General features: G+C 43.6%; 2 protein-coding genes across 2 annotated transcripts; both read left to right on the top strand.

Annotated features, from left to right (window-relative positions):
- The first annotated feature begins 22,078 nt into the window (after nt 1-22,078).
- LOC149297923 (large ribosomal subunit protein uL24-like) lies at nt 22,079-26,193 on the top strand. The gene is made up of 4 exons (XM_089488047.1): nt 22,079-22,094; nt 22,720-22,892; nt 23,807-23,947; nt 26,048-26,193. Exons 2-4 carry the CDS (start codon nt 22,725-22,727, stop codon nt 26,174-26,176), a joined length of 438 nt encoding a protein of 145 aa, XP_089344173.1. The 5' UTR covers nt 22,079-22,094; nt 22,720-22,724; the 3' UTR covers nt 26,177-26,193.
- A 12,358-nt stretch (nt 26,194-38,551) lies between these two features.
- LOC149297922 (V-type proton ATPase subunit e 1-like) lies at nt 38,552-44,277 on the top strand. The gene is made up of 3 exons (XM_089488104.1): nt 38,552-38,655; nt 41,473-41,520; nt 44,184-44,277. The coding sequence occupies exons 1-3, from the start codon at nt 38,552-38,554 to the stop codon at nt 44,275-44,277; spliced, it is 246 nt and encodes an 81-aa protein (XP_089344230.1).
- Nucleotides 44,278-50,849: the final 6,572 nt, after the last annotated feature.

The following is a 50,849-nucleotide window of genomic DNA, read 5'->3' as shown; positions in this document are numbered from 1 at the left end:
TAAGATTTTGCTGTAATGTTTGTAGTGTTTACGATCAATTTTTCCATATCGTAAGTTTACAAAACTGAGTTACAGATCCAATTAGTTTTGTTGATCGGATGCGCGGACAGATGGTTGGACAGATCACTTTCCACTTGCACCTAAATCTTTAAAGTCTTTGTTTTGGTGCTTGGTATGGAAACCAGGCTTCTTATGTTCAGCCTGCGAGATTCTTTTGGGGTTAATTCTACTCTCCATTTCCATGTTAGGTGTTTAGTTGTTTTTATTATTGACTGCTATGCCGAGTATAAATGAAGGATGTCTGGGGACATTGCTTGATAATGCACTACTAAATCATTGTCCCTTAACTGGACAGAACTTAAATCTTCACCGCTGTCTTACTGGGTCTTCCCTGTACGTAGTCTTACTTAATCTACCTCTTATATGTCATAGCTGCACTTGTTATAGGCCCCAGTGGATTCTCTGTGCGAGAGTAGATTCTGGTTCCATTGTGCAGATTAGAGGTAAATGCATATCCAGAACAGGGACGCACCATGTTTGAAAGGGCCTGCAGAAGGACGGTGTGTGAAGAACTGGGGAGCTGCCTGTTGGCTACTCCAGTATTAGGCTATTTTATCCCAGATTTACTAGGCTAGGGGTAACTGACCGGTAGCTCTGAAGCTACAGTTCAAATGGTGCTTAGCAAGCCACATGAATAGTGGGGACTAGCAGAGCATCATGAGAATTCCAGTTCCACCACAGATGTGTAACTACTTTGTAGGTAATTCTGTCCTATATGCAATATTGTTTCCATAGCCGGGATAAAAATGTTTAGTACCTGCATTTTATTATATGCAAATGAAGGGAATTGCATCAATCCAAATATTTGTGCAATCGAGTCTGTTTAAAAAAAAAAAAAAACTTAAAAAATTAAAGTCTTTTAAAAAAAAAAAAAAAAAATACACTGGCTTTCTCTCCTCTGTCTGTCATTCCAGTCCTGTGTGGTGTTCTATGGTATCTCATCTGATGGAATGTTTCTGTGCCCGAATGAATGAATCCTCATTTTCATCACCGCTGTTAGTCAGTGCTCCTCCTCAAAACATCTGTGCATGATTTGGATCTCCATGTACTGTAAAGTTTACAATAAGACTGAGTCACTGCTTTATTCCTTTAAAAAAAAAGGCTAAATTATTTGGTTTCATTTGCTAAAATGATGCATCCCAAATTGAATCCATTACCATATTTGACATAATCGTGATTACACATAAACACACCCTTGCCTCTCACAATTCTATTGTCATGACTGTTTGATCTAGGAATATATTCCGTGTCGCTGAGATTCTACTTCTAATCTTTGCAACTATGATCAATACATCTTTGGGCTGTATTCACTTTCCTGGGTGTTTGCAGAAGTGAACATTTCAATTATGTGACTTCACCATACATTAGAGAAGCCAACCTTAGTGAGCTTCTCTTTGAGAAATACTGCATGATGAATAGTGGAATAAGCGAGGTGGCTGTCATGAACTCTCACTGATTAAACTATTCATTATACAGGGCCAACCGAGCTTTTCTTCCAGGATATGCTTGCTTCCTGGCTTTCTTATAGTTTGTAGTAATACAATGGAGTTGAAATATTCAACCTCTTGACAAATTCTCTTTGACAAATTCTTCTAGTCTCCTATTATTGACTTAATGTTAGTGGCTTTTAGCCAATATAATACATTTGAATATACCAATACTTGTATATGTAGCCAGGGGCATAACTAGAAACCACAGGGCCCTGGAGCAAAAATTGCCATGGCCCCCCAACAGCTGGTATGTGCCATCATTGCCCCCAAACAACTTGTGTGCCTTCTTTGCCCCTTGCCTACTCCCTTCCAAAATAGGCACACACTTACTCATACCCACTAGCACACACGTACACATACATCCATCTCACCCCACTTACTCATACATTCACACAGACATCCATGCTCTCACACACACACAATTAAACATACATGCCAATCAAACATACATACATACATTGCCCCGCTTTCCTCTCACCGCTCCTTACAGCTTGCTATGCTCGTGCAGCAACCCCTGTTTCAGTGCAGGGTCATGTGACCCCGATACGTTCCTGTCTTCCCGTGTCGGTTCAAAATAGTTTAGATAGGTGCGGTCCAGGTCGGATGTCCCTTTCTAAACTATTTTGAGTCGGCATGAGGAGAAGGGAACAAGGGGTCGCAGGCGTCTCACAGGAACCCTTGCAGTGTATGTTGCTTTTAAAAGAAATATTAATGTAGAAATTGTAATGTGTGTGAAAAATTGGTATGGTCCTTTCTGGTTCCCATATTCTGGTACACCCGCTTGGTTGCATCTTGGTTGTAATGCCATAAGTGTCCATCATTTTTACCACTCCGCGCTCTCTCTCTCTCTCTCTCTCTCTCTCTCTCTCTCTCATATATATATATATATATATATATTAGTGAGATGCCACTGGCTCCTGGCTGATGATGTCACACAAACACCATCATTTTCTAGTTCCTTATGTAGGACTGTTTAATAATGGAGCATCTGGCATATAAATGAGTGTGTGGGCCCCGTGGAATGTTTGGGCTGTGGGCAACTTCCCCTTCTGTCCTGGATTAGAGATGGCCATGTGCCACTCAGGAGACTATACCGAAATACTGACATGTGCAATTATGCTGCTTGTCGTTGCTACATTCTCTTCAATTTGTTGCGCAAGTCAACACAGTACTTATGCTCCCAAAACATATTATTTTTATATTAGGACTTAATTAAACTGCTTAATCTTGCGCGATTGCTGCGTGCTACCAAGTACATGGAAATCCACATACACCTGTTAGTCACGTTATGGTACAAGTGATGTCTAAACAGGACAGAGATGATTGATACCTATGTCGACTGTGTTGTGAAATCAGATTTCATGTGGCAACATGCCCTACGTCTATACCTTAACCTATATAAAGACTTATTTTTGTCATGCTTACTTTGACATTCAAAATTATCGTATTTAAAGAGTATAATTTCTGGGGGGGGGGGGGTTTACACACGTTGCGTTGTGTAGCAAACTATGTTCAAGCTCCACAAGGCACAATGCAACTAGGGTGACTACATCGGCCATGTTTTCCAGGCCACATATATATATGTGGAATGTATAGACTCATGAAAGGGAACCAATTAGTGAGTTATACATCCCCCATACTGCAGGACAGCATATGATCTGGGCTGGTCAGCAATATGTAAAAATTATATGTCACCAGGAGATGCACAAGGCTTTACACTAATGGAGTAGGAAGCTCAGGATAGGAATTTACAAAAATGATCTAAAAGTCCAGGGATATGAGTCTGTAATACAAGTCTCCTTTGAGTGACCTGCAGTCATGACCGGTGCCATGAAACAAGCTGTAATAGTCAAGGGCAGTCTCGAATTGGCAAGAACAGTGCAGACCCACACTCGACAAAAAAGTGGCCAAACCACTCCCCAGGCATGACATCATATTGTTAGAGGACTCCATTATCAAAAGCCAATGTCGGGCAGCTAAGTTCCTATCGAATAAAGAAGGCTGTGTCTGAAAAGTTTGTTGCTGATTCAGAACTTTGACTTAAATATATTTACAGACTTGACTAAAATAGGGAAGCTTCATGTCTTTCCTACCTACTGTATTGCACATCTTCGTGCGGAAGCAGAAGGAATTTGTTTTTTTCCAGGCTGTCAAACCAATTCCCTTTCACCCCACGGTAAGTAAGAAAGAATGTGCAAGACTAAACAATATGGATTCCTTTCCCGTTTTAATGCTGCAAAAGTATGTATTCGAGAAATAAGCCATCTGGGATATCTAGGGAATGAGCGATTGAAGTATTTTTTATCTGCAATGAGCTAAGGTCATTCTGATTGGACAAGATCACATTCAAAACAAATGATGTCAGAGAATTTTTTTGCGTATTCATTAAAATACAGCCATTTCTTTATACCACTCTACATTTGGTTACATTTCTCCAGGCTTAAAGCTGTGACATCAGTATTACCTAAGGCTGTTTGGTGACAGATTAAAACATAGGAGAAGAATGCAATGAGGGCTTTTCTCCAATATTTCCATAGCCAAAAACTTTAAGGCCGGAGGGCTGTCAAACAAGGCAAGTGTCGCCAACGGCTAAATATGAGATGTACCTTGTTACAATATTTATGCTCATGCAGTGTACTGCGGCACCTGATCTGCCGGTCCAGCGGATATTTGCCAAAATTCAATACTTTTAGGGGTATATTTGTTGCAGTTGAATTGAGCATTTCATCTTACAGACTTCATTCTGCATTATGATGGACCAGCCTCAAAAAGTGTCTTTTAAGAAGGGCTGAGCTGGCCCTGTATAATTAATATATAGTTAATTATTATCAGTGGTGTCTTTAGTTAAAATTGATTCCTTTTGTTGGGCCAACGTAAAAAAAGATGTAATGTTACATAAGCTTTCTCAGACCTCAGTAGTCTCTTCTTCAGAACAGCTATATCTGCTTTCTTATGTAGTTATTTCAGTGAGATTATTTGAAAGAACAACTCCCTCTGTCGGGGCAGGTTTAATGGCAGAGCTCATAGCAATTGCTCCAAGGCTCCAGCCATGGGGCCCCCCAACTTCAACACCTAATCTGTGCCATCATTGCCCCAACACATCTGGTCAGTGCCTTCTTTACCTCTTGACCCTCCTTCCACCATACAACATATGTGAACAACCTTACATTAATTACACATACCTACTCATACTCACTGAGTACACTCTCCACACACTCCATTACACTTACGCACTCATGCTCACACACACACACACACATGTACACACACACATGTACACACACATACACCCCTCACTGCTCCTGCAGCTTTCTCTCGGGCTGCTCGTGCCTCGTATTTACTGCGTGGTCATGTGACCCCGATACGCGCCTGTCCGACCTTTCTAAACTATTTTGGACTGGCATGGGGAGACAGGAAGAATGGCTCACAGAGGTTGCAGCTGCGATGGGACCTGTGGCTCTAGCGGGCCCTGTAGTTAGGCCAGTGGCCCCGGCACTCTGAGGGCAGAGTCAGTGAGAGTGGTACAAGCTACAAGGAGCTTGTTTGTATGTGTGTATAGTGCGTATTTGCTTGAGTGCTTGGTTGTCCATAAAGAAGTGGGTCTTGAGGGATTTTTTGAAGGACCGAAGGCAGGAGAAAGGCGGATAGGCCAGGGAAGGGCATTCCAGAGGATGGGGGGGGCAGCACTTGAGAAATCTTGCAAGATTGCTTAAGTGCTAGAAATCAGAGGAGAAGATGGAGATCATCGGATGAGCGGAGAGACCGGGCAGGGGTATATTTACAGAGCGAGGAGATTGATGGCCTACAAACGTCACAAGCAGTCAACGCGGTCTGTATGGAGGAGCGGGTTGAAATTTCCTCATGTTGCTATGACTGATCAATAATTACATTAAGTAGTTAGCAGTTATTGCTGCTAAAGGTGGCATAACAAGGTTTTGAGACTAAGGGGCGATTACTTTGTAGCAGGGACAATTTCTTAAATAAATTAGTTAAACATCAAGATGATGTGTTTTTTTTTTTCAATCTAATACTAGGTTTTGGTGGAAGATATATTAAACCTTCATTGACAAAAATATGCAGCAATGCAGAAAATCAGATTGGGGAAAATACTTTTTCACGCAACTGCAGCCGCGTTCTAAAACGTAGATAGATCAGATGTTCTTTTGTAAAACAAGGTCGCCCTCTACTGTGACAAAAGTGCATAGTTCCTATTCATTATTATCCTGAAAAGAAAATCCATTACTTAATCATGCTTCATGTTCAACACATAACAATATGCATCCATACATTTCACTCTTTCATGATAAAATTTAAAGTTTAAAAGGGGCGGGGCCTAATGGGGCAGGCCACATACTCTACATGACCCTGCAGCATTGAGCTCTAGGCTACCCTGTACAGATACTGTGTTGTTTGGAGTTCATTTACAAGAAGTGTTATGCACTGGGCAAAGGCAGTATTTTTACGCCGGGACAGACCCAAATTTGTCCTGGCAAATTCGGGACTGTTAGCAGCTATGTCATAGTAGGATCCTACCAGCACAAGGTCACTGGTCCAAGTCCATGACCTGGGGGTTGTGTTTGGTTCTGCAGAGGCCTACAACCTACACTTCTTTACCGAGAGGGTGGTAGATATATGGGACAGCCTCCCATAGGAAGTGGTAGAAGCTAATACAGTGAGGAAATTTAAACATCCATGGGATAGACATAATGCTAACTTCTGCCTTAGATTACTTAGTTAATCTAAACTAAGAAATATAATTTAATAACAGTTTATTATTATTATGGACTTTGAAATAATTTCAGGCGACCAGAATTTCAGGCGACCTTTTTGGAGGTGTGGCAAGAGATGGGGTGGGGCCAGAAGTGGGCAGGGTTGGGGGTGACCCCTGCTTTCCTTACACCATGTGGGAGCTATAATGGAGGTCTGAGTTACAACTGAATCCACCACCATTGATTATACAGTTCCCAGGGCCACAGGATTCCTAACCGGCCCATAATCCCAACCCCCTCCTACACTACCCACCACCACTCTCTCCACTCATCTCATACTAACTGCCTTTTCCCCTACAACTAAAGAAGAGATAGCCACTCTTCTTTCTTCCTCTCACCTGTCCCCATGACCCCATCACATCACACCTCACAAAGTCTCTATGTCCATCCCTTGGTCCATCACTTACCCACCTATTTAATCTGTACCAACAGCCTTCAAGCATGTGTTAATCACACCCATTCTAAAAAATCCTTCCTCAGATCCCGTCTGTCTGACTAACTACCGCCCTATCTCTCTGCTTCATTTTACCGCTAAGCTGCTTGAACGGATTGTGTACAATCGCCTTACTAACTTCCTCTCCTCTAATTCCCTCCTTGACCCTCTACAGTCTGCTTTCAAACCCCTTCACTCTACTAAAACAGCTCTAACAAAAGTCTCCAATGACTTGCTCTCTGCCAAAGCAAAAGGTCCCTTCTCTATTCTAATACTATTGGATCTCTCTGCTGCTTTTGATACTGTTGATCACCACCTTCTTCTAGACTCACTTCTATAGGCATTCGAGATACAGCTCTCTTCTGGATCTCCTCATATCCGTCTAACCGTTCTTTCTCTGTCAGCTTCTCTGGCAAGACATCTGTCACGTTTCACCATGCGCTAGCTGGACTTGTTCAAACTTTGTTGTTCATTTTCATTTACCGACCACTAGTGGCCGCCCTTGCCACTCAGACCACTCTGACTAATTATCAGGTCCAGCTGCAGTGGCTTACCTGATCAAGTCAGCCTTGATAAACCTGCCCAGCCCTGCAGTCTGGGCCTTGACATTGAAGTTGGAGGACTACCTGTTTGGTTCCTGATTTGTTCCAGTACCTGCCTTGTTCCAGTACCTGCCTTGTTCCAGTACCTGCCTTGTTCCAGTACCTGCCTTGTTCCAGTACCTGCCTTGTTCCAGTACCTGCCTTGTTCCAGAACCTGCCTTGTTCCAGAACCTGCCTTGTTCCAGAACCTGCCTTGTTCCAGAACCTGCCTTGTTCCAGAACCTGCCTTGTTCCAGAACCTGCCGTGTTCCAGAACCTGCCGTGTTCCTGAGTTGCGGCCTGCGCCCCACTAAGTGGACTCCCAAGAGGAGTGCCCTGCATCGCGACTCCCAGGATGACTGCCCACTAGCGGACTACCCTGGTTGAGTGCCCTGCAAGTGGGCAACCTGCCGTGTGCCCTGCAAGTGGGCAACCTGCCGTGTGCCCTGGAAGAGGGCTACAAGCCGTGTGCGCCGCAAGTGGGCTTATCTGCCGTGTGCCCCGCAAGTGGGCTTATCTGCCGTGTGCCCCGCAAGTGGGCTTATCTGCCGTGTGCCCCGCAAGTGGGCTTATCTGCCGTGTGCCCCGCAAGTGGGCTTATCTGCCGTGTGCCCCGCAAGTGGGCTTATCTGCCGTGTGCCCCGCAAGTGGGCTTATCTGCCGTGTGCCCCGCAAGTGGGCTTATCTGCCGTGTGCCCCGCAAGTGGGCTTATCTGCCGTGTGCCCCGCAAGTGGGCTTATCTGCCGTGTGCCCCGCAAGAGGGCTTATCTGCCGTGTGCCCCGCAAGTGGGCTTCCTGCCAAGTTGGGTGACTTTCTTTGTATTTATTGATGTACCATTGCAGTCAATACAACTCTTAATCCAGATCTGTTGTCTGTGGTTTCTTCCTGCACCTGTCTGTAACAACCCCAGACCATAATGCATCGTGGGGTACAGACAGAGCCCCTCGTATCCCCTGCACCTGGGCTCCTTATCAACCTGTGTTCTCAGCTCGTGACAGAATGTCAAGGCCCACACAAGGAGTTCGCGGGGATACCTGCAGTGCTGGAATTGTTGGCAGAATGTGTACTCCACCTATGCAAGTCGGTAAGGACTGTGGTGGAAGCCGATTGCGTGGACACAAAAACCAAGACACAGACACAAAGAAAGAAGGCTGCTAAGAGCTTTAAGCGAGAGCCACTCACCAAAAAGGAAATACAGAGAAGGCAAGAGGACGACCTGTGCTTTTATTGTGGAGGGACTGGCCACAGGATAACATATTGTCCGCACAGACCAGTCAAGCCGTCCGCAACCCCCATTGAGAAACCCCATGTCCAGGAACCTGCATATGACGTCAGCAACGTTACAAAGCAGAAGCATTCCCTGTCGCGACCACAGACAGGTAATGTAGGGGTTAACCAGTCCTCGGCACCTGAGGATCCTACGCCCTCTATAGTAACGTCAGATGACCTCCAGACCTCGTCTGACGCCCCCGAGTGGTCTGATATGGACAGTGCGTCATCTGAGGCGGATGTCATGGATCTCAACCCCCCAGCTGTTTGTGCGGTAAGGAACACCACTCCTACCACTCACAGGAGTAGAAAAAGGACACTCCAAACCGCACAACACTCCCTAGGAGCTCCTGGCAACGTCCTTGCATCAGATGGAAAGATCGTACACAGAACAGAACTGAAACAGTACGAACAACGTCTCCGTGACCAAAGGTCCAGTAAGCGTTCCTCTTTTCCACCTGCAACCCAGCCCTGTCTTGGTGCTATTCAACACCGCTCAGAGGAGAACCGTGCACAGGGCGAATACCTAACCCCTGGTGAATTCAGGAGTAGATGTGGGACAAGACAAGCACTTACCGGGACTATCACATCTGTCTATCCAGCCCAAATCAGCACAACAGAACCACTGCCATCAGATCGTGTAGTGACTTCCAACGGCAATGTAATATGTCGTGAAGACCTGGAAGCGTATGAGAAAGCACTACGTGCTAGGACAAAGAAGAAGAAGTCTCACCGCAGACGGTGAGACCACTGTTCCATGGTTCTGTGAGCATCCGGAGGCTGCTCCTTGCAGTGGGGGTATGTCACGTTTCACCATGCGCTAGCTGGACTTGTTCAAACTTTGTTGTTCATTTTCATTTACCGACCACTAGTGGCCGCCCTTGCCACTCAGACCACTCTGACTAATTATCAGGTCCAGCTGCAGTGGCTTACCTGATCAAGTCAGCCTTGATAAACCTGCCCAGCCCTGCAGTCTGGGCCTTGACATTGAAGTTGGAGGACTACCTGTTTGGTTCCTGATTTGTTCCAGTACCTGCCTTGTTCCAGAACCTGCCTTGTTCCAGAACCTGCCTTGTTCCAGAACCTGCCTTGTTCCAGAACCTGCCGTGTTCCTGAGTTGCGGCCTGCGCCCCACTAAGTGGACTCCCAAGAGGAGTGCCCTGCATCGCGACTCCCAGGATGACTGCCCACTAGCGGACTACCCTGGTTGAGTGCCCTGCAAGTGGGCAACCTGCCGTGTGCCCTGGAAGAGGGCTACAAGCCGTGTGCCCCGCAAGTGGGCTTATCTGCCGTGTGCCCCGCAAGTGGGCTTATCTGCCGTGTGCCCCGCAAGTGGGCTTATCTGCCGTGTGCCCCGCAAGTGGGCTTATCTGCCGTGTGCCCCGCAAGTGGGCTTATCTGCCGTGTGCCCCGCAAGTGGGCTTATCTGCCGTGTGCCCCGCAAGTGGGCTTCCTGCCAAGTTGAGTGACTTTCTTTGTATTTATTGATGTACCATTGCAGTCAATACAACTCTTAATCCAGATCTGTTGTCTGTGGTTTCTTCCTGCACCTGTCTGTAACAACCCCAGACCATAATGCATCGTGGGGTACAGACAGAGCCCCTCGTATCCCCTGCACCTGGGCTCCTTATCAACCTGTGTTCTCAGCTCGTGACAACATCACCCCTTCCACTTTCGGTTGGCGTCCCCCAAGGTGACCCTTTGTTGTTCTCTCTTTATACTTCATCCCTCGGAAAACTAATCAACTAATTTGGCCTCCAGTATCATCTATATGCAGATGATACCCAAATCTACCTGTCTTCTCCTGATTTCTTTCCCTCATGTCCCATATTACCAATTGCTTGTCTGCTATTTCTTCATGGATGTCACAACGCTACAATGAAACTTAATCTTTCTAAAACTGAACTCATTATCTTCCCTCCTTCCATCACCCCGATATCTGAATTCTCTTTCACGATTAACAACAAAATGATCACTCCCACTAACCAGGCCCGATGCCTTGGGGTCATCCTTGACTCTTACATCTCCTTCATCCCTCACATTCAGTCCCTCGACAGATCCTGCCGCTTGCACCTAAAAAACATTGCATCCGCCCATTCCTCACCCAACAATCCATAAAAACTCTGGTTCATTCACTTATCATTTCCCGTCTTGACTACTGCAACACTCTTCTGGTTGGCATTCCACTGTCTTGACTATGTCCTTTGCAGTCTGTCCTAAATGCTGCTGCTAGGCTTATCTTCTTTGCACGCCACTCCTATTCTGCTTCCCCATTCTGTGAAACCCTCCACTGACTACCTATTGCCTTTAGAATTAAATTTAAAACTCTGGTACTAACATATAAGCCCCTCCATAACACTGCTCTTCCATACATTTCTGCCCTCATAAGCAAATACTCTCCTACCCGATGCTTATGTTCTTTCCATGGGCTAAGGCTCTCCTCCTCGCTTATGACCTCTTCCTTTTCCCGTCTACAAGATTTCACTTGGGCTGCCCCATATCTCTGGAATCTACTTCCACCGAACGTTCAGCATTCACCTTCCCTCCCAACATTCAAGAAACATCTCAAAACTCACTTCTTCAGAGAAGTATACCATCTTAGCTGCTAGAACCTCCTTGTCATTGACAACCACCACACTACCTCTCACCCTTTTTCTGTGCCTTATGTTTGTGCCCCATTCCCTCCAGATTGTAAGCTTGCGAGCAGGGCTCTCTCCACCTAATGTATCAGTTTGTCTTAGTCTGTCAATTCTAGCCTTGTCATACCCCTTGAATATATGTATTGTATTAAGCGCCGCATAAATTGATGGAACTATATAAATAAAAGATAATAATAATAATAAATAAATAATTTTTCCCAGTCCAGGAGAGGCTGCCAGGGGAGAAGGAAAACGAGGGAAGTCGGCATATTTGTCCGGTCCACGCAAACCGGACATGGATTAAAAAAAAAAAAATTTGGAAGCAGCAAAAGAGAGAGATTTTTGTGGGGGGGTCTTTCCCAAGAATGTTTATGTGACTGCAACCTTTTGGAAGCTACTCATATAGCTGAGTAAGGCTGATTTAGTAGGTTCACTAAAAACAGAGATGGGAGTGTTGATTAAAGAGGACCAGGAAAAAGCAGAAACTTTAAGTGCCTGAAATCCGTGGCAGCACACAATGGGTTAACGTTTCCTCGTTCCCTTGGAATAGAAGATACACTCAAGCAATAGCACAGATACAAGTAATAATTGATTAATTAATTAATTGGTGGTCCCTCCCACACATACCCTATAAAACCTGTTACCCAACAACGGACACCTGTATGGTATATAGCAGTGAAAACATTTATTGGGTGGGTATACTTGTGCTGCCACGGATTCCAGGAAATGAAAATTTCAAAAAAGGTACATTTTCCACTTCCTGTTCATCCGTGGCAGCACACAATGGGAAAAGCCCAGCAGTGACAAAGAATACAGGGTGGGAAATCACAAGCAGTTACATCATACTTGCTCCATGGATTACATTCTTGCCAAAGGCTGATCCTTGAGAGGATGCGACATCCAACCTGTAGTGTTTCATAAAGGTAGATGGAGAGGCCCATGTGGCCGCTTTACAGATTTGATCCATCAGTATGTGGTACCTCTCTGCCCACGATGCTGCCGTTGATCTTGTGGAATGAGCTTTTAGTGTTAGAGGAGATTGAATACCTTCCATGGTATAGCACATCTTGATGGTGTCTCTTAACCATCTGGCTAGAGTAGCTTTGCTTGCTCTTTTTCCCTTGTTTTGGCCTTGAAATTGAAGGAAGAGACTTTCTGATAGCCTAAAAGGAGCGGTTTTCTCCAAGTAGGTTACAATGGTTTGTTTCACATCCAGGAGGTGTAAATTGTCTTCTTGAGATGGTAGTACTGGAAGTATGATCTCCTGATTTAGATTCTCGACTGACGGAACTTTAGGCAGAAATCCTGGCATTGTTCTTAGAATCACTGCCTCTGGCATGGGCGTAGGAACTGGAGGGGACAGATCCCCCCCAGTAACTCATGTGGGGGGACCGATAATTAAGAAATCCACCCCAGGGCCGTAGGGACCCCCCCCTGCTACTTACCTGTGGGAGGGTCTTCTGCAGGGGAGGGCTGGCAGCCTAAGGCCTGGGGGGCAAGTCTAGTCAACTGGCCCGTTGCACCATCAAAGCGGCTGCGAGCGACATTGAAAGCGGCCGTCGTGCGGCAGTCACTCCACCAGCGCCTAATGAAATTAAAGTGGCCGGCGTGCACGCACCGCATGCCTCAGCTCTTCATCCCACCACTTTTAAGACGTGGGAAGAGGAGCTGAGGCATGGCCATTGGGTCTGACAGCCGCATGATGCAGGGGGGTACCTAGAGTATTTGGCACCTGTGGCAGACCCTGTATGTGGCACCCCCACACACACACACTTTAAAACTGCATAGTTTCTATGGTTAGGCAAACATTGACAGGGGTACAGCATATTTGTTATCATTATATGCTTAGGGATTATGCGGTACCACCGTCAATGTGTGCCTATACATTGAGCCAGACACTGACAACCCCTATCACTATATACTAAGCCAAACATTGATGTGGTGTAGGCTTACCACTTTAGTGACTGGCATAGTATATAGTAGGGATGCAACGAAATGAAAATTCTGGACTGAAACTAAAAATTCAGCATTCACTTGGCCAAAACTGAAAAAAAAAACAAAAAAAACCTTTAAAATACTTTATTAAAAGTAACACCAAAATTAGACAAAAAAATCAACAACAATATTAACATATATATACACACAAACACACATATATATAACAACAATCACAATCCTATCATGCCCAGGTTCTAGCATGTGCTGGCTGACTTAGCATGATAGGAGTGTGATTGCTGTTTGCAATTATATATATATATATTAATACTGTCATTGAATTATTCTGTCCAATAAAAGTGTTAACACACCGAAGTTGGACCAAAAAATAATTTATAACAGCAATCACACTCCTATCATGCCTAGGCAGCCACTACATGCTGGAATCTGGGCATGAAAGGAATGTGATTACGGACTCCCTATGCCAAGCTATCCCCCAACACTTACACATCCATGCTATCTGAAACCCTCATTCACAAACATTCAGCATAACACCCATCACTCTCACACACTTACATTCAGCATAACACCCATCACTCTCACACACTTACATTCAGCATAACACCCATCACTCTCACACACTTACATTCAGCATAACACCCATCACTCTCACACACTTACATTCAGCATAACACCCATAACTCTCACACACTTACATTCAGCATAACACCCATCACTCTCACACACTTACATTCAGCATAACACCCATAACTCTCACACACTTACATTCAGCATAACACCCATCACTCTCACACACTTACATTCAGCATAACACCCATAACTCTCACACACTTACATTCAGCATAACACCCATCACTCTCACACACTTACATTTAGCATAACACCCATCACTCTCACACACTTACATTCAGCATAACACCCATCACTCTCACACACTTACTAATCCACTCTTTCCTACCTTTTCTTCTTTCACTCTCACTTTTCCTCCTCCTCCTCTTCTTCTTCTTCCTGTCCTTCCGGTGCACTGAGCGCGGAAGACGGTGGGCGTGGCTTCAATGTTGTGCCGCGCGCATCGTTTCTGAAGGCGTGCCGGCATGGTGGCACCCCTCAGATGAGCGGCAGCCGGGGCGGACCGCCCCCCTCCCCCCCACGCCAGGTACGCATGACGGCCGCATTCAATCCTGCTCGCGGCCGCTTAGTTTTTAACTTTGCGGCCGCAGCCGCATTGAATGCTCGTCAGTCCGGCCCTGACTGCCCAGTCCGCCCCTGGTCTTCTGTACTGCACAGAGGAAGCGGAACCCAGCAGAGTTCACGTGACATCACATCCTGCTTCCTCTGTGCAGTACCATAGAACGCAGAGAGAGGCCGTGCCCCCTGTTGAAGTCTGTGAGCGGCACCGAGGAGCTGCAGTGCAGGTAAGGGGGTGGGGAGGGTGTTTGAATCAGTATGCGTGATTGAGGGAATTAATCTGTGAATGAATGAGTATATGAATTAATGAGTGTGTGTGTGATAGCATGGATGTGTAAGTGCTGAAACCTAGGCATGATGGGACTGTGATTTCTGTTAGCAATCACACTCCTATCATGCCAAGTCAGCCAGTACATGCTGAAACCTAGCTAGCTGCCCCCTTGTGTATTGATGCTGCCAGCAGTATTGGGTCTGCACATCACTTACAGCCACCCTCTACCAGCATGTACTGGCTGACTTGGCATGATAGGAGTGTGATTGCTAACAGCAATCACAGTCCCATCATGCCTAGGTTCCAGCATTTACTGGTTGGATGTGTAAGTGCTGGAACCTAGGCATGGTGGGACTGTGATTGCTGTTAGCAATCACACTCCTCTCATGCCAAGTCAGCCAGTACATGCGGAAACCTAGCTAGCTGCCCCCCTTGTGTATTGATACTGCCAGCAATATGTGGTCTGCACATCACTTACAGCCACCCTATACCAGCATGTACTGGCTGCCTGGGTATGATAGGAGTGTGATTGCTGTTAGCAATCACACTCCTATCATGCCAAGTCATATTGCTAATTTTTTTTGTCCAATTGTGGTGTGTTACCTACTTTTATTAAAAATTTGAGTTTTTATTATTATTTTTAAAGGTGGGGTTTTGGCTAAGTGAACCGTGAATGTTTTGGTGCAGAATTTTCATTTTGGTGCAGAATTTTCATTTTGGTGCATCCCTAGAATACATAGAACTATTTCATTTTTAAGTCCTGAATCACAAAACTTTCTAGGCCCAGAAATCAGTGAGAGGAAAAGTAAAGGTTTTGTGTCATTTACTTTATTTTAATCTGCATATTTTATTAAAGGCCATATTTTCTCACAGAAAAATGAGTGCGATAGGGAGAGGGTAGCTAGTGAGAAGGGAGGGTAGGGAGAGGGTAGCTAGTGAGAAGGGGGTAGGGAGAGGGTAGATAGTGTGAGAAGGGAGGGTAGGGAGAGGGTAGATAGTGTGAGAAGGGAGGGTAGGGAGGGAGTAGATAGTGTGAGAAGGGAGGGTAGGGTGGGGGTAGATAGTAAGAAAGTGTGAGAGGGGGGAGAGGGGGTAGATAGTGTGAGAGGGGGTAGATAGTGTGAGAGATGGGGAGAAAGTGGGGATCTGATGGGGGAAAATGCTGTCCCCCCCCCAGATTTTTAGGGGTTCCTACGCCCATGGCCTCTGGGAGTAACCTTAGATAAGGTTCCCTGCTAGATAACGCCTGGAGTTCACTGACTCGTCTAGCTGATGTGATGGCAACTAAGAAAATGGTTTTAAACGAAATGAACTTTAGAGAGGCCGAGTCCATCGGTTCAAAAGGTTTATCGCATTGCTTTCTAAGCACTAGAGGAAGATCCCAGGTAGGGATGGGGTCATGATATGATGGCCTCAACTTCTTAACTGCCTTAAAAAACCTAGAAACCAGGGGGGAGCCAACAAATGCTCCATTCAGTTGCGCATTAATTGCCGTCACCTGGACCTTCAATGTGTTCGGCTTTAACCCTTCGTCAAAGCCCTCTTGAAGAAACTGCAGCAGAGTAGGTATATCTGTAGGAGACATTTCTTTTCTCGTACACCAATCTGAGTATAGTTTCCAAACTCTAGAATACACTCTCCTTGTGGCTGGTTTCCTGGACTCTAGCAGAGTGTTAAAGCCCTTGATCAATTAAGGCTGACCTCTCATGTTCCATGCAGTGAATTGCAGTCTGTTCAGGTCTGGGTGGAACATCCCTGATTGAAGAAGCAGATCCTTGGAGATCGGCAGCTTCCACAACACCCCGATCGAAAGCGTCAATGCAAGCTGAAACCATGCCCAACGGGGCCAATATGGGAGAATAGCAATTGCTCTGGCGTTCTCGGTCTGAATCTTCTTCAGTACCTTTGGAATGAGAGGGATAGGAGGGAATACATAAATGAAGATTAGATTCCAGTTGATTGATAGACCGTCTATGAAGGTCGGGCTGTCTTTCCTCGATAGTGATCAGAAGCGGGACAGCTTCGAGTTCTGGCGAGTGGGCATCACGTCTAGTTCTGGCGTGCCCCATCTGGATGTTATAAGGGAGAAAACTCTGGAATTCAGTTCCCACTCGCCTGGGAGCATGGTATTTCTGCTTAACCAGTCTGCTGCCACATTCAACGACCCCTTGATGTGGACAGCTGAGAGGGAGAGAAGATTGATTTCCGCCCACTCCATGATCTGGGCACACTCTTTCTGCAGCAACCTGCTCCTTGTTCCGCCTTGTTTGTTTATGTAGTATGCTCCCGGTAAATTGTCCGTCTGGACTTGGACTGCCCTGTGAAAGAGAAAGTCTTTGAAATGAAACAGTGCTAGCTTGATAGCTTTCAACTCTCTCAAGTTGGATGAGAGTCTTGCTTCCGCCGGTTTCCATTTCTGTTGGACCCAGGCTTCCATAGTGTGGGCTCCCCAGCCTTTCGCCGAGGCATCGGTAGTCAGGACTATGGGTTGGGAGTAAGCGAGAGACCTGCCGTTTTGAAATGTTTCTGGTGTGAACCACCATCCGAGATCCTTCTTCAGATGGACAGGGATTACCATCATGCCATCCAGGGTGTCCTGCTCCCTGTTCCATGATCTCAGGATATGATCTTGTAGCGACCTGATGTGCGCTCTTCCCCATGGTACTGCTTCCAGTGCTGATGTGAGAAGGCCGAGGACTCTCATCGCCTCTCTGATAGTACATTCGTTGAGGAATATAAGGTGGTTCACAGACTGCCTGATATTCGTGCTTCTTTCGCTGGAGAGAAGAAGTCTCATAGACTGAGAATTTATGACAAAGCCTAGGTAAGTTATCTTTGTTGTGGGAAGAAGTTGCGATTTCTTGTAATTTATTAGAAATCCATGATCCTGCAGAACCTGAATAGTAAGCTGCAAATGGAGATCTAGCGTTTGCTTCGTTGGGGCTTTTATCAGCCAGTCGTCAAGGTATGAGGTCACGTGTACCCCCTGAACTCTGAGGGCCGCTGACAGGATCACCGCTATCTTCGTGAAAATCCTCGGAGCCGATGTAATCCCAAAGGGAAGGCACGTAAATTGGAGGTGACGAATTCGCTGATGATCTCTGACTGCCAGGCGAAGGAATCTCCGATGGCTTCTCAGTACTCAGGAACATGGAGGTATGCATCCTGTAAGTCTATGGAGGCTAGGTAGTCTCCTTGCTGGATGCTGAGAACTGCCGATTGGATAGATTTCATCCGGAACGTCTTTTTGACAAAAAACTTGTTGAGGTATGACAGGTCGATGACCAGCCTCCAATCCCCTCCTGACTTTGGAACAGCGAATACGGGTGAATAGCGACCTTTGCCTCTCTCGTGATATGGTACTTCCTCCAATGCGTTTTTCAGCACAAACTGATTGATGAGATGCGGAATAACAGGATTGGCGGTTCGGCTGATTAGAAACCTGTCTGGAGGTTTTTCTCTTAATTCCAGAGAATATCCTCTTCTTATCGTGGTCGTGACCCAGGCATCTGAGGATGTTTGAGACCAAATGGCAATAAAACTCTGCAGCCTGGCACCCACCGGTGGCCTGGCGTCATTGATCCGAGGTTTAGGGGTGAACTGTTTCTTTCTGAAAGCACCCCCTTGATCTTGTCTTCCCTTGGTCTGCCTTTTCCTGTCTGACTGATGAAAGGGATACTGCCTTCTGGGTGATCTCCGAAATCTCCCCCTGAAAGGCTTGAAAGTGGGTTTCTTTTGTGATTGCGGGAAAGATGTACCCTTCTCTTCACTTAGAGACTTTAATATGTTTTTGAGCTGTGGCCCAAATAAAGATGAGGGATGAAAAGGAAGAGACACAAAGTTGTTCTTTGATGGAATGTCTCCTTCCCACTGTTTGATCCAAAGGGATCTCCTCGTCGCGTTGGCCAGGGCCATGGACCTAGATGAAAATTTAAGGACATCCAAGGGGGCATCACAAAGAAAATCAGCAGCTGTCTTCATGATAGAGATATTACTCATGATTTCTTGCCTTGGCACCCCCTCTTCCACATCCTGGGCAAGATAGGTTAGCTATATACGGAGTGCCCTGGCCACTGGTATAGAGGCTTCAGCCACCTTGGCAGAGGATGCTGCTGCCATATAGGTTTTCTTGCATAGCGAGTCTGCCTTCCTCTCCATTGGGTCTGGAAACATGCATGACTCGTCAGAGGGAAAGAAAGACTTTTTAGCTAGTTTCGCTGCTGCAAGATCCACTTTCGGTGGGTTCTCCCAGTGCAAACATGCCCCTGGATTCAAGTTAGAGATGGTCTTGAACTTCGCCCCCGGATCTGTTCTTTTCTCGGGTTTCTCCCAATCCTTTTCACACCAACCAGAGATTAAGTGGTGCGCAGGAAACTCTTTACCTTTGTTACGGGGAAAATAAAATAGCTGTTCTCTAACAGGCTTGTTAGACACGTCTCTATCCGACTCCAGTACACCCTTAATAGCCGAGATAAGCTTAGGCATTTCGTCCTTATGCAGTAGGTAAAGGTTATCCGGGGCTTCGTCATCTGAATCCTCAGAGTCTGATCGCACAGTGGCACTAGATTCCGTAGATCTGTGACTAACGGAAGGCTTGTTTTTCTTCTTTCCTGTTTCTTTCCACTTTCTTGGAAAGTGCTAGTCAGTTCCTCCTTAAACCAGTCTAAGAACATCCCAGGCTCCATCTGGGCTGGTTGTTCCGTAGACATGCATCCTGCACATTTATCCTGAGCCCAGGATTCAGGCAAGGGCTGGGAGCAATTCAAACAGGCAGTATGCCTGGACTTTCTCCTCCTTTTTCCCCCTGGACTGGACATCCTAAGAGGAAAGAGGAGACAATCAGAGTGAAAAAACACAAAGTGATAAGGGAAAGAGAGGGACTCCAAGTCCCAGTACCTGCCAACACCCTCGGATCTGCTGCCCCGGCTGAGTGTGAGCTCAGAATGGCTGCGGAATGTACATCTCCCGTCCGCAGATGGAGCTTTGCGCATGTGCATAACAGCCCCATGGCCACTGCGCATGCGCCCGGCAGCCCGCGCTCACCGACACCAGCCCGCGTCCTTATCCCTGCCGAACCACCGGGAAGCTCAGACATGAGGGGACTGACCTACCTCCTGAACAGGAGAAGGGATCCTTGGCACACCTGATGTCAATCACTCTGTTATAGGTAACCGGGTGGTGAGCTGGCTGAGGGACCAGGAAAACTCCTGGTTTACGGCCGCATAAACACTCTCCTGCCCCAGGGACTAAGCGAACGCCCAGTATAGACGTTCCTAGAAGAGAAAAAATACAGGTGTCCGTTGTTGGGTAACGGGTTTTATAGGGTAGGTGTGGGAGGGACCACCAATTAATTAATTAATCAATTATTACTTGTCTCTGTGCTATTGCTTGAGTGTATCTTCTATTCCAAAGGAACGAGGAAACTTTAACCCATTGTGTGCTGCCACGGATGAACAGGAAATAACTATTTTTCCTCAGCATATATTATGGAGGAACCTATGGCAATGGATTTACATAGGACTACTGAAAAAAAATTTGCAGAGAAACGGTGACTGGATGGCCCAGGACAAGGTGCTGCAGCAACTAACGAAAGTTAATGTCAACAAAGCTCCGGGGCCTGACGGTATCCACCCACGAGTATTTAAGGAGCTGAGTCAGGAAATAAGTGAACCTCTGTTTATAATCTTCCGGGGTTCTTTTCTTTCAGGAATTGAACCAGAGGATTGGAGGAAGGCAGATGTGGTTCCTATATTCAAAAAGGGTTCAAACTCTGTGCCCGGAAATTATAACTTCTGTGGATGAGAAAGTATTTGAAGGCTTATTAAGGGATAATATTCAGGAATTCATTGGGAAGAACAGTATTATTAGCAAAAATCAGCATGGTTTTATGAAACATAGGTCCTGTCAAACTAATTTAATTGCATTCTACGAAGAAGTAAGGAGAAGTGTAGATCAGGGGGTTGCAGTGGATGTAATCTACTTGGATTTTGCCAAGGCGTTTGACATGGTTCCACACAATAGGTTAGTATTCAAACTGAAAGAAATTGGTCTAGATGCAAATTCCTGTTCTTGGATAGAACATTGGCTTAGTGATAGAGAACAGAGAGTTGTTATAAATGGTACATTTTCAAGCTGGTCAAAAGTGGTAAGTGGTGTCCCTCAGGGTTCTGTTCTGGGACTAATTGTATTCAACATATTTATAAATGACCTGGCAATAGGCGTTAAAAGTCATGTTTCTGTGTTTGCAGATGACACTAAACTAGGTAAAGTAATACAGTCAGCAGTTGCTAAGGCCAGTAAGGTATTGTCGTGTATAAACAAGGGCATCAATTCGCGGGATAAAAATATAATTTTACCCATTCTAAAAAAATGATATCATAGCACTAGAAAGGGTGCAGAGGCGGGCTACAAAATTAATAAAAGGAATGAAGCACTCATGAAGAAAGGTTAACAAATTTAAATCAGTTTAGTTTAGAAAAACGGCGCCTCAGAGGGGATATGATAGCATTATATAAATATATTTGGGGCCAATACAACCCATTGTGTGGAAATCTGTTTATAAATAGTACTATGCATAGAACATGAGGTCACGCATTTAGACTGGAAGAAAGGAGATTTAGTCTAAGGCAGAGGAAAGGGACAGTACAGTAAGGACAATAAGGATGTGGAATTCTCTGCCTGCAGAGGTAGCTTTATCGCAGTCTGTACAGACGTTTAAACTGCAACTGGATGGATACTTGGAAAAACATAATATTCAGGGTTATAATCTTTAATTATGTGGAAAAAGCTTATTGATCCAAGGAGAAATCTGACTGCCATTTTGGGGTCAAGAAGGATTTTTTTCCCTGGTTAGTTCAAAATCGGAAAGAGCCAAACTGGGGGGGGGGGTGCCTTCTTTTGGATCAACAGCAACAAATTAACAGATATAGGAAAGGCTGAACTTGATTGATGCATGTCTTTTGTCAGCCTATATAACTATGTAACTATGTAACTATATATTTGTAAATTATTAAGTTTTATTTATTAAAAGAAGGCTCTACTTCTGACCAAAACAATGTAACATTTATGCGGGTTCATCAAATATGGAAAAGGTGGATCAAGGTTTTAACAAGCATATGTTAAAAATGACAAAAAAAACACTCTGGTCCTTAGGTTATTAAAAATTCCGGTCCTGAAGCAACGACGAAAACTGTTTCTATGGCAGCACGGCCAATTCTAGCTTAATGCTTTCCTCATTCGCTTCTATTAATACTGGCTGTAATGAAGCGGCCAGCACCTATCACTGGGGCCGCCAGAGGTCGCTGTTCCTCACGTCTTGAGTCATTAGCCTGTGTCGCCGCCAAATCTCTTCTCGCGGGATCTTTTCACCCGACTAATGCGAGCGGAAGTAACTTGTATTTCTCTTTTCCGGCGGCCATAGTGGTCTGGGCAGACGGGTAAGGAGCTCTTGAGAAATGTGAAATATAGAATCGGCATCCATCCTAGTGATTAACGGTCCCGTTTGTATTATTCGTAATGCGGGTTGATAGACGGCACCCCTGGCATACTATAAAGAGGCATATTTTTGGTGTCAGGGGTGACATAAAGTGTTGAAGGGGAAAGAACGTCGCTCTCCCCGTATCTGTGTGTGCATAACGCATTGCCTCACCCCGGCACTGAGAGAGGTTTTTAAAGCGCCCCCGTATTAAAGCCATGAGCTGGCTGTTGTGATTCTTCTATTTGAATCATTAAGTTAGATTTGTACGAGGGCCTTGGCGGCTCCGGGACGTACGTAGACATCGTGTGTAAATGCATGCTGTTCTAGTGTTCATTGCTGGCAGTGTTCGTGTAATAAAGTTGGCTTTTCTTTAAAGAGCTGCCACCATATAGTTAAAGCTAAAAATAAGTGTATTCTGGTTAAACCGCAGTCTGGTGCACGTTACTGTCACTTGTAGTATTATCACCTGTGACCCAGCTGGCTTATTTATTGTAACCTGTTCCTTTAGCATAGATTATCGGTATGTAATGTATGCCCGGTGTATGTCTGTAGCATATTAACCAGTGTTTGTTTGCTTTCCGCAGTCATCATGAAGTTCAGTCCATTCGTTACATCCGACCGGAGCAAAAATCGCAAGAGGCATTTCAATGCCCCATCTCATGTGCGCAGAAAGATCATGTCCTCTCCCCTTTCCAAAGAGCTGCGACAGAAGTACAACGTCCGCTCCATGCCCATCCGCAAAGACGACGAAGTTCAGGTGAGTCGCGCCGAACGGGGACAGAAACATTAAATGCCGTTTGGGGAATTCGCTAATTCCTTAAGGTTTGTTCATTAAGTTAACAAATGGCTTTGTATGTCGCTATCAACTTAAACGTGAGGTAGTAAAACAGTCTTCTGCGGCGTTCAGAGTCCTGCTTTAATCTCTGTTTGGAATTGTATTGCTCCGTAGCAATGTGTAAATTAAGTGTAATGTTTAATTAGGGAAAAGGTAGGTAGATGTAAAAGTCAGCATCTATTGGCTACTATAAGATGCTTTCTATTTCTGTAGCTTGCATACGTCGTACTTGAGTATATGATCTGGTTCATACGTAACAAAAGTGACCTGTGCATCAAGATTTACAACAAACAAACTTATGTGTTGGCGTCATCCGTAGCTCATGTTAAGAGCTTCTGTGTGTAAACAGGGTTGTGATTTACGTTTAATGTTAGTACCGTTCATCATGCGAGATACTTCAATGGGTTGCTGGTAGCTTTCCAGCTGCACAGGTTGTGTTTAGAATGGGTAGATATGGGCATATTAGTAAAGGCTGTTGATCAGTGGGATCCACATGTGTGAGACATGTATCTCATGAAGCATCAAAAAATGGAGACATGACCAACAGACCATCTTACCTGCTGTCCGCTTGTATTTATATTGCTCAAAGAATTTCTCGCCTTGTGTTAACATGTTACGGGAGTGATTTGGTACTTTCTCCTCCTTTGAGACTTTCCTTTTATACATAATGTGTAAAAGGTTGTTTACATGAAGGCAGATAAATCCATCTGACTGGAGCGGTGTCTGTCATGTGATGTTTCACCTCATTAGCAGATGGAACAAGCAATTCCAGCTTTCTTTTTGGATGTGTTCTGTATGGTAGCCTCTGGGTTCTAACATTTCCTGATGTTTTATAGGTTGTTCGCGGACATTACAAAGGCCAGCAGATTGGTAAAGTAGTCCAGGTATACAGGAAGAAATACGTAATCTACATTGAACGTGTGCAGCGTGAGAAGGCCAACGGCACAACAGTCCATGTTGGTATTCACCCCAGCAAGGTATGTGTTTAATTCGCAGGAAACATGCCCTAGAAAGCAGTAACTTCACACTGTATTTTGGGGAGCACTCGTAATTGCGATAGTAAATGCTTTCGTAAGTACTGCTAAAGCAACAGCTTCCAAGGCCAACATTAACGTCAGACATCATTCCTCACCCCCCCCAAAGCCTTTACCTGTACAAGTCACTGATACAGTTTTACTAACTCTTTTCGTTATGATTTTATGCTTTGATGGCTACCTGTCTAAAACATCCGATAATCGTGTTTGCTCTGGCAGTCGAAGTGAAATCACATAGAAGGGGCTTTATTCTTTCCCTTTGTTACTTATTTATTAAGCACCAACAAAGTAAGCAGCACTGTAGTGTGTCACTGGTGAGTTGAGAAGCCTGCCCGTGAGCTTGCCATCTAGCCTTATGGTACTTTGTATAAAAGTTCTAGTCCGGTATGGTGGGCTTGTGAGCTTAAAACCTAGAGGAATAGTATAGGTAGCTAAAACAATAGGAGGGCATATCCATCGCAGGTAGCAATGTTTTCATGCCTTGTAGCAACTCCTTAAAAATGCCATTAAGATGTGAAAAATCTTGTACCCTTTACATTATTGTGAAGTTTGTTTTTTGTAGCCTGTCTTTTTACCCTGTTGCACTGAAATTCTCATTCTGTGGCCTTCAGGGGCTGTGATCTCTCGTTAGCCTTGCATTTTAGTTTTACCAAGTCGTCTCAGTAGATCTAAAGCGGCAATATAAATAGGACGTCTAAATGTGGCTTCATGGGGGTAAATATTTCAGCTTAGACTTTAATACAGTGATGGGCAAATATATTTAAAGAGCTACAACTCCACGATGCCCAACCGCGCCATAAGTACTTTGGCTCAGCGCATTATATGAAATTGTATTTCTCAATCAAAAACACACAATTTGATGACGGACAACCATTTGGCCAATCCAGTCTGCCTTTTTTCTGCTCTAAACACTCGAATCATTCCTTCTAAGGTTCAGAATATATATGTGTGTGTGTGTGTGTATATATATGTATGTATATATATATGTATGTATATATATATATATGTATATATATATATATTTATCCCATGCATGTTTATATTCATACTACCAAATACCTACCACACAGGTGCAAACTTTCCACCATGTCCATGTATTAGCTTTTTCTGCTTCCAACTGCTGTAGAGCAAAATATGAATGCATTGTATTCATGGCTTGTGACTTAAGGCTCTTCAGGGCAAGCAGAAAGCGGAAGAGTGACATTGATGCTGTTTGTCTTGATAGATTGTAGCTTGGTGTAGGCAGTTGGTATAATATAGTCCTTCAGTGGTACTTTGAATAGTTATCAGGGCAGTGTTTCTCCATCCACTGGATCAGCATGGTTTCTTTAGACTTAAATGTATGGCCTACTTTGGCTTGCATCCAGTGCCGATATAAAACGGAACATATATTCTGGCACCAAACCGATGTCACTGGTGTGACACATTACCTTTGTTTCATACTCTTGTTTAACTACTAATCAGATTGCAAGTAACCTCTTGAAACCTGTGTTTTTTTGTGACTTTCAATTCTGGTGTACAGTATTATGGCAGGGGATGCATTTTCTTGCCTTAAAGGGACATTCAATTAAGTAAAGTATTTTGTAAGTACTTTTTAAGCACAATATAACTGTAGGACCACACAGGCCAGCTTTCTGCACAATGTTGGCTGAGTGGCAATCAGTGGTAGGGCTCTAAGTATATATTTATGTATTAGAGGGCATTTGATGTCGGACGCATCCCTTTAATGTTGTGATTTGACCTTAAAACTACTATGATCTAAACTTAATAATTTTCACATTTGCTTTTTTGTTGGCTTATATAGTAATGGTGTTGGTGTCAAAAATGAATGACACTTAATTGTTGTAGATTGTTTGGTGTTGTAGATTGTTGTCCATGATTTGTAATTAAGTGTCAAACTCATCTGTCCTCATTGTCTGTTTAGGGCTATTAGTGTATATATAATTCACAACGGTATATAAGTAGTGGGTGGGTACTCTAATGTCTTGGCACAAGTACATTTCTAAAGTATCCGATAATCATCCATTCGCCATTTTTCCGTAGGTGGTGATCACCAGGCTAAAGCTCGACAAGGATAGGAAGAAGATCTTGGAACGCAAGGCCAAGTCTCGCCAGGTTGGCAAAGAGAAGGGCAAATACAAGGAGGAAACCATAGAGAAAATGCAAGAGTAACTCTGTCAAACAATAAACTGTGCAGTTTATACAAATCAAGGCTGTTGTTTTTCTTTTATGTTTGCAAGGAAACTACACACCAGACTGAATTGTGGGGAGAATTCTGTAGTTCAATTTCAACATTATAAAGATAACATTTGAGACCTCCAACTGCGTGGATAATTGCAGCCTAAAATAAGGTTCTGAAAGAATCAGGTAGTGTCCTAACTATCCAATAAAGTGTCTGTTTCCAATGTGTAAGATTTGGTAATGTGACTTTGATCTTTACCCTCTTCTTCACAAATGCATTCTATGTCCCGTTCAACGCAATGGAGACAGCATAGAACTTTGTGTTCTAACGCTCTCAACTTGTGCAGTGAGTCTAATCCATGGGAGAGTCTTAAGTGTGAGTCTTTTAAAAGGTGGGCTCAATTTGTTCCTTACTTTTCTAGGACAGTTCCTTCAACCTCCAACCAAATAAACCCATCCACCAACATCCACCTTTTTATATGTATAAAGTAAATTTCCAGCGTGAATAAGTGAGATTTCAGTGGAGTTGAGGGAAAAAACTCCTAAATGTAGAGTAAGTTCGCATATAGCACAGAAATGTCTATCTTGCATTAGGAGGTACATTTGTTCCAGAAGGCCCATTAGTGTTCAGCTGCCTCGTGCTGGTAGACTATTTTATTTTGAGCAGAATTTAAAGGTCAGAATGTTAATTGCTCGGCTGGAAACCGCTTACACAAACTCACGAAAAAGTGCTATGAATTGATACAATTCTGATAGACTTGGATGCGTTTGAATACAAATTACTGGTTTGGTGTAGTTACATCGAGGGACTGCACAGTTGAGGTGGAATTTACAGATTGGGTGGAAGTGATGCCTTTATTTTAATCCAATGTGTGACATGTTCTAGCCCATTATGCTTTAGCTGAAAGGACTGCAGAAGATCTGGAAACACTAGAGATGGCCAAGGCAATCAGTGGGTCACTGGCTAACAAACGCACAGGTTTTTTCACGAATGAAAATTTACATGAGTTGTGGTCACAATTCCCTGGTTCACCATTTTATTCACCAGGAAAAGGCTGAGCTGGCCCTGAATAATTATACAGGGCCAGCCAAACTCTTCCTGCACCAGAAACTCAGTGGGGTTGGACTTAATAGTGACAACAAGGAGCTAAAACACAATTCCACCAAAAACCACGTGACTTTCCCCAGTAACAGGTGAAATCAATGTTATGTGAATTAAAAACCAATCTTAGTTGGATATTTCCATGTTCTAGGCATCTGCATTATTTTTCCCTATTGTTCAGCTCTTAAGTTGCTGCTTGTGGACGCAGAACTTTAAAATATACAGTGAAGCAAACGGTGTTTGTTTCACTGATCGTTCACGTGCCAATAAATTAGTGGGTTTACATTAGGGTGAGCACTAGACTTGCGCATTCGTCTTCGGGCGAACATGAAAACGAGCACGAAGAGGCCGTTTTTTTGTTCGTTCCGAAGACACGCCGAAGAGAATACAGTGCCGGCAAAACGTAGGAGAAGACGAAGACTCACAACCACGAAGAATCGAAGATTCTTCGTGATCGTCTTCGTTTTTGCCGCGCAGCCGCCAAAATTTCAAACAGGAGTGAGCTGATCTCGTCTGTCCAATCAGCTCACTCTTGTGACGTCACGCTAAGGGTCTCGTCCAATGCCTGTGCTGCTGTTTTTTGAATTCTGAAGGCGCCTTTATAAGACCAGAGCTTGCCTGAGAGATCCATTCATTTTTCGCTGTGACTGCTTTGGCAACACTGCTGTGCTGCATCCGAGCGTTACAGAGAGAGATTGTTCTGTTCTGTGTGAGACTGGTAAGCCTTAGCCTGCCATTTCTCACAGTGTACTTCATCCTCACTTCAGTGCTACTTAATATAATTAATAATAATAATTTGATTAATTTAATTTTTTTTATTTAATTTGTCATCAACTGTAGTGTAAGTGCTGTTGAGTTGACAGTGCACTCAGTGGCACTGGGGTGCCCTTGCCCTGGGCTGGCACTAGTGCCTATTGCCTGTCCTGCTTAAATAAATTAAATAGAATTTATAAATAATTTAATAGAATCTATAATTTAATAGTTCATTATTATATATATATATATATATATTTGTCAGTCATATATATATATATATATTCTATAGTATACTAGTGTAGAGTGTACTGTAGACATTCATCTACTAGTGTCTAATTTAAAATCAGTAATATTAATATAATTAATAATTGAATTCATTATAAAATTATATATATATTTGTCAGTTATAGTTAGTAATAGTATACTAGTGTAGAGTGTACTGTAGACATTCAAGACATCTACTAGTGTCTAATCTAAAATCAGTAATATCAATAATTCTATAATTCTTTCTTGTCTTAATAGTTAATTAAATTAGCTATAAATAAAAGTAATAATATTAAATAATTACTACTAGCGTATAGTTCAGCTAATCTTATTAGTACTGGTGCTGCAGCTCTATAGTTTGTGCTTTGTTTTAGCAACAGCAAGAGACCAAGTCAATTTTTCTTAATTAATCTTTCATTTTATTTCATTTGTTTTGCTCACCTCAGTCCATCAGTGAAGTGAACTTGTTGGGCTAGTGAGTGCAGCCGCATAAGTGCTGTGTTTTTTTTTGATCAGCAAGCAGTGACGTTAACTGTTTTGCAAAGATTTTCTCATTTATTTTACATTTTATTTCAATTTTATTAAAAGTACCCTTAGTGTTTTGCTCACCTCAGTCCATCAGTGAAGTGAACTTGTTGGGCTAGTGAGTGCAGCCAGCAGTGAAGCTAACTGTTTTGCTGTGACATTTTATTTTATTTCTAATTCTTTTCAAGAAAAATTGACTGTGACGAGCTGTACTAAGCAAAGCTTCAAGCTACTAGCTGTAGTACTAAAATAATTCTAATCTTCTTTAATCTTAATCTATAATATATTATAAATAATATATAACAATATAAATTCTAATTCATAATCTATAATATAAGTAATTCTAATTCTAAATTCTAATTCATAATCTATATTCTTCTATCTATAATACATAATATATAAGTAAATTATTTCTAATCTATTAATATTATATAACTTAATATTAATTAATAAATCATATACTGAATCTGATTTAACCTCACTTTAGCTTAGTGGGTTTGAGAGCGTCTGCCTAGAGGTAGACTTATAGTAAGGAAATATAGCTTTAGGCTAGCATAGTAGTAGGCTAAGCTCTTAGGCCCGTGTAAATTCAAATTAAAAATAAAATACTGCTAGTTATTAAATAGTTAATCTTGAGTTAATAATTTAAATAACTTTAGCACTTTGGCAGATTGCACACAGCACAGTGCAGTAGTGCATAGTTTTACTTTTTAAGCAGTAGCACTGAAGAGAACTTCCTCTAATTTTTTGTCTTTAATTCGTTTTTCCTTTTTTTTTATTTTTTTTTATTTTTTTTATAGTTTTTTAAACACTACACTACACACACAACACAAAATTTGAAATGGATCCTCCTTTTGGGACTAAGGAGGGACAAGCTCCATCTACCACCACCAGCACCACCACCAGCACCACCACCAGTTCTAAGATGCAGCCTTTGCGTCAGTCTAGTCGGCCAAGTAGGCCAAGCTCTCGCTTATCATTTGGGGAAGCATTGCTTGAAGGATCATCAAGTAAAGGAAAGGCACCAAAAGCAGGCAGTAGTAGTGCGGCTAGGCCCACAAGCTCTATGGTTTTTTACGGAAAGCCTAAAGCACCAGAAGCACGTTCAAAGTTAAAGGGTAGCACAAGTAGTACCAGCCCAGTGACTAAAAAGAAGTGCCTTTTGCCCCAAGCAGCATCTTCCCCATCCACCAGCAGCATGCAAGGTACCAAGCAGAGCCAAATTAGCAGCAAGACTCAGAGGGGTCCCAAACCAAAGCGATCTCATTCCTTTGTAGGGAAAACCACCACCCCCACCTCTACCGCCTCTACCACCACTAGTGCTGCGCCTACTGTTCCCACTGGTACCGCCACGCCATGTCCTCCTAGTACCTCTAGCAAGCCACCAAGTCCTTACAAAATTTTTGTAAAGACAGTTAGAGAGAGGGCTACACATAGTGGAACTCCACCTAGCGAGGTAGCAGAGGAGCCTGAGACTGAGAGGCCAAGTGCAGAGTCTATTCTTCCTGCTCGCACTACTACTAGTCACGAGTCTCACGACGATATCAGTCTTAGCTCCAGCCTAGCAGGAATTCCATTCGATCTGGCTAATGAAGAGCTAGACTATGAGCCAGAGGAAGTAGAGGAGATGAGTGGTCAGGAATCAGATTCCTCAGGGAGCAGTGTCCAAATGACTAGTGCACAATTTTCCCCTGAGCCTCCACCTTCTCCGCTACGATCATCACCACCACCACCACCACCAGCAGCAGCAGCAGCAAAACCTAGCAAATCTAAAGCAATTAGCAGTCCCACTATGGCCAGTACTGTTACCACCAGTCCCACCACCACTAGTTCTGCCTCTGTTCATCCACCCTGAGCAGTAGGAGCAGCACCCAAGGCACACTCCAAGGCTATGCGCGCCCCAATTTGGGAGCACTTTGAAAATGTTGAAGAAGGGCGCTATGGAAAGTGCAAACATTGTGGGAAGCTAATAAGCAGAGGGAAAGTGTCTGGCCATTTTACCAGTGCTAGCATGAAGCATCACCTCAGCACTCAACACAACGCTGTGCTATTGGGGAAAGATGCAGAGGGAAAACTTAGTGCAGGCAGCATAGCTGGTGGCCGTGGAAAAACCCCAACAGCTTCTTCTTCTGAGCCAATAGCAGCAGCAGCAGCAACTAGTGCTGGCAGCCAGAGACCAAGGCAGGTTGGAGCACTGCATGTCCAGCCCACCCTGGAACAATTTGTGGCATTCCAATCCAAAAGGTCAATGCCCAAACAGCAGGCCAATAAAGTAACGCGACTGATTGGTCAGTTCATTGCTGTTGGAGGGGCATCCTTCTCTATGATCGAAGGGGAGCCTTTCAAACAATTGATGGCGGCTGTGGCTCCACAATATACAGTTCCGTCACGTTCCACTTTCAGCAGGAACATTGTCCCCTCATTGTATCGGTCCTGTGTTGCAGCAGTGAAAGAGGAGCTTTCCAAGGCTGCTGGTCAGTCTGTTCATTTCACTACAGATTTGTGGAGTGCACCTAGCGGCCAGCATGCCTTTCTTTCTTTGACAGCACACTGGTGGCAGCCCGGTGTGTCTAAGGAAGCTGCTGCAGCAGGCTACCGATCTTTCCTTCTCCATGCAGAAGTGATGGATGAAAAGCACACTTCCCAAAACATTCTGCATGCGATGAGGAAAATGTTTAGCCTTTGGGTGGGAGCAGAGGCGGGCACCAATGTTGAAGTTGGTTTTGTGGTAACTGACGGAGGTGCCAATATGGTGAAAGCGCTGCGAGATGGTCATATTGTTGGTGTGCGCTGTGCAGCCCACATCATCCATCTTGTAGTGAAGGCAGCAATGTCAGAAGGAACTAATGTGGCAGCAGTAGTTCTGTCCCGCTGCAGAAAGATCGCTGGGCACTTTCACCATAGTGTTAAGGCTAGCCAACTTTTGAGGGAAGAGCAAGAGAGGTCAGGTCTTCCCGTACACTGCCTACGTCAGGATGTCAGTACACGGTGGAACTCCCGTTAGACATGCTCGAGAGGATTTTGGAGCAGCAGAGGGCAATCCATAATCTTGCCTCAGAGCACAATATTGGGATTACCTCTCCATTGAATAGGGAGGATTGGACAGTGATCACCCAGCTAGTGGCAGTCCTTAAACCATTCAGGGATGCCACAGAAAATTTAAGCTCAAACACTGCCAGTCTGGCCCAGGTAATCCCAGTGTTCTCCCATCTAGGCAGCAAGATGGATGTGTTGCTTGGAAACCGTGAGGCTGTTCAAGGTGGCACTCTACATCCTGACATAGCAGCCATAGTCAGGAAGCTGAAGGATCTGCTAAAAGTACACCTTCGCAAACGAATGGAAGAGAGTCCCGAAATGATGCTAGCGTGCCTTTGCGATCCAAGAATTAAGGGAAAGCTAGCTTTGAAATTTAATGTTCTCAGTAGCTACCGGGAGCAATTGGTCAACAAGGTGCGTGACTGGCAGCGTAAAATGGGAATGCTGTCCGAGGAGGGAGAGGTGCAGGAGGAGGAAGAGATGATGTGGTCTGCTACTCCTAGCAGCAGCATCAGCAGCAGTGCCACAAGCAGCACAACACAGCTGAGTGGAGCAGCTGCGTTTTGGGAAGAGGCACTTGGGAGTATAGTTGGACCATCTGACAGAGCTAGCAGCAGAAAGGAGAGTAGTGCTGCTGAAATGGTCAAACTTTACCTCTGTGAAGTTCCTTCTGCGCCTAATGTTGATCCTCTTAGCTACTGGGATGAAAAGAAGAGTGTGTGGCCTGCACTCTCATGGGTTGCGCAGCAGCTACTATCATGTCCGCCAACCACTGTTCAAAGTGAGCGCGTGTTTTCTATGACTGGAAACATACTGAGTCCACAGCGCTCACGCATGGCACCTCATCTGATGGAGCAGATTGCCTTCCTTAAATTCAATCTGCCCAAGTTGGGTTACCCAGCTCTTAGCTTGGAAAGTTAATTTTTTTTATCTGTAATGTTTAAGGTAGTTTCTCCCCCTGGTTGCACGTGTTTGCGGTGTGGCAACGTCTGCTACCTCCGCCGGTGTAGCCAATTTACGCTAGGGCCTAGTGTCTGAGTTCTGGAAGTCCGCTCCCAAACGCCATGGACTGACAGACTTTCATGCTTTGCCCTGGGGTGAAACAGGTGAGCGGGTCGTCAATTGCCCACTCATTCACCTTTTTCCTTTTCCAACGGTGCTGCTGGTGGTGGTGCCAGCATCTTTTGCCAGTTCGCTTCCTGGCTGAAATCATGCCTCAAATGTCCCTAATGGAGAGGGTAGTTTCTCCCCCTGGTTGCACTTGCTGCGGTGTGGCAATGCCTGCTACCTCCGCCGGTGTAGCCAATTTACGCTAGGGCCTAGTGTCTGAGTTCTGGAAGTCTGCTCCCAAACGCCAAGGACTGACAGTCTTTGGATGCTTTGCCCTGGGGTGAAACAGGTGAGCGGGTCGTTAATTGCCCACTCATTCGCCTTTTCCAATGCTGCTGCTGCTGCTGCTGGTGGTGGTGGTGCCAGCGTCTCTTCTCTGCCAGTTCGCTTCCTGGCTAGTGTCATGCCTTAAATGTCCCTAATGGAGAGGGTAGTTTCTCCCCCCCTGGTTGCACTTGCTGCGGTGTGGCAACGCCTGCTACCTCCGCCAATGTAGCCAGCTTACGCTAGGGCCTAGTGTCTGAGCTCTGGAAGTCTGCTGCCAAACGTCTAGGACTGACAGTGTTTGGATGCTTTGCTCTGGGGTGGAACAGGTGAGCGGGTCGCCAATTGCCCACTCATTCGCCTTACCCAATTCTGCTGCTGCTGCTGGTGGTGGTGCCAGCGTCTCTTCTCTGCCAGTTCGCTTCCTGGCTAGTGTCATGCCTTAAATGTCCCTAATGGTAAGGGCAGTTTCTCCCCCCTGGCTGCGTCTGTTTGCGGTGTGGCAACGCCTGCTACCTCCGCCGGAGTGGCCAGCTTACGCTAGGGCCTAGTGTCTGAGCTCTGGAAGTCTGCTGCCAAACGTCTAGGACTGACAGTGTTTGGGTGCTTTGCCCTGGGGTGAAACAGGTGAGTGGGTCGCCAATTGCCCACTCATTCGCCTTTCCCATTTTTCAATGCTGCTGCTGGTGGTGGTGGTGGCAGCATCTCTTCTCTGCCAGTTCGCTTCCTGGCTAGAGTCATGCCCAAAATGTCCCTAGTGGTAAGGGCAGTTTCTCCCCTCTGGCTGCGTCTGTTTGCGGTGTGGCAACGCCTGCTACCTCCGCCGGAGTGGCCAGCTTACGCTAGGGCCTTGTGTCTGAGCTCTGGAAGTCCGCTGCCAAACGTCTAGGACTGACAGTGTTTGGGTGCTTTGCCCTGGGGTGAAACAGGTGAGTGGGTCGCCAATTGCCCACTCATTCGCCTTTCCCAATTCTGCTGCTGCTGCTGGTGCCAGCGTCTCTTCGATGCCAGTTCGCTTCCTGGCTAGTGTCATGCCTCAAATGTCCCTAATGGTAAGGGCAGTTTCTCCCCCCTGGCTGCGTCTGTTTGCGGTGTGGCAACGCCTGCTACCTCCGCCGGAGTGGCCAGCTTACGCTAGGGCCTTGTGTCTGAGCTCTGGAAGTCCGCTGCCAAACGTCTAGGACTGACAGTGTTTGGATGCTTTGCTCTGGGGTGAAACAGGTGAGTGGGTCGCCAATTGCCCACTCATTCGCCTTTCCCATTTCCTTTTCCATTTCCATTTCATTATTTTCCTTCTGATACACAACCAACCAAACATAACACACACAATAACACAAATAACACAGTGACATAACACATAACACACATAACACATATAACACAGTGACAAGTGACAACACACATAACACACATAACACATACACGTACAATGCAAAAATCACAAGGACCTTTCCTCTTGTTATTTGTCCTGGCCTTCATTTCTACACTCACTAGCATTAACGCTATAACTCACACTTCATACTATAACATTTTTCCATCCACATACCTGCCAACAGACCCAACTTTTTCAGGGACAGTCCTGCTTTTTTCCAGTCCTGTCCCATCTAATTTAGCTAAACTAGGTATGCAAATACACGTTGGTAGTTATAGCTCGGTAGGTAGCACTAGTATAAACATTAAATAAATATAATAAAGTACTAAATAATAAATCTAACTTTAAAATACATTTAAATAAACCCCTAATTTTTTTTTAAAACCCATTAAAATTAAATTATTATTTAGACATAATACATCTTTAACCAAAGCAGTGCACTGCTACTAATCTTAAACATAACCGTACATTAACCCTAAGCTATTTTTTAGTTCTTGTCCAACATTTTTCCATCCGCATACCTGCCAACACACCCAAGATTTTGGTGGACAGTCCTGCTTTTTTCCAGTCCTGTCCAGTAAAAGTTGGGTTGTTGCAAAGTATGCCATTGTAAATAGGTAGCAAATGTTAGGCATGTATTACAAGTGGTCCAAAATCAATTTAAAAATGTAAAATAATCCCTATTCTTTTATTAAACATCTATGGATGTGTGATTGTGTATGATAAACGGAGGCCAAGTTCCTTGGAGCATTTGTCTCTAGGTCATTTTGTGTACAGTACACCTCAGTACGTGTGTGCAACTCTATTGGTCGTTTCGGCAGGGGGCTGGCCTGCCATCAACGAATGAAGTGCGTTCTGCAATTCACTAGTTGATGCCAGACCAGCCCCCTGCCGAAACGACCAATACAGTTGCACACACGTTCCTTCACGGCAGCTGCTGCTGCTCCGATGTGTTGTTAACCCCGTATTAACCCCTGCAAGGCAACCGGGAAGGAAACGAAGATTAAACGAGCACGAAGAATGTCCGCGAATATTCGCCCGAAGAGAAGACAGGAACGGGCGAATATTCGGGGAATACGAAGGTTTTTCCCCCCCCCGAAGACGAGCACGAAGACGAACACGAAGAGCCCCCTGGTGCCCAAGTCTAGTGAGCACATTTTATATATGCCATTCAGGGACACACTATGAACCGCATGAGATTACAGACACGTGTGTGTGTGTGCATATATATAAACACACGTTAGACATGCTTTTTTAACTATAATATGTACTTTAAAGTTAAGACCATGATTGAAATATAATTTCAAAATAACGGCTGAACTGGCAGTTTTCGTTCTTTAATATTAGCCCCTGCTGCCGATGCCAATATATATATATATGTATAAATATTAGCCTCTGTTGCAAATTCATTTTATACCGAAAAAATTGGGCCACGCTCCCTAGCATGCACTCACTCCCTTCTCTCTCGCACCCAAAAAAAAATATTTGCCACATTGAATCAGACATACAAATCCTATATTTGCAGGTATACAATAATAATGTATGGAAACATAGCATTGCAGGTATAGATCAACATAACACACAAACCCAGCATTGCAGGTATGGATCAACTGAAAATCACATGTAAACTCGGCACTGAGGGTATAGAGCAAATAAACACATGGAAACAGCACTGCAGGTATTGATCAACCGAATAAGACATACAAACCCTGTATTTGTAGGTATATAAATAATGTATTGAAACATAGCACAGCAGATTTGTATCAACAGAGTAACACACAAACCCAGCTTTGCAGGTATAGACCAATTGGAATTCACATAAAAACTCAGCATTAAAGGTATAGATAAAACCCCCTAAATTACAGGCATAGATCACAGGCTGCACATCCCAAAGCCAGCCCTGGCGTCCACATTGCCCACATAGATCCTGACCAGCACCCAAATTACACTCATAGGACTTACCATCTTTGTCTCCAAACAGCCCGGCCTGTGCCATCTTTGTCCCATAAATACCCTGCCTGTGCCATCTTGGTCCCCAAGGCTCAAAAACCCTTGCTTGTGCCATCTTTGCCTTCTACAAATCAATTATACATCTATGATACACACAAACACAGTCGCTCACTAATTCACACTTTCATTTACATAATTCATCTACTTATTTATTCTCTCACTCATTCACACCAAATCATTTACACATATTCATTAATGCATTCTCACAAATTCATGAATTCATACTTGCGCATTCATTCAATTCATCCACACATTAATTCTTTCATTCTCTCACTCAGACACACAATGCATCCACACATTCATTCTCACTCATTCTCTTTTTCAATATTGTTACCACCCCCCTCTCCCTCCCTTCTCACTATCCCCCCCCTCACTATCTATCCCTCTCCCTCCCTTCTCACTATCTATCCCTCTCCCTCCCTTCTCACTATCTATCCCTCTCCCTCCCTTCTCACTATCTACCCTCTCCCCTTGAAGTTCACTTATCTTGTAGAGGTCCTGCGGTGGCCTGTCTCCCTGCTCTGCCGCGTCGCGCACTGCTTCACTGCTGACCACCGGTATATGACGTCATATTCCAGCACTAAGCATGAAATGCCTGCACCGCGACCGAGCTAGAAGCCTCTGGGAGTAGAGTGAGGGGTGCCTTTATTTTTCCTACATGATGAAGAGCCGATCCCAGTGACAGTCCGGTCCAGCTAGCCCTGGATAATGTACACTCAAATCAGTGAAGGTTCCTGAAAGTCTTTACATGAATTATGCTTTATATAGGGCCAGCTCGGCCCTCCTTGCTGGACAAACTTGCTTGTGATGTCCCTTCAAAACGAATAGTGAAGTGATAGTTACAACCACAGTTCTGCCTTTATGAATATACCCCAGACACTGCATGGCAACAAGTTACATGCTGTAATCAAAGGAATGCACAATTAAAAAAAAAAAATGACAAGCCTCGCCCTTTAAATATCTCTTAACCAATTACAACCAATAAAGACACAATATGTAGAGGTATTTCACCCTTTGGGGATCTCTTGCGGTCCACCCCATGCAGACATCCTTGCTTTCTTGTGCACTGTGAGATACCAAGCGGACCCCACTGACAAGGCCCATTAAGGCCAAAACGTACGTCTGGGGTTGTCGGGTCTCTCGTGCATGTTTAGTGTCTTTCACGTTTCAGTTCTGGATTGCCCTTTTGGACAGGATCACACTCATATGTTGATGGAGATTTTTCCTCTGTAATGGCACAGGACTGCTAAAACTTCAGAACCTCCCAAACGGGGACGCACCGTAGTACAGGCTATGAACATTGTTTTTTCAGCTGTTTTATGAATACAAAGGCACCAACGGTGAAACCGAAACGGATACCCAAGCCTAGAACGCGTACACTTTTTCAAAGTGGGCCACCTCACGGGACAACTGGCCCCGAGTCCATCTTTTACAAAAGGTGACGTAATCTGCCATGATGTATTTCAATGGGACTCCTACAGATTTAACCGTTTGCTGACTGCAACACGTAAAGTGCTATCCTTTGGGCTGTATAACCAAGTAACGGACGTCTATTGGTTTATACATCCCGGAGGGTAACACTTCACACGGGGCTAATATTATGCATGCCCCTGGAATAACGGCTAATGAGGCAACCGTAGTTTTGAGTAGACTGTTCATTAAGGCCTCACTAGCCGTGATTTATCATCAGATAACATGTCCTCCATTGTGCGTCCGCCGCTTCTCACGGCCACCATTCCCCCTGCGCAACTCGCTCAGCCCCAGTTCTCTCTGTCTGCGACCGGTAATTCTCAGCGTCACGGTGGGCGGGGCCTGGAAGAGGTCACATGACCGCCTATGTGATCACCTGACTGTAGCTCAGTGAGTTCAGAGTTGTCTCGGTTGTCGGACGTTCCGGTGCTCGGTGTCTGTGCCTAACGCTGACATCATGGCCTATCCCGGGCTGCTAGTGCCCATCATCGTCATGACCGTGTTCTGGGGCTTCATCGGAGCCGTGTTGCCTTGGTTTATCCCCAAAGGACCCAACCGAGGGTGAGTATGGGGGCTAAGAGGACAGATACACTCCCGGCCTGGGGTGTGAGGGGAAGGATAACGTTCGCGATAATACCACACTTAGTGAGTCTGACCCTGATTAACCCCCACGATACTCCAGAGCCAGCAACTCTTTTGTATTAAACTCCGATCGAAATGCATTTAACAGGTGAATAATAATGCGTTATTATAAATACTCCCATCTCAAGTCCAGACCATAACACCGTTCTGTGACCCCCCTTTATTTCTGGGGGTTGACCCCAACCGGCAGCATATCCGAGACAGACCCCTAAAGCTGTTCATTTACATTTTATTTATATCACGCTGGGAGATTCTGTAGACCTATTACAATAGGCAGAATGAAGATTAATAATAACATTAATGTACAGAAATTTCATAATTATAACCCTTAAAGACATACTGGTATCAAAGGAGAAGAGGATGGGAATGAAACGTTAAATCAATGAAAACATTTTATTTGTAAACAGAAGCCTATATTTGTGTAAACCTAAAACTACTAAGTTTACAAACACCTCAAAGTTTCCTAGTCCTTCCTATACATGAAAATATATATAATGACTTTGCATGGATATCCACTTTGTGAAATGGCCATCGCAAGCCGCTTTCTTTTTAGTTGACTATTGCCCGTGATTTGGTTTAGATTCGAGACACAACCCAGCTTTATCACATACGATCTTTTTATGTTTATACGTTCATCTTCCATTTTAATGGAGATACTTGGGAGGCTCCACGCTAAGCCACTAAGTGCCGCTGTGTATTCTAGGAAACATCACTTGCTCCATTTGTTCTCGTATCATCTTTTTCTTAGACGTGTGTGGTGTGTGCGCATGTATGTCGAGATCTCTCTTTTAAGCATACTCGACAATCTCCACTGAGATGGTGGTCATGGGACAGGCACACGACTATCTTGAATCTAAGATGAGAAGATCTGGTTTAAACAAGCAGAGTAGATGACCCGAACGGTTCTTATCTGCTCTCAACTTCTACGTCTCCATGTTGTCTAATCCCGCTCTCGACCCTTTACTAACATAGTGAAGGTCAAAATGACCGTCTAAAAAAGGAACTGCACTGTTTTCGAGGGTAACTTGTTACTTCTCCTTTTTCCTGAGCGCTGACATCCTATACATTACACAGTAGGTAGCTTTCCTCTCTGGCAGTCTTAATCTTAAATTAGGTAAATGTTCTAGACTGCTTATGCTACGCACTTCAAATTTAGCAGATGGTTCCCTTAAAACGTGCTGCCCTCTTTGTTTGTATTGTATACACTATTTCCATATTGTTGCCACAATTCTTCTTGGAGTCGTTCTGTATGTTTCAGCGCGTGCTGGATGAAACCAGCAACCCGGAGTTGATTGTGTTTTGACTTCAAACTCTTGTCTTTGACTTGGAATCACATTAACTCGTCCTGGCTGTACGCCCTGCGTATGCTTTTAGGTCTTCCGTGAGCTCTGAACACCAACAATTGCTTGTAATGTCAGTTTACGGTTGGCTATTTTAGAGAAACCTTGAGATCCTAATATGCGCATGACTGGTTATTACTCATACTTTCCATAGTCTTTTGGACAGATGATCTTGCAGGAGACATGAGCAAACTTAGGAATGCCAGCCACCATTTATTCCATAGTATCTCTAATGAAGAACTTGATAAATTTGCTTTTCCATTATCCTCCTTCCTTCTCGTATCTCTGTTCATTTGCGTATTCTTCCTCTTTAACTTGACTGACATATTCTCCCTCGCTTTCCTCTTTTTTTTTTTTTTTTTTTTTTTCTCTTCTCTATCAGTATACTAACACATGCCAAGCCAGAGGGAAAGCAAAGCAATAACGGACTTGGTATTTCATGATATAAGCCGTAAAGGTAATGTTTAGTGTTTCCTTTCCAGTAGAAGCAGCTTCACAAATATTGTATTTGTGATCTAAAGACGCCGCAAAATTAAAGCACCCATGGTTGCTGTGGTGTCCCTTTAATCAACTGCGTTTTTAAAAGATCTTGAAAACTGCTGAAGGGTTAAAAGAAAAAAAAAAATCTTGCCAATAATATTCATATAAAGTTTATTGCTGCAGCAAATTACAGCTGTTCTAAGCAGGTACAAAAAATAAATAAAGTATGTATATATATTGCAGAATTCCTGGTCTGTGATTATTGGATACCCAACATAATATGCACTTCTCCAGTACCATATATTGTATGCCCTACAGATGCCCTTGAGTCCCTGTAGAATAATGGAATGCATGCCTCCTTTCCATTTCTCGGTGATGATCCTTCCTTCCTCACCAGGACTAGGCTACTGAATACGCAGCCCATACAAACATAACTTAAAGGCTACGAGGGACCAGTTTATCACGTTGACGCCTCAACCCCCAGTTATATTAACTATTTTCTCCCTGCATCCCTGTTTGCAACCTAATTATCAAACATACGCCAGTTCCTCGCCACATTTACCTAACCATTAAAAAAAAAAAAGCAAACGCAGCTGTGCACGCACACGCACACACACACACACGCGCACGCACGCTGTCCTTATAGATGTCGCATACCTGGTGCCATAGCTGCATAGATCATGTCTGTTGTAAATATTTTAATATATATTTGCTTTGTCCGCATAGAGTGCCAGCTTTTGGCATCACGCACCCATTCGGGGGTTACTCGGGCAGTGAAACGGTTGAAGGGACTTCGCTGCTCGGTAAATTTGATGCGCTGGTTAGGAGATGGACCTTTTATTTGCGGTTCTTGACCGCCTTCCGATTAGCCGCTAGCTGTGTCTTATGTCATTACCGTTGTCTCTTCTTTCTGCAGGGTGATTAACACGATGCTGGTGACGTGCGCGGTCTGCTGCTATCTGTTGTGAGTATAAATAGGTCTTGTATGCAAGGCAGCCCGTACTGTTTATACCAAGCAGGCGCTTTAACCTCCCTCCCCGCTTTAACCTTGGGTTTTAATGTCCGAACGATTCAAGATACCGATCTGTTTCTTTTACAGCTAAACCACTCATTTAGTTTTTTCACGAATGAACTAGAACATATTTTAAGGGAGCCAAATAAATTTGCAGGTCACCCTACCCCCACCTCTAGATACTCTGATAAAGCGAAGGTTCTGGTTACCTGCTGACGTAATCCTGCCGCGTCTTGCCGGACCCTGTTTAGCCTTAAACGGCTTTGGCCGTAAATTCGGGCTGTCTGGTTTGGCCTGTTATTGTATACAAAATAAATAAGACCGTTCCAACCAAAAGCCTGAAATGACTTCACATTTACATAGTCCTTGCCTCGCCGGCCACCCAGGCTGTTTCACCCCGGGGAGGGGGGGAGGGGATTCAGGAATGCTTTAAATGTATACAAATAAATATTATATGTTTTCGGGGAGATGGCTGGGGTTCCCATGGAAAAAATAATAAAAACAAAAAATCGACTTACTATTAAGAAAGGAAAAAAAAACTTTAGTGAATTTTAACCTTAAAATTTCAGGATTAGGATGCTGGTTTCCTTTTTAAATTTATATAATATATTATATCTCTATATTTATATACTATATTATATCTCTATATTTATATACTATATTGTATCTCTATACTTATAGAATATCTAAAGTGTCCGATAGTACATGTGAAAATATTTGGAACGTCTCTGTTCTGCCAAAATGTTTTTTATGCATTTATTCTATAGCAGTAGTGCATCCAAAACCATTTTAGTCATCCTTTTTCCCCCAAAATTGCACCAGTAATTGTTATAAAGCCAGTTTCTAGGTTTGTCAATATGTTAAAATTACCAAAATATTTTTACAGCGTAGTCTAAATGCTGCAGAATAACTAAATACAGCATTAACATCATTACGAGCCCTGCTGGATGCCCAGTCGCTCTGTAGAAGTAATTATATTCTCTCTGTGAGATTGTGCCTCGTTCCTATTTTTGCTGGGAACCCTTAATTGTCATGTGACATAAAAGTAGGCACTGATAGGTTGTTGTCGAGGAATATTCATAAAAGCTTCTCTGTTGCCTATATGCGGATTAAACCTAAAGAGGGAAAAATAAAATGACAATTTTACATTATAGAGAGGACAGTTAGTTCATGCAACAACTTCTATTTATTGTGTGAATATTTGAAACCCGAAGGGGGCAAATCGGTAGATATATGCGGCCTTAAGGTATTTTATTGCCAATATTTCCTAAAAAAAGGGAAAAAGCCGTAGCAGTTACTGCTACATTTTGAGACGTGACGGCTCTGCCTGAATGGAAAAGTGCTTTGGCCACCGAAAACCGATAATCCAGAGATCTGCCCGGTGCGGTTCTATTCTCACGGAGAGAAAACAAGTGACGGAATCCATCTCAAGCAGCTGCCGAATTTTCTGGGACAGCGTTATGTAACCTCTTTCTCTCCGGCAGATTTGCAGTCGCCGGCTTGCTGCATCTTTTGCTCTTAAACCCTGCAATGCAACAAAACAGGGAGAGAAGCGCAGCACGTAAACCTCCCGAGAACGCCTCTGTGTGCCAAGACTAGACTCTTCTGAATACTGGCAGTGCCGTTTATTTGTGATTTTCTTCAGATCTAAGAAAATATTGAATAGTAATATATATTGATGATTTTTTATATATATATATATTATATTTTATATATATATATTTATTTTAATGTCAATTTAAATTAATATATGCAGAACGGCCCTGTTTACCAGACCCATTTATGGAATGGAATGCATTGCTTCAAACAGGGAATTTGTCATGTGGACAGAGCGAGGACAAAAGTCTTCATGTCTTTGTTTACTGCAATTCACAAACTCTGCAGCGAATCAAATGAATCGCGGCAGAAAACGTTTGGAGTGCTGGCGTGCAATCTGCAGAGCGTTTCAGGTGTCCAAATGGAGGGGAGCACGCCAGAGCCGTGGCCAGCTTGCCTGCTTGCGGCACTTATGGGAGCCGCAGTGGGAGGTCTTTGCTGCAACGGTACAGATCTCCATTGATTTTACAGCTCCCTGTGTCTATCGGGAGATCAGAGGATTCCCCCCCCCCCAGCTGGCCCATGTTCCCACAAAATGCGGGAGAGTTGGGAGGTATGCTGTTCTTTGAGGTATACATGTAATGTCCTCTGGATTTGAAAGAGAACAGCCTGCAAACTTTGGCAGCAGATGTTTAATGTGCTATCAATGACCATCCCATCCAGCCTTTAACCTCCCAGAGAAAACCAACATTTATTCCTCAGCCCTAAACGGATGGTCCTGTTTCCCAGCAGCCGCTTGCCCAGCGTTACCCAATGGGCGTCTGTGAAGACACCAAGCAATGTCCTGTAGGAGCTGCTTTCCAAACTGAGCCGGCAGCCGTGACGTCTTTAAGATTACGCTGCTGGCACCTGATGTTCTGCTGCATTGTATCGATCGCTACGGGCCTGTCATGTCTGGTGCAGAAGGAACCGCTCCCGGAACCTGAATTGTTATATACATTCTCTTTGCGGTTTTCTTCTGGTGGAAGAATGGCATTTACCTGGCGTTGTTCCTTAACTCTTTGTCTTTGTCTTTGCAGCTGGCTCATTGCTATACTGGCACAGTTGAATCCACTGTTTGGCCCTCAGTTAAGCCCAGAAGTAATTTATTATCTGAAAAACCACTGGCCTTAAACGAGCTGAATGTTTTTTTTTTCACCCCGCTGTGAAAATGCCAGGTGAGCATAATCAAGTAAATGGATACGTTTCATACTAAGTGACTGGCAGGTTTGACTCGATTTTAAGCATTCTTTTTAGCCGCGTATAAGCTCTGCTCGGGAAGACGTTTCTGCAGACAAGTCATTTGCTGAGATGTTAGGGGTTTAAAAAGCGCACCTCTGGTGCAGTTACCATAGCAACCAACAGAATGCTCCTGCTGATTCTACCGCTTTAAAGACTTTGCATCAGAACTGATCTTTGTTTAACCCTACACAGCTGTGATCCAAGGTTTTTGTTATAATTAGTTATGGTTTTTTTTTATACTTCCAGGGTGTGATCTACGGTTAAACTGATTCAGATTCATGGCAGCCATAGCTCACCATTAGTCCCCTTTTGTTATGATCTTTGTCTAGATATGTTTTTATGCATTGATTTCCATCTATTAGTTGAATATGTTGTTTAAAACTCACTTTTTTTTTTTTTTTTTTTTGTTTTGTTTTTTTAGGACAGCATGGAAATAGAATTTTGCCTTAAATCTCCTGCTCTCGTTCTGATCTGAACCAAGATGCCTTAATGTTTGTACTACGCAAATAGCCTGCGGTGTCGTGCATTCCTGTCCCAAGCACCACATCTGCTCGCTCGGAAAACACAGCCGTATCTCAACACTTCGTTCCTCGGGACCTTTATTCTGTTCGTATGGGACGGCACCAAATCATTTTAAACCTTGGACTTCATTCCAGGACACAAACACTGCATTCACCAGGACATGGATTTACCCGTTTTGTCATTTATTTGTTTTATTTTCATGTTGCAAAGTAACTTTAAGTAAAGTCTGTACCATCTGATTGACAGGATTTCTTGATACCCTATTTATTTTAATTTTAACCCCTGTCACCGTCACCGGACACATTCCATTTTTCTGCCCCTTCTTTCTCGGCGTGTGCCTTTTTAACCCTGCCCTTAGAATGCGTGTTTGTTTTTATGACAATAAAAGATGGTTCTATGGAAAAAAACAAATCATCTTATAATAATCTTACATTTTGTCTTAAAATAATGCTGTGAGCACTGGCGACATTTAAACGCTTATTCCTGGAATCCTATTAAACTCTTAAATGCCACATTTTGTTCCTTTTGCTCACGGGTATGGAATAGACTATTTTAGAAACATCGATAAGTACGGATATAAACAGCAGGGGACGCAGCGTGAACTTTTACTGTCTTTAGACTAATTAGCTGTTAATTGTTTTTGTGTCTTAGGTATCTGTAAATATTTGCCAAGCAGTGTGAACTTTAAGGGTATTTGGCAGTTTGTATATACAGATAGGGATGGGGTGGGCAAAGGCCAACCGACTACAGTGGCTGAACATTAAATGGATTTTGTAGACGTGCTGATATTTAAATATGATCACTAGTGTAGTAAAAATGTTTCGACTTGCATATGTCTGGAGACAACCCTTGATGCAGCCCATGAAGAAACCCGATTACGGTCCTCGGTATAGAGCATAGCTGGTGAAACGAGGTTGTGCTAATCAAGGGGGAAGCCAAACAAGAGCCATCTCAAACTCTTCATCCGCCATCTCAAACGCTTCATCCGCTATAGAGGTTTTGACCTTACAGGCGTCCATACAGATGCATGTGCTGACCTCTCCATGCTGAGGTCGGCCAGCTCTCCCATTTCTAGTAGCAGGATATGAACTAAGCCATTCTGCACGGGTGTCCTTACCTGGACAAAAACAATAAATTATCTTACAAAAAATTCCAATTTCATAGAACCATCCTATGTAATTTCTAGAGCAGAATTTTAATAGGTGAAAGGGCGCTAAGGTGAGTTTGCGCCATAGGTATCTTCAGTCTTAATGGAAGGATCTATCCCCACTGCTATACACGAACCAAGATAACTTTACTATGCCAATGGGCTGTCCGTGCTAGTATTTAACATAGTGCTTGAAATTGGTTAACTTTTAAGGGGGCTTTAAACCTTCATGGTGCTGCTCACTGAGGTTTTATGAGCCAAAAAAGGCTCAAAAGAAAATATCTGACATCACCTTTGTCTGTTTATCAGGTTAATTGGCAATCGATGTCCAGTAGCCCACACACTGGTACCTTCTGGAGATTCATGCATTATGAAATCAGTTGCCAGATGGCATATGTCACAATAGGAACATATATTATTAGAGACGGAAAAAAAAATCCTTACGGAGCAGATCTGGTCTTTGATGACTGGCATGTTTTAGAGGGTTCTTAGGAAATACGACAGCTCAGACAGATGCTAGGCATGAACTTATGGTGTAGAAAGCTAAGATCAAGACTTAAGTCTTGTATGCATTCTTGGTGAAGTCTGAAGATCTGATGATTAGTAGAGGTTTGACCTTCATGGTGAGCATAGTCTGGAGGCCATATTACGAATGTGGTTGCCTGGTGTCAAGGTTTTTTTTTACTGGACTGTGAGGGAACTGGGCTTTATTTTTCCACCAAAAAGGTGAAGAGAAGTGGACACACAACAATTCCTATATGCAACTGCTTTGTTGGCCTTATGAGTTATGGCGCATGTAACATCGACCTACTTTGACCTTTTTTTTTTTTTTAAAGCTAGGACTTAATGAAGAAGTTATTCAACACAACACAAGAGCACTCTCGATTTGTAATTATAAATATGTGTGGAATTTTGATGACCTCTTTGGCTATAGCATTCTTGCTTCCTATTCACTGGTTTCAGATGATTGTTTTTTCCCATTTCCTTACCCGGCTCCCCCCCCCCGTAAAGTTATGTTCTCATTTTACTAAAAGTTCTCTTGTTCTGGAAATAACGTCAGACAGGAAATTAATTGCTAGTTCTACCAACTTTATTTTTGGACAGATCACAGCTTTCAATGTGAAATTGCCCTAAAGTATAAAATCTATCCAGGGCAGTTGCACCGATTGACTAAGGCACAAGCTCAAAGTAGTTTCAACAGGTGAATTTAGTTATGCTAAAAGCTGTGACGGTTCCGCCTTAATCCCGGTGAATGGAAATTGAGGTGTGCCTGCGTGGATGTGAACAACTCATTTATATGCATTTATATTGTCACAGAAGCATGAACTTTACTTGCTTGTTCCAGAACCTTTCCAGTCAAATGATCGAAATGATTGTGTTCTATAGAGTGAAGAGACAGGAACATATTGATAAGTGGAAATAGTAACAATATTTTATAATAAATTACATTGTAATAGGCTTTTTTATTCTTCTGTATATGTTCTGATCAAAAACCCCTTTCTTCAGCTTGCTTTCTCTTGCCGGCGTATACTCCATCCCGTTAACAACAGTGCCTTTCTTCTAGGCCTTGAAAAAACATTATGTAAACAAAAGGTGTATCCATTGACCTCATCTAGCTGTTAATAATGGTTGCTTTATTGCCATTCAGCAAGTATTACAACGGATCTGCTGAGGGAGCTATCACGAGTCTACGAGGATCCATGGGTTTATCTGGTGGTAGCTTGGAACAGTTCACAGTGTTGTGGTGGCCTGGCATGGATCAGCTTGGTAGAATGATGAGCAGGGCCCTATTGAACCATATCTGATATACATAGGCAGAGGTTGGAAGCAATAGACATTTCAGAAAATGCCCCTTAGCGACCAATGACTTAAATCCTACCCATGTACTAAAGCTGCTGGTGATAAAGGACAGATATGCAAAGTAGAGACTGGTGTACATGCATTGTTGATTATAGCCACCCTTTATGGTTCTAGGCGTAAAGTGGCATAGGTTTGAATTGGTTGGCACATTGGATCACCCTTGGCACTTAAAGGTTAAACTTCCTATGAATTGTAATATAACATCTGTTGGAAGTTGGCCTTGGGTCAAGTTCTAGAGACGCATTTTCTATTGGCAGCGCATGTTTAAAGATACAAAAAATAAGGGCAGCTTTGAGAAGTGCACATTCCTTCTCCAATGGGAAATTATCTGCGAAATCTTCTACAATTACTGGAAATAGCATTTTAGCAAGGAAAGTGGCAAATTCCAAAAGATAATAAAATGAATGCAAATTTTAAAAAAATGGCCATTTTTTTTTTTGCAACATTGGTGAGCTATTATTGGATTAATACTACCTTATTCATAAAGCTCCATAGGGAGGAAAACTATTCTTACCGTATTTCCCATTCCAGTACTGCAAGAATCTGGATTTTTGTGTTATTTGTTGTTCTCATTTTAGTGTTAGGTTTATCTAGACTTGGGTTAAGGGGAGTTGGCTGTAAGCTGAATATATTTAGTTTATGTGGCGAATTTCCGTCTACAGGCTCAAATGGAGCTGTGATTTATGTATACTATACCCTGGCTATAGGAATAAAAAAATATTTTATTATTGATTAACTATTATAGTTACAGATAGGACGGTTTAAACCGGGTCCTGATCTACAAATGGCTGACTTTGGTGCACCTGGTGCATGTCTATAGTGGCCTTTCAGGAGGAAACAATGCTTACTTGGTGGCCTGCTACCCTAGTATATGGAAGCATGTCTCTTTGGTCTCCTCACTCTAGGGATGAGAATAGATGGATGTCTGAAAATGGGAAAAGCCACATGGGTCCCTGAAATCATTCATGCAATGGTCTTTTTTTGTATCAAATTGGGACAATCAAACAATGCAGTTCTGTCGAAACTTGGGTCTAGCGCAAATTATTGCCAGTATTCCCAAAATAACAATACAATCAATGGTAAAGTAAATGGTCGATCTGACAGTCTTTCTCCAATAACATAATGAACTATGTATTTAGAATGATAGGCACCAAGCTCTAAATCTTAACAGGGGTCTTGAACATTTACGGTTCTGTTCTGGATGGATCTATTGGCCATTAAAATGTATCATGGTAGACATGTAACTACAACAGATACATTCCTTCCTGCCTCAAAGGCCACTGAGATGACTACCTCCCTTTCCAAAGATCTGCTCGTATATTGTCCAAAATCCTGTTCACATTTTAGGAGTTTGTTCACTAAAGAGAGTCTTGTGGTTTCAACACCGCCACTTCACTATACGTCATGAAGGTCAAACCCCAGTGAGCGTCTGCTGTAGGAAGAGCTTGGCTGACCCTATATAATGCATAGTTAAATGAGTTCTTCAGTCTCCTCAATTTAAATGATGCATTATACAGGGCCAGTTCTGCATTTCCAGATGGAGAAACCTGCCAGTTTTGGACCTTTATAGTGAATACTGAAGTTTTATCAAACTCACTGTAAAGGCTATCTGCCTTTGTAGGAAGGTTCTTTCTTGGTTTCTGGTCAGTCTTTTGAGTGAGAAAGACTCGTCTGACTTTTTTCCCCCATAAATAATAAATTTAGTTTAGTTATGTAATTACCATAATTGAATTCTTCCAATCTCTCTACTGAATGTGTAGCCATAGATTGTACTCTGTCTAATTCCAGAAGATATTTCTAATGAATTGATGCCCAGAACTGTACTTTCGTGGCTTTGTATAGAAGTTTAAATAACATGCTTCTATTGCGTTAAAACATTACTTACTTAAGTTTAATACTCAAATGTCCAGGTTGAGTATTAAATGAATTGGTAATTAATTGGTATTAAATATTAATTGGTAATATTCAGATGTTTGGTAGTTTAAATGCCTTCATGATACAAGGACGTCCATCTTAACCTAGTTTGCAAGATTATTCCTTCCCATTATATTAAATAAAAAATATAATAATAATCTCATGGGCTATAGGTTTCATAAGTACTGTTTTAGGGTTAGTTGATTATGGTATATGTGACTCACTGCATTGAACCTGTGTAACATGATATATATATATATATACCGTATTTGCTCGATTATAAGACGACCCTGATTATAAGACGACCCCCCAAAATCTGAATATTAACTTAGGAAAAAAGAAAAAGCCTGAATATAAGACGACCCTAAAGGAAAAAAGTTTTACCAGTAAATGTTAATTCATGTAAACTATTTTTTTTAATAAAAGCTATGATTGAGAAAAATATTTTTTTTGTTTTTATTTCTTGTATTTTCCAGCCTGTCCCCCAGTTACGCACATCTGCCCCCAGGCTTGCCACACCAATATGGCACTGTGGCCCATGATATGCCTTTTAACCCTCTATATGCCACTGTGCCCCATGGTATGCCTTTTGACCCCCTATATGCCACTCTGCCTCCAGAAATGCCTTATACCCCTATATCCCATTCTGGCATTTAGGGGGTTAAAATGCATATTATGGGGCAGAGTGGCATATAGGGAGGTATAAGGCATTTCAGGAGGCAGAGTGGCATTAAGGGAGTTAAAAGGCATTGTATAGAGCACTCTGCCTCCAGAAATGCCTTATACCCCTATATGCCACTCTGGCATTTAGGGGGTTAAAAGGCATATTATGGGGCAGAGTGGCATATAGGGAGGTATAAGGCATTTCAGGAGGCAGAGTGCTCTATTAAATGCCCCCTTAACGCCACTCCAGAAATGCCCTATGCCCCCATTTAACTAACACACACACACACACTCTCTCCCCCCCTCTCCTCTCTCTTCTCTCCCCTCTCTCCCCTCTCAGCCCTCTCTTACCGGTGCT

Source organism: Sceloporus occidentalis, unplaced genomic scaffold (genome assembly GCF_023333645.1).
Source record: "Sceloporus occidentalis isolate IW3139 unplaced genomic scaffold, rSceOcc1.0.p SCAF_36, whole genome shotgun sequence".
NCBI lineage: Eukaryota > Metazoa > Chordata > Lepidosauria > Squamata > Phrynosomatidae > Sceloporus > Sceloporus occidentalis.
The sequence above is the reverse complement of the archived record's forward strand: the minus strand, read 5'-3'. Positions and strand labels throughout refer to the sequence as shown.

Bases quoted from the DNA above. Each gene is read 5' to 3' on its own strand.
- LOC149297923 (XM_089488047.1), top strand. From the start codon at position 22,725: ATGAAGTTCAGTCCATTCGTTACATCCGACCGGAGCAAAAATCGCAAG. The intron at 22,893-23,806 runs GTGAGTCGCGCC...GATGTTTTATAG, and splicing joins GCAAAGACGACGAAGTTCAG to GTTGTTCGCGGACATTACAA. The intron at 23,948-26,047 runs GTATGTGTTTAA...ATTTTTCCGTAG, and splicing joins TTGGTATTCACCCCAGCAAG to GTGGTGATCACCAGGCTAAA.
- LOC149297922 (XM_089488104.1), top strand. From the start codon at position 38,552: ATGGCCTATCCCGGGCTGCTAGTGCCCATCATCGTCATGACCGTGTTC. The intron at 38,656-41,472 runs GTGAGTATGGGG...TTCTTTCTGCAG, and splicing joins CCCAAAGGACCCAACCGAGG to GGTGATTAACACGATGCTGG. The intron at 41,521-44,183 runs GTGAGTATAAAT...TTGTCTTTGCAG, and splicing joins GCGGTCTGCTGCTATCTGTT to CTGGCTCATTGCTATACTGG.